The sequence below is a fragment of the Brachypodium distachyon genome, chromosome 5 (genome assembly GCF_000005505.3).
Source record: "Brachypodium distachyon strain Bd21 chromosome 5, Brachypodium_distachyon_v3.0, whole genome shotgun sequence".
In the NCBI taxonomy this organism is placed as follows: Eukaryota; Viridiplantae; Streptophyta; class Magnoliopsida; order Poales; family Poaceae; genus Brachypodium; species Brachypodium distachyon.
In genome coordinates this window covers 18,060,836-18,123,860 of record NC_016135.3, presented here as the reverse complement: position 1 = coordinate 18,123,860, position 63,025 = coordinate 18,060,836, and the positions used below count along the sequence as shown (strand labels likewise).

The following is a 63,025-nucleotide window of genomic DNA, read 5'->3' as shown; positions in this document are numbered from 1 at the left end:
AGAGGAGCGCCACTCACGTGCGGTGACGAGCTGTGGAGGACGGAAAGATCGAGGGATCCCAATCTCGGACCTCGGACGACTCCTCATCATGAAGCATCCCGCCATCACCATCTCCTCCATGAGGTCACGGAAACTTCTCTCGGCAGACACCTCCTTGATCTTGGCCACCTTCCAGAGGTCGGCCGACCGAGGGTCGCCGGGGTGGGACACCTCCCTGAGACCTCCGGCCCCAAAGTGCCGGGGGAGATCACTTGTGTGCCGAAGACGGGTCTTCGAAGCCCGAAGAAGAAACCACTGGGACTCCCACTTGACAAACAACTTCTCCGCGCTCTTCCCCGGCATGAGCAGGAAGTCGTCCCCAACGCCAGAACGAAGCCTCAGGTTCACCGAACCAAAGGCACTCAGAGCGAAGCCGTCCGGGGTGAGCAACTCCCCCACTCCACGGTGAAGTAGAATAGCAGAAGCTTCATCGAGGGCTCCTCGTGAAGCACCGTCTCGCACAGCCACCTGAAAACGTTCAACCTCACGATCGTCGACGGGTGAAGCTGGGCCAACTCGATGCCGTACGTCTCCACGAACTTCAGCAAGAAGGGGTGAATAGGCACGCACAGGCCGGCATGAAACCAGGCCGAGAATGCCACGATGCATCCCGGACGCCGCCGCTGGTCGAGCCTCACCTCCTCACCATCAGGGAGGATACCATCCCCCTTGGGAAAGTACCCCGCCTCCTCCAGCTCGGCAAGATCCTCAGGGCTCATCGACGAAGGAAGAAGGTGGTCATGCGCCCAACCTCCGCCATCCACGGGCGCTGTCGGAACCAAGGGAGGGCCACCGCGGGGGCAGAAGGAAACCTTCTTCTTCCGCGACGGTCGGTTCGCCGCAGGCTGCACCGCTGAAGACCCCCTCGCAGGCCGCAGGCTGTGAGACGGGGCGGACCGCCGCCCACGCCCGCCGGGTTCTTGGCAAAAAGACCGCGTCAAGGCCACGCCCCGCCAACATCTCGCCGCGGCCGGCGATGCTTCGCCCGCGCCGCAGCACGCAGCGCCGCGCGCACCCTGCGCCGCACCGCATCAGCACCAAAACCGCGCTCGCAGCGAAGCCGTGCCTCTCACACGCCGTGCTCGCGCCGCGTGCGCCCCGGGCCGTGCTCTCGCCTGCACCCTGCCGCGCGCGTGCTGTGCTTGCGTGGTGCATGCCCGCGTCTGCACCTAGCCCGCGCAAGCCACGCCCGCGCACCGCGCCTCCAAGCCGCGCTCATGCAAGCGCCCTGCCGCGCGCGCGCTGTGCATGCCCGCGTCCGTGCCTCGCCCGCGCGAGCCGCGCCTGTACCGCGCGCCTCTAAGCCACGCTCATGTAAGCGCCCTGCCGCGTGCGTGCCGTGCCTGCGCTGTGCATGCTCGTGTCCGCGCCTCGCCCGCGCCCCGTGCCTCCGAGCCGCACCCGCACCGCGCGCCTCCGCGCCCTGATCGTGCCCGCGCCCTGCCGCGCGCGTGCCTTGCCTGCGCTGTGCGCGCCCACATCGATGCCCGCGCCGCGTGCGCCCGCGCCAATGGGTTGCCTACGCAAGCCGCGTCCGCGCCACGCATGTGCAAGCCAAGCCCACGCCGATACCCCGCCGACCTCGCAGGGGACCCATGGTCTCGCCACGCTGGAACACGCCAAAGGTGTTCGACCAAGTGCCCGCAAGGCTCGCCGGAAGTCAAGAAGCATCAAAAGCTAGGCCGCGAAGCTCCCCTCACCTTCACAAGAGCAGGAAGGTCGCGGCCAACGACGAGGATCACCCGGGAGAACTTGGAGGCACGACCGGCACCTCGCTCCAAACGGCCTCGGGCGTACTCCGCGTCCCCACGAAGACTCGATGATGGAAAGCCTCCGCGGCTGCGCTTCGGCAACCAGCACGACCATCGTCGTAGGAGAGAAGTGGCTAAGCGCCCCTGCGGAGCTCCCTACTACACCAAGCCCCCGAAGGAATGCCGGATGCCACTGAACGCGTCTTCGACACCGGGCAAGCCAAACAGGTATGGTGTGAAGCTCCACAGTGCCCAAGGTCTCCATTTTATAGGCCACCGGAGCTCCTAGGCGTCCGGGTCGGGCCAATAAGGCGGCGACACCTCGCCGTCCTTCATCACAAGGAACAAGACAAGGAGAAGAAGAAATGGGCAAGGGAAGCTTTGCCTTTTCCTAAAAGGGAGCCGGCCTGGTCGAAGAAGGACGCCCTCCGCCCGGGCCCAGCGCCCCGGCCGCGCCGGCGTCACCTCCGGTGACGAGCGTCGCCTGCAAAGGCGAAAAGTAGCCCCGACCGGTCCCTCCCGTACGAGGGAAGAAGATGGCCTGTGGCCGTCCGATCTAGGGCGCCCGGCCACCCACAACCGTCGGATCATCTTAACTTAAGCTGAACCGGTACCGGGCTCCAACTGGGCCGCGGCCCAGTAATGGCCTAGGAAGTCGGCCGAAAAAAAAGGGGGGGGTTGCGCGCCCAGGGACGGCCCAGGCGCCGGCGTGATCCCGCGCCCCCGAAGACGGCCCAGCCGGCCCATGAGGCCGGCTGAGTTCGAAAATCTTGCAGAAGAGCCCAAGTTTTTGGAGGAATTGGAAATAAGACCCCGGAATTTTCGGGGAGGCCCGCAGGGCCCCAGATTTTTGCAAAAAAGCCCTTCGGGGCATCGGATTTCTCGCAGAGAGGCCCCTAGGGTCCCGGTTTTTGCAAAAATACCCCCCGAAAATCGATTTCTCATAGAAAATTTCGCCATGGGCATGGAATTTCTCCGCAACGCCTCCAAGGATCCCATTCTTTGCAGGAAAAACACCAAGTACCTCCGTTTCTCACAAGGGAGCCCATTGGAGTATCCGTCAAGGGACGCCATTGCAAATACAAGAACATGACTCAAGAGTCTCGCCTCAGAGGTTGACCCGAAGGCATTCTCAATGCCTCCAGCTCAAGGGGGCTATTGTTGTAGTAAAATAAAACCCTTATATGGGCTGGGCCGTAAATCCTACGTGGCGACGACTAAGTCAACATTTCGCAAACACAAGTCGAGACGCCTACGTGGCACAGTCAATCCCACGTGGCAGAGGAAGACTAGTCAACGAGTCAAGCCTCTCATGCCATGGTCAAAGGGTCAAATGAGCTAGAGTGGGGGGCAAGAAAGGTGTGAGGAGGGGGCCCTTAGTCCATGGTGGACCATGGACCAAGCCCCTCTTTTGCCCCATGGTGCACAGAAAAGTTATGGACCAAAGGAGTTACTTTTACCACTTTGCCCCCACTTTTCTCTCTCCCTCAAGGGTAGCCATGGTCTTTTGTCATGGACCCCTAGGCTATAAATACCCCCCCCATGGGGGCATGTATCATTCACTCTCAACTTGAATAAACTCAAGGGGAGAGGGCTAGAGCCTCTTGCAAAGAGCTCTAGTTTCGAGATCCGAGAAGACGCGTTCGGCCTGGACTCGAGGGAGAAGGGGTTGGGTTAGAGTTTCGAGGGTAGCTTAATCTCGATACTTGGAAAGACGCGTTCGGTCCAAGTACGAGGTGGCCCCGACGAACCTCTCGCCGAAAGGTGTCTTGGGAAGATCTGCTCGGCCCAAGCCCTAGGCTAACAACCCCCTTGAAGCCTTTCCTAACATAGGATTAAGTCGTACCCGCAGGGTCGACCGAACCTATTGAAAAAATATCGACGTGTCAACTTGTCCAAGTGTACGGCGACCTTCACTATAAGGCCGGCGTACACGCCCCAAATTTATCCACGTACTTGTGCCATCGAGCATTGGCACCCCTTACTCTAACTGTTGTCAAGAACAACAACATGGACAATTTCTCGGAGTGGGGGAAGCATGCTTGTAGCGCAGGTGGTGGGCAGCGGTGGGGAAGGCTTAGGTTGTGTTTGTTTGGGTTGCTGCAGTTTCTACAGCTGCGGATTTTAGAATCAGCTGTGGCTACCAACTGCAGTTGGTAGGTTGGAGCTGTCTGATGCCTGTTTGTTTGTGCGGCTGGTCCGTCTGCAGCTGCAACTGAAATGTGCTGAAATGACCTGAATGACATTGTAGTTATGTAGATTGAGTTTAAGCGTTGACTACATCGTTATAATTGTAAACAACACATTTAAGAGCTGTTTTTGCTGCATATGACTAACTTTTCACTGAATGACATATTGTTTACTTTCACGGTAACCAAATTAGGAGTAAAATCATAGTTGGAATGTACTGCCATAGGGTGTAGTATATACTCATGCAATGAAAAGTAATTAAATGGAAATATAGTGCTCTCACAAAATTAGATCAGAAAATTAATTACTTCAGATCAGATCAGATCAGAAAATGTCCCTTCCGGTCGTGAAGTGCTACTGATTGCAATAGTCAGCGTGGCATCAATTACTTCAGATCAGAAAATTAATTACACGTATTTCAGAAAACTCAACGTATTTGTACACTATAGCATCATCCATTTGCCTAAATTTCAGAGAAAGAGAAAACAGAGGGAACGATTAGGCAGCAGTGCAGCACGTAGGTAGCAGCGATTGAGGAGTGGAGGCTTCAATTCGTGCTGTAGCCAGCGAGCGCGTGGCCGCCGTCCGCCCTGGTGCCCGTGACCGTGCGCACGCCCGGGCACTTCCTCCCCTCCGCATCTACTCCTTCCACCTGCACCTCCCCTCCGCAACTGGCGCACTTGTTGCTCATCTGGATGTCTCGCCTAGGCCTCTCGCAGTGAGAGCAGGGGAAACAGTGCGGCACCGCCGAGCTCGAGCAACCGCAGGAGATCAAGAGGAGCGACTTCCATGGGCTGGGATCTCGGGGAGGTGGCGGTTCCCACCTCAGTTCCGTTCCGGCGGCGAGACGGAAGTCGACTTCTCTGTTCCTCCGGCCATATAAGCTCGGGGCGGTGCCGGTGGCCGGATCCGAGAGGTGGCGGCGGGGTGTGAGGACGGGATCTGAGAGGGGAGGGAGATGTGCTCGCGGTCGGTCGAGGGGAGGAAAGAGAACAGAACGAACCGGTAAGTGGCAAGTTGGGTGTATTATGTGATTTGGTGGGAGGGTAATTCGGTAAAAAAACACGTTTTTGGTAGCAGCCGTCGGAAGAAGCACCGAAATAGCAGATTCGGGCTCGTAGTGCATTGTTTTGGAGCGCTTCTCCACCGCGGCTGCTAGGATCCATCTCCAAATACGTTGTTTGTTTGGGCTCCAGCTTCCACAGCCCAGAAGTTGTTGGAGCGGCTGCCAGGAGCCCAAACAAACGGACCCTTAGGTTTCTTCCACCTTGTGATCGATCCAGTGAATGCTTGGCAATGGATCAACATTGGGAATTGTGATGTTATCATTGTGATTGAGGGAAATATGGGGAAAAGTGCTCTTGAGGAAGCTTTAGCTAGAATTTGGGACAATCAGTGGCCTTGGCAAGTAAGGCCGACGGACTCCATCAACCTGAGAGAGGGTGCTTTTACTAACAAAGTCTCTGTTAAAATATCTCTCTCTGGGATGGGGACTTACCTGTCATGAGGGAAATTCATGAGATTTGGGTACAAGTGAGAGACATCCCTCCTAAATTCTGCTCATGGTTCCTTATCGCTCAGCTGGCTAAGTGCTTTGGCTTGTTGCTGGATGTGGATTGGATAGAATTTTCACTTCTTTCTTTGCTGTGATAAGGATCAAGTTGGCTGTGAAGAATTTGAACTAAATGCCTGCAGAAAGAGCCTTTGTCATTCAAAACAAGATGTACTTGCTGAGATTCAAGGTGGAGAGTGAGGAGGATATATCTGACAAAGGGAAGGTGATACGGGAGGTTCCCGGGGTATCCGATCTTCACGGTAGAACTAAGATAACTTGCCAAGCCTGATGAACCAAATGCCAACAACACACACCAATGTGGTAGCCTTTGACAATGAACTCACCCAACAAAGCACTTGATGGATGTCTCAGTCTCCACTCGAAGAGACGCTCTTCGATTCTTACAAACACAAGGAATTGCAAGACCCAGGGTGGAGGGGATCTCCCAATCTTATGGGTGGCTTAGAAGCTCAAACCCTAGGAAAGGATCAATCCTCTACTAGTTCTCAGTTCTTGTCTAACCCTAGAAGATGGGGGCAGCCATCTATTTATACTATTGGTTGGCCCATTACAAAAGCCCATTTAGCATCACTTGAGTAGTAGAAGATGGGGCTCCACACGCATGACATGTCCTCGGGGGTGTCCTCAAGTTTCATATTCGTGGCTGCACATAGGGGACATGTCCTAAGACTTGTCCTCCATTTTCAGACTTGTAGTGGCATGTCTTGAGGCTTGTCCTTCATGTCCAGCTCCTGCCAACATGTACTCGAGCTCCTTTCCTTCATCCATCTCCTCAAACCTAAGGATACACAATGTTGATATGTCATGTAGAATCACATTCTCATGAATATTAGACGGAGTCTCATGTAGGAAAAGATTCACATGATGTTGTATTTGTTTAGCACGAGCTCTCGTGATTGGTCCTACTTGAGTTGGTGACATCGTATTAAGCTCTTCATTAGGGATGTCCGCATCATCCCCCCTTCTTGAGAAGGAGTCGACCTCGACTCTGTACCCTCGGAGCAAATGAAGGGTGACAGGTCGGTAGCATTAAAGGTGTTGCTCACCGAGTACTTGCTAGTCAGAAGATCAATCTTGTAAGCATTGCCGTTGAAGCGTTGGAGTACTTCGAAAGGTCCATCAGCGCGGGGCATTAACTTGGACTTTCGTTGATCCAGGAACCTCTCCTTACCTCTCCTTACGGAGGTGTACCCAAAGGTCCCAAACTAGGTTGCCCGGCTCGAAGGTCACCTTCTTCCTGTGCTTATTAGCCTTTTGAGCATAGCATTTCACCTTTCTTTCAATTTCTTCCTTGGTCTTGGCATGGATTTGCTTCACAAAGTCAGCTCTCATAGACGCTTCCATATTGATGCGCTCTTGCATTGAAAGGGGAAGCAAGTCAAGTGGTGTGAATGTATTGAAGCCATACACCACTTCAAATGGACTCAAGCTTGTAGTTGAGTGAACAACATGGTTGTAGGCGAACTCCACATGTGGAAGGGAATTCTCCCACTCTTTTAAGTTTTTCTTGATCATGACTCGCAGCAACATGGAGAGAATGCGGTTCACCACCTCAGTTTGGCCGTCAGTTTGTGGGTGACAGGTGGTGAAGAAGAGTAGCTTCATTCTCAACTTGGCCCACAAAGACTTCAAGACGTAGCTCTTTGCATCTTATTTATTATGTGTCCTTGATCTATTCACTGGATTTGAAGTTACGGTCTTTAAGTAGAAGGGGTGGGCGTCCCTGGTAATCTTTTGGAGCAAAATAGCACTGGTCTTGTATATGATTTTTCCTCCGATCCTAAATTGTTGTCGAAATATTATATGCATCTAAACATTTTTTAAGAATAGATACATTCATATTTGGGCAAATTTGAGTCAAGAATTTAGGATCATAGGAATACATCTGAAGTTGTGATCTCCTTAACATTATCTCACTTGATATCCTAATGATCAATCTCAGTCATGTTACTGGTTGATTCATAAATGTGACGCAACTTGATCACCTACGCAGACAATATTAATTAGAGAAGACCATGGTGAGGACACTGTTGCCAATGGTTTTTAAACCTATTTATCTATTTTGGTTTCTGTCATGTAATATAATTTTATCAGCTAGAAGACTTCATATCCATGTCTGCGTGCCTGTTGCCTTATCAACTGTTATTTTGTCAGGCCATGCATAATAAGCAGCTGAAATTTTCGAGTGTATTTGTTTGTCTGATCATGCTGTTTACTGTCCAGACTTCCACTGTCATTGTCAAAGCTGTATAATGATGTTTCATTACTGTAAAATCCCAGGTATATCGACAACTCCATCCGTCCAACAAAAGATGTTTCAAGTTTGTCAAAATTTAGATGTATTTAGACATGACTTAGTGTATAAATGCATTCAAATTTAGTTAAAATTGAGACATCTTTTGTTGGACGGAGGAAGTATATAAAACAGCGTTTTAAACCAGTGCTGACACAGGAAGCAGAAAGATTTATCTCGGGCTATTATCAGCTTCAGCGGAGATCTGGGAAACAGAATGCAGAAAATATTTTTTTCATACAGAGTTTTGCAGCATCTAAAAAAGGATTTTGTGCGGCGAGGACAACTGTCCGTATCCGTATGGTTTAGAGTTTTATAAGGCTAGCACAAGGCATGTTCTGTCATCGCAACCTTTTCCCCTTTCAGATATGTTTTCTTACTCACATCTTGCCTTATTCTTACAGTTCTATTTTTTTTTCTTTTTTTGACAGCTATTTTTCTTCTTCTTTCGTAGCACATGCAAGACTAATGTTCAGATATGAGGTTACGCAACTTAATGCTAGTGCTGCCATATTATGCATAGAGTCCTCTATGACAGCATCTGCAATCATAGACGGTGCCATCGAACCCAATATCTAACCCATTTTGATCTCAACTCTGTGTACGGCAATCAATTAACCATGGACATAACTCAAGTGCAGCATCTCCAGAATCTCCTCGTCACAACCACCCCTGAAATCAGCTACTGCATCTGCACTATAAACAAAACATTTGCCACGTCTACACAAAGAATTGCAAGACAAGATATCATTGTATCCTTATAATATGTTACCTATGTGACCATTTTTTTTTAAAGAGCCCACTTGATATATTAATTCAGACAAGGTACAAAAGCCCCAGCAGCCTGGACTAAGAAGTAAAGAAATATTACAAGGCTGCCTAGAACCCCACGCGTCGCATAACCACGCAGGGAAGCAACACGTAGGGGGCAACGTGTGAGAACAACAGAAATCCCAAAGGCGAAGTTCGAAGAGTCGCCGGCACCGGAGATGTCCGACGTAGTCACCCCGCCAAACAGCGAGATCAACTCATGCACTGCCTCCGAAGACGGCTCACCACTGAGCCGGAGGAATATACTTGCCGGCGCCCAAATTCTTGAAGGAGCACATGCGTCGGCTACTAGCTCTTGCAAAACTTGATTCAGGTGCCAAAATCTCACGAGGAGAGACCGCCATACACCCGTCGCAACACCGAGGACCAGGAACTGGGCCTCTCATAAGCGAGGTTTGAGGTCTCAACAGGAGGCGTAGCTCGCCAACAAAATTTTGAGAACCTGATAAGAAGAACCGTATCGACACCAAGGTGTCGGCACCAAATAAGGCCCTCGGATGGCCAGATCCATAGAAAATTAAAGCACAAGATGCAATGGAGCTTGATAATTTTTGGATCCATGGCTCCAGCATCAAAGAGGGGCAGATTCCAAGTGGGAACTTTTATTACAGAAAGGAAACAAAGGAGGGGAAAATAGAGTAGAGCAGGACGAGTACGGACGCTCTGCCATGGACGCTTTAGATCTAGGCGTCGCACGGACCTCCTCTTCTCCGGACAGCCACCATTACAACACACTAGGGAGATTTAGTACGTGCAGCCACAATAAAGGAAGGAGACATCTTTGTTTTCGTCTTCACGATCCACCGCAACAAATTGCGTCTCACGGCAAACCGGCTTTGATCATATCTATGGACAGTTAGTTCAGCCATGTGTCCCATTTTCATGCATTTGGATATTCTTTCGGCCGCAGTTCTGAAATTTATTTCTTACCTTCCATGTACAGGTGCACGAAGAAACTGACCTATCTAGATGAACTTGCTCTGCCCAGGCACCCCGATGTCTTATTTTGGAGGCTTTCCTTGACCTGTGCCACAACTCGTTAGGACACTGGAAACAAGAAACTTCTTCTGCTTGTAAATATGGTCGCTACTTGCTCTCATTTAAACCTCTTATCTGTATTCTATGACAAAAGGCTGTTAGTCCGTGAAGCTTGCTGCACTTCTTGTACGGAGTAATATAATATTCCCACTTCTTGTAATATAATATGCAGCTTAACAAGAGTTGGACACCACTTATGTTGTTGTTTTTTTTTCTTTTCTCGATCCTTTACGTAAACAGAGCAGTCCCCCTTAGATTTCCCTCTATCCTGTGATATCATGCTTTTCCATGTTATAGACGTCAGATAGCACCTGTTTAACACCCAAAACACATCACCACAACCTCACAACCCAGCAGAAACCCTAGGGGCGCGCGTCGAGAACCCCTGGTACTCTTTAAGAGCATCTTCAGCAGACCCCTAAACAGGTCTTCTATTCCGTCTTAGGGGCCGAAGAAAAAAAAAAAAGCTCTTCAACAGGGCTCCTACCTGGGTCCTTAGATTAGGGTGGCCCTCAAATCTACCCCAAGTTCCTATTCTCAGAGGCTCCCAAAGGAGGCCCCTATTCCCTCCCCTCACATGCCATGTCAGCAATCTCCTCTCTCCTCTTCCACCGTTGCCGCACCCCTCGCCGCTAGCCACCACGCCGCCGCCTCCTCGCCGGCCGACCTTCCGCCCACAGCCGGCCCGTCGACGCCCGAGGTCTTCGCGGCACCGATCCAAAGCCAAGTCGCTGCCGGTCCGCCTCCTTGCTTCGCCGGTCCGCCACCGCTCCTCACTCCCGTGCGCCACCGCTCTGCACCACCCCGTCACGCGACCTGCCTCCGCGTCGTGCTCGTCTGCCCGCCGTCACCCTTGGCCCCGCCGCTTCCGTCGCCTTATGCCACGCTCGCCGACGCCCTCGAGGAGGAAGGGCACGGCTCCCTACCACTCGCCTCTGACAGTCTGACCTGACTCCGCCATGCCCACCATGCTCGCCACCTCCTTTGACTGCGCAGCCACCGTCCCCCACCGCGTCCGCCGCCGCCACTGGATGCTCCATCTCCTCCTCCCACGGCCGCGCATGCCGCCTCCTTTTGGCCCGCCGGCCTCCATGGGGAAGAAGGGCTCAGGGAGGAAGACAACAGAAAGAAGAAAGGTGTGTTGTGTCACTGACAGGAGGGACCCATATGTCAGTGCAATGAAAAAATAGAATAGGGGCTGGAATATAGAGGCTCCTGCTGAAAATGAAATTGAAATAAGGGCTAAATTTTTTAAGGAAATACCCCTAAACAATATTTAGAGACCTTGATATAAAGGCTACTGCTAAAGATGCTCTCACGGTAGGGGGCGGCTAGGGAGTGCGCGCGCACTCCTGGCGTTAGCCGGAAAGTCTTGCACTTCCAAAAAATACTAGCACGCGTCCGCGCGTCCGTGTCGCACCTCGCCCGCTCGTTCAACAAAGTACTAGTACGCGTCCACGCGGCCGCGCCTCTCTACGGCCTTTACAACACTAGGTTCTACCACCAGCACAGCTACAAATATTTCACAGGCATATGTGCAACATAAATATCAGCAGAATTGGATCGATCCTTCAACATATCCACCAACAACTATGTTTTCCCATCTTTCCAGCTCAAATTTAGATTCCAACCTGAACATGTACGATATTTTGGGCATACATGAGAGTTACATCCAAGAGAACATCCGGTTGATACGACATTTGGGGCATGCATGACAGTTACATCGAAGAAAAAATTGGACATATATAGTGTGTCAGAATTTGCTGTCACCTTCAAATGAATTCTATAAATCCAACAAAGTAATGAGAATAGAAGTGCATCTACTAGTTTATATAGACAAAGGCAAATCTTACACTTGAAACTAAAGAGCTTGTTCTGCCAACAGTTAGAAGCATGAGGAAAACATTCCACTAAAGCTGGGATCCAACAAAAGCTCAGATTCCATGCATCTAAAATTACATCAACCATATAACTACACAGGACTTCAGATCCAACAAAAGCTCATATCCAGCAGATACAAAAATTACAGTTCTCATCCTACATGTTGTATCTCCAGTTAGAACCCATGCATGCCATCAGTACTTACAATTACATACCTCCCCTATTGTTTGTCTTCAGAAACCACGAACCATATAGAAACAAAGGAAATGTTTAATCTGCAATGGCAACACACACCGTTATAATGAAAGTAACTTTTGTGCTTGAAACTACATCTAATTAAATTCTAATAGTAACTTCCACTATTGAAACTACATCCAGCAGAAACAAAAAGTAAATCTGAAAGCAAACTTTACATCTGGATATTAACATGACCCCTTCATGTTTGTCTTCAGAATAATCATTGCACATCTGAAAATAGAGGTTGATTCTAAACAAAAATCCCTCTCACCATGTTATTCAAAATGGAAAAACAAAATTGAACATTAGAAAATCTCTTGTTCCAAACAAAACTGCCCGACTGATGATATCAAAGTTCATGACGGCTATATAAGAAGATGTAACTTTTAACATCTACAACTTCTAAAAAATAAGAACAGTAACTCTTAACATTAAAACTACATCTATTTAACTCATAAAGTAATTTTCATACACTGAAACTACATCCAACAAAATCAAAGAGTAACTCTTAGCCCAGAATTTACATCAAGCACTAGACATGGTTCAGATCCAACAGAGAATCCAGAATATTATTGGGACTATGAAGACATCTGAGGCACAAGAGATAGGAGACTAACCTGGTAGCGCGTGGTTTGTGCCCGTTGATTAGAACCGAAAGTGAAGGAGACGAGCAGCAATAGTAACCCCCCCTATCTCACCTGGAAGCAGATTGAGCTGCGGAGGGGGCTCCCGTAAAACCAGGTAAGTTCACCCCCACACCTGGCAGCGCTGTAGTAGAAATTAAAAAACTAGGGACTTCTAAGAGAGGAAGTGTGCACTCAATTACATCTAAACATTTAATTAGTTACTTTATGTCACGGATGCAATTACTCTCGGAATGGTTGTTACACGGTGCTCAATTGCTACAATATGTAAATGGCCATGGATTTAACAGCAACGCACTGTTTTCATAATCTAGAAAGTACTTCATTGCATACCAAAACACACAAATACACATAAGTACAGACTGATGAAACCAGGGGCAGAGCGGGGGGGGGGGGGGGGGACATATTGATCGTACAAGAAGTAACATTGCATCATATAAAGTGATGTCATAGCAACAAATATCTAGTAGTACCGAAACAAAACTAAATTTCTATTAGATTAGATTTATTTAACTCTATGGGCACCGCAGATGACTTTGCAGCTATTTCTTTCCACTATAGACGATCGGCCATCATCTGGTTGTTAAATTAACTTGTTGACTTACTCGGAAAGGGCACTAACCACGCATGCATTGAATGGACTAATAATCAGTGTGTTAGCGTGTACCTTAATACTAATCAAACAAGAACAAGTCATAGCAATAAGTCAAGCACAAAAGTTGCAAGTAGTAGGTAACACAGACCAAGTACTTTATCAAAATAATCAAGCAAGCAATCACTGACAACAAGAAAGGCAAACATGCAGTTAATCACAAAAGCACTTGCTAAGCATGGATTGAGATAATCAGGTAATAACAAATCACATGGCTGCATCCTGCATGGTGGTAATAAACTAAGATCAAAGCATGACAGCAACCAATGGGCATTAATCAAGAGTGAAATAAGCAAGGAGCTAAGCAGCAGGCAATCCAGTTGACTCAATCACTGGGGAAAGAAACTAGCAAGTAGCAGCAAGTTATCTGGCACTAACAAGACTAGCCAATCTGATGGAAGAAGCGGAGTAGAACAGACATGGCAGGGAGGGGGAGAAGGCAAAGGAGGCAAAGGCATGCATCGCATTTCTACCTACTTTGAAGGGGGAAACTAGAGAGGGGAGGAAGATGTCGCAGATGCACATATCTGAGGAAGGCGTTGTCACACCGGAGCTCGACGAGATGGAGGCGGCGGGCGGAGGCACCGCTACCGCCTAGCTTAGCACCTCTCTTCTGGCTAGGAGCACCTCGCTGGCAACGATGGCCGGACCGCCGCCGTCGGTCGCAAGTACAGCAGGGGAGGCGGTGGCGCGCCGAACCCTAGGTTCGTCGAGGGAGGCGAGAACCCTAGGTACCGCAGGGGAGCACGTGGGGGATGGAGTTCTGGGGAGGAGGAGGAGGCTAGGGACGGCACGACGTCGGAGCCGGGGGCGGCAGCAGCGGACGGGAGGCGGTGAGAGGAGGGCATCGGGCCATCGGCTCCATTGAGGACGAGGGGAGGACCGAGGAGGAGAGTGGGGAGAAGGCGGAGGGGATATTCGGGATTGGATAAGGAGTTGATTTCGGGCGGTTGGATCAGATCCGACGGAAGAGCCGTGTGAGCACCGTGAGAGACCAAGGAGTGCGCGCGCAGAAAAGAGATTCAGCGCTGACGGTAAGGGGTGTACCGGCAGGCAACAGCGATTTCCTTTCCTTTCCTGCGCTTACCAAAAACAACATATCAATCAACGCCACAAATTACTCAGCACGTGCCCACAGATCACTTAGAAAGGCCTAAGGTATGTAAGCGGAACTACCTGTGCATTTGTTCAAAGACAATAGTTTATACTTGACCGTGTTTGTGTCTCCACATTGTGTTCATGGATGATCTGATTCAGAAAAAAAAAATTATCATATGCTCACGAGTTATATGCTAAAATGATTAGTTTCCTTCCATAATTCTTGTCGAAATATTACATGTTGTAGACACTTTTTTAGCAATAGATACATTCACTTTTGGGCAAATTTGAAACAAGAATTATGAAACGGAGGGAGTATTTCGTAGTAACGCAACTTGTCTTATGCATTTGTATATACAAAACTACGTGCACATGTTTAGTTTTGAACTAGCCACATATTAATTTGAAGTCATGCAACAATCCAATTCACTGTCAGCCCTTGATGATGCCATTATTAAGCATATTTGTTTGTTATTAGACATATTTGTTTGCTATATGCATAACAAACCTTCTATTCTATTCGAAGGGATATCTACTTGACACAATACACAATAGCTATTTGGCATAAAATGTTCCATTAAAGTAATTACTCCCTTCGATCCTAAATTGTTGTCGAAATATTACATGTATCTAGACGCTTTTTAAGAATAGATACATACATATTTTGGCAAATTTGTGTCAAGAATTTAGGATCAGAGGAAGGATATAGTATTAATCATTTAGGGATAGGGTGTGGCATGTTCTTCAACTGTTTTTACACGTCTGTTTAAAGCACTACATTAGTCTACCGGTATATGATAAATTTATTAGAAATATTATTTTCATATTCAGATCTGATGTTATGTCTAATTCAGTGTATAGTGACCTGACAGAACAGCTAGAAACATATCTACTGCTTAAGAAGTTTTACTGGTTCCTGAATCCATGATTAGATTGAGAGCCTAAGGAACAACCAGCCATAAATTTCGCGGTGCTGTTGCTTTGATTCTGAATTGGTTAGAGTATAAAATAAGATGTGATGCGGGAGATGCGTTATTTTACCTCTGCAGGACCTTGGGGGATGCAATCATGAAATGGTCGTTATCAATTCGACATGGATGTCTGAAGGAAGGTCATACCAGTCATCCTTCTCAAGGAGCGGTACATGGAGGCACACATTCTGGTGTGGCCGTGTGGTCACCTGGTGGCGAGTGCATGGTGCAACGGTGATCTCGTGGGATATGCTTTGTATGTAAGGGCATCAAGTCCAAGCATGGCGACGACCTCCCGGGGGCCAAGTTGGAATGTTGGATATATGCTCCAGTTTACTAATTACAAGCGTGCTGCTCCAGTTTACAACCGTCACTGTTCGGCATTGTCGTGGTTTTAGTGCAAATTTGGATTAAAATCACAACAAGTATTTAGGAACAGAATGAGTACATGTTTTTTTTCTTTTTGCATATATGTGTCTTGATTCAGAGTGCTCCTTGTGTGATTTTGCTCGTGGACTCTGTTTCCTCCTTTTGAATGGCAAGGTTCCCATTGTCTAGCTTGCGGCAGCAACCAGCAAGGAGTCGCACTGCTTCTCATCCTACCGAAGTTCCAGTGACATTATGACAGCACTACACCAATAAATTATGAAGTAGATTTGTTGCACTGAGCACTTTGCAGTTTGTTCTACCTTCTGACATGTAGACATTCTGATTAAATGTTTCTGTGGCATCCTCTTTTTTGGTTACCCCGTTGTTACTTCCATTGATTTTGGTTCATAATTAGCGATATTAGATGGTGATATTATTTTTAGAATGTGGATTATACGTGAACAATGTATGGCAATTGGTCCATCTTATATTTCTTTTTTGGATCAAGCAAACACCTTTTTTTCTTCAAGTTGCAAAGGTGTAATAGTACCCCAAGCAATCAGGCCACTTGTGCTACAGCTTCCTCCATCCCGTTACCATGGTCGGAGGAAAGAGCAGGGCGTAGGATGACGCAAAATATGTGCAAGATATTTTTTTGGGAATTCATATCGAGATCCTCTCCTCCTCCCCTCTCAGCTCAACAACGGCGTGCAGCCGCATGCCTCTTAAGGCAATTTTTTGGGGAATTCATAGCGAGATCCTCCCCTCCTCCCCTCTAAGCTGTTGGAGATAGATAAGACTGGGAAAACATAGGAGGGAGGGCCAGATGTGAGATCGTAAAAGTGGAAAAGATGGTTTAACTAAAGGAAATCTCTGTTTCTTTTTCCGTAGCAACGCACGGGCATCGTACTAGTGTCCAAAAGTGGTCCACATTTCCATTTTTTCTCCAAAATTTCTCCAAACCTTATCCGTTTGTCTTTTTGTCCCACATGTCAAAGACTCATGAAGAGATATTTTTTTTTTGAGCGAATGAAGAGATAAATAAGAGGTCACAATTTGACAACTTGATATTGTACTCACCCTCTTTTGTTAAAAAACCCTAAGGGTTCATTTGGTTGCACGGGGAGAAGAAACCAGGGAAACCAGCCCCCGGAGAGGATTTTAGTGAGCATAGGGGATCCCCTCAGTTCCACGGGAGAGATTTCCTAGGAGGGTAACTAATCCACGAGTCCATTTGGCAGCAAGGGAATATAAGGGGAACGTTCGTTCAGTCCGTCCAGTAGGGAACGAAAAGGGAGGGGAGAGGTTCAGTCCGTCCATAACTTTAGACATGCTCTTGCTAATGCCAGAAAATTAAAAATAATTCAACAACTTTTGAGAAGAAGATAAAAACAGAAACTTTGCTATATGCAACCAGTAAGAACTGAGAATAGGGAAACTAAATTGCATCATACAATTACTCAAGAAAAAATTGCATCATATAAGGAACAATAAATGGCAAGCAAAACTAATATCCGAAACTAAATTTGTTAGGATCAAACACCAAAAGTTACAATTTTTTTTGAATCCAAAACGAGGTGCCAGATCCTCCGAACAATACTATCCGCCAAATAGGAACAATGATAACAAGCAAAATTACAGAATGGACCAAATTTAAGGTAGCAACCTTAATTTATGACCCTTAAAATGATAAAGAAAAAACAGTCTCTGCAAAGAGATTCAAGACAGCAGCTGCTAACAAAGCACCATCACCATTTTATAACGATTCCAATCAATGACAATGTTCCTTATGATCATCTCCAAGATCTCCAAGTTTGATATGGAACCATGTACCTACAGCAAACAACATGGGGGAAGAATAGATGATTATATTATGAACATATGGGCTAAAGAGTGTGACGAAAGTGTTACCCTCTTATCAGAAAAGGCTCACACACCAGAAAATCAAAAGAACACTTGGTCCATGCTACTGGCTGTTTTGTGGTTTCGGAATAGGTATATGTAACAGAAAATCAAAAGAACAATTGACTTCAGGTTTCAGGAAAAAAAAATTAACCTACACAACACTTCAGGACTACATGACAGCATGATTAAAAATACATAGCAAAAATCAGGATATATGGCTAAGTTGATAAACAGGTACTGTAACTTCTAAAAAAATCTGACTTGCACTTAGGTGTAGGTAGCAATTAAAAAACATCTGAGAGAAAGGCATGCCAGTATGACACTATCTAATACCTTTAGAAGCTTGTATTCAGCTAAGTATGGCATGGCATCAAATTGACCATAAACTGCAGCTTGATTTCACAAAACAAAAGTTGACCATAGATAGCAGAACAAGTAATCTAACTTCTAGTAAAAATGAAAAACAAAAAAATAAGCATGAGGAATGCAGAACCATCAGCTACAAGCAATGGATGGAAATGATGAAAGTGTTACCCCTTTTATCAGCTTCTAGCTCATAAAGATAATGGCTAAAGAGCTTGACGAAAGTGTTACCCCTCTGATCATAAAAGGTTCCCAGCAGAAAATCAAAAGAAAATTTAGACCATGGCACATGCTGTTTTGTGGTGCCCATTACCATGGAATAATGCAGAACCATCAGCTACAAGCAACTATATAACAGGCACAAGCATCAGCTATGTAATGCAGAATCATGTTAGAAGAGGACTGCTTCGTGTTGACAAATCTCTTCCTCAAATGCCAGAGTCAAATATATGATTTGGGCTAACTGAATCCAGGGAAAGCTAATGGAAGTATCATAACCAAAGCTAACACATGAAGCAGCATAGCAAATGGAAGTGAATATCTTGACAACAATAACAAAAATAAATATCTTGACATTTCGCAATTGGAAACTTCTCGGCTTAATCAATAGCGTACCTTATGTTCTTGCTGCATCAATTTCTTCTTTCAACCAACAAAGGCGAACACTTGCGACCTTGGTATTAATGAAACTTTCACGATTCTGCTGGCACTTGAAAAGCCGCAACACCTTTCCTTTCTCCCGATCTGTTAAGCCTTCCATTTCTTCTAGTGTAGACACACATGCTGCAATTGAAAACTTCTCATCTGGCTTTGGTTCCTTGATCTCTTCAACCACAGACTGCTTCTTCCTGAAGTCCAAGTATTCTTCAAGCACCACAGCAACTTGACTTTGTTTTCTCCTTTTTGGAGGTTCTTCTTTGAGCGCAGATGTTGTAGGTTCAGCATCTTCTCTTCTTGATGCCTCTGGGCCATGCAAGTCAGTAGAGGACATGTGACCATCCAAACTGGTAGATGAAAAAGGGTTTAAGCTTCCATGATGATTGGCAGAGGAGTCCGTGGGGGAAATTGGATCAGTTGTTAGATCCACATGTTGAGCCACCTACTGAACTGAGACAAAGTTCAGATCTCCTGTGGCAACACTACCTACTCCAAATAAGAAGAAAGAAGTCAAAACAAAAATATTAGTTCACTACAGATTGCATTTGTATGGAGAAGAAAGCTACAACAAGAATTTATGAGACGATTTTACCTTCATACAGTGAACACAATGAATTGAAGAGAGTAAATGGCTTTGAGCGGAATGTTTTCACCTTGGGAAAGTCCTATTGAGTGCAACAATAAGATATGGTTAGCATTGGCGCTGCATGATAATTTTTTCTCCAAAGAAACTGAAAGGTAATTACCTTCACCAGTTTGTTCTCCCAGATATCTGGTTCAGCAATGATCATACAAAGGGACTCGTTCCAGCCTACTCCACTTTGCTTCCTAACGTCTCGAACTGCCTTGTAGTTTCCTTTTAGCTCCTTTTCCTTCTCTTGAATCTGCTGCTTTGTGAAACGAGCTAACGGGAACTTCGGTTGTTTGACTCAACATGATGTTGGTTGCCATCATCTCCTTCCGGAACATCAACAAAGGCTGATGGTGGAATATAAGGTGGTTGGTGATCCAACCATGCCTCATCACCATTTTGACTTCTAATGATGTTATGGAATGCAGCACATGCAGCTGGTATCTTAATCTGGGATGCTATTGGATAGTGAGTGCCAACTTTCAAAATAGGGAAACGTTTCTTCAGAACACCAATTGCCCTTTCAATATGGTTACGAAGAAGTGCATGTCGATGATTGAATAGCTCCTTATAATTAGCATAATCACTGTGAGATGAGCGACGTCTCCTAAACTCACTGAGATGGTACCAGACACCTCTATATGGGGCAAGAAAAGATGGTGTGTTTGCGTATCCACCATCCACAAGATAGAATTTTCCTACTAGCACTCGAAACCCTTTGCTAATAGCAGACCGAAGAACTCCCGCATCTGAAGCGGACCCTTCCCACCCACATGAGATAAATGTGAAGTTTAGATCCAAATCACAAGCTACCATGACATTTTGGGAAAGGGTCCCTTTCCTATTCCTAAATGGGGGAGCTTTTTCATCAGCAATAGTGATGGGGACATGGGTTCCATCAATAGCACCAATGCAGTTCTGCAAATAAATAAAAAACTTGGCAGATTTAGAAATCCATGTGGAGAAGCTTTGAAAAAATTCTTTGATGTGGATATGTGCATGGTGGTTCACCTGAAAATAAGGCCAATAACGAGGGCTCGACACAATCTTTGGGTGTGGATGGATTGAAGATGGAACCCTTACAAATCTCTGGACAAGAGTTGGAATTAAGTTGAAAATCTCCTTCAACTTCCTATTCTGTTTCGGCACTATGTTGGAATTGCTTTTGCAGGTCTTGATTGGTGGCATTGTGCGAAATCAAATACATAAACATTCTGAACTGCTCATCAACACTAAGAAAAGGTGTGCCCTCTAATAAACGCTCACTTTGAAGAAAATCTGATATAGACCTAAATATCTCCGGCTCTATCCGAAATTCAACCTTAGACCAAATCTCATGTCCTTCTAAAATTTCCTTCACCTTTTTAGCACCGGGAAGAGATGATGTGTGGACGGGTTGCTTTTCCTCATAAAGGCAAGAGTATAAAGTGGGAACCAAGACAAAAAAGATCTCATCATCTTCTTCTTCTTCTTCTTCTTCTTCTTCAAGCATAAACTTTCTAATTATATCCCTTCTAGAACCCATCACTAATATATACTCAACAAGAAACAAAATTAATGCAATCATAACAATAACAGCATGAATAAAAACAATTTAATAGTTGAAATGTAAAAACAGAAAATCAGCATTGAGGAATGCAGGTACATCTCAGTAATTGGACAGGTTCCACACAAATCAGCAACATGGATTACGATTTTTGTGTGACTCTACCATGCATCAGAGAATGGACTCGTCCATAGGAACAAAAGCACTAATCAAGAGCAGTGAAAAATATGTCACCAAGATCTAGAATATAGAATATAATCACTCAGAACTTGTTTGGATCTAGTGGAGAGGAGGGGATTTGTGCTCACCGAGGAGGGTGGGGACGATAAGGGCTCTCCAGATCTTGCTGCGTCAGAGGGGAGATGAGCCTCGAGATCGCCGGACGGAGGGGTCGGGGTTGCTCGCTGTCGCTGGAGGGAGCCGTCCGGGTCGTTCGCGGTCGCTGCAGGGAGGCGTCGGGGTCGGTCACGATCACCGAAGGGATGCGTCGGGGTCGGGCTCAGGGACGCTCGCGGTCGCCAAGGTCGCCGGAGTAAGGCGGGGGCAGCGGGGGCATCGCTCCGCGTCGCCGGCAGCTGCGTCGCTCCAACGCTTCACGAGAGCGAGCCGGGGATTTCTTTCCGACGTCGTCGATCGTGGAAATTTCCTCCGTGGGAGGGCCGTGGAAAAGGCAGGGATACCTCCCCCGTCATGGGCCGCCAAACACGCCCGTGGGCTGCCCCGGGTCAAATTTGCTCGCGGATTTCTCACCCAGGGAAACGCCCGAGATCCCTTCAGGAAACTGGGCTAGCAAACGAGCCTAAGGGCATCTCCAACAAGGCACGGGTACATAGGTTCATGTCATCACTTTTCTCTCACCTCTAATCTCATCTCTCCTTTATTAGATAATTGATGTTTTATTTATACTATTTTCTTTCCTGGTAGGCCCACTGTCATTCTATTTTCTTGTCTTGGTACCCGTGTAGTAGTAGTATCTTGTATAAGAAACCATCTCTTATTTTTACCTCAACATCTCTCTTCCACATCACCTTAAAGTAAGAGAGAAGTTATAGTACCTCCTGACCGTACCTTGTTGGAGATGTCCTAAGGGCATCTTCAACAAAGCACGCGTACATAGGGTCCATGTCATCAGTTATCTCTTTATTTTAATCTGATCTCTCTTTTACTATATACAGGATATTTATTTTATACTTTTCTCTTTCCTAGCAGGCCCACTGTCATCCTCTTTTATAGTCTCGGTACCCGTGTAGTAGTGGTATCTTGCAGGAGAAACCATCTCTTTAACTTTTGGTTCCACCTTAGCCCAAAAAGTAAGAAAGAGAGTATAATTACCTGCTAAGTACCCTTGTTGGACATGCCCTAAATGGACAAATGGAGGCTCGGTCTTAGGAAAAGTAAAATAAAATGAGAAGTCAGCCTGCTAGCTCGTGCCCTGGGTGCAGTGTGTTCCTTCTCACCCGGTTTAAGACGGCCTGTTGACCCCGTTTCCCAAAGCCGAAAATCGACCTACCGCTCTCCAACTCCAACGAAACCTAGCTCGAGGCCGCTGCCAAGTGCCAACGCCCATTCCTCCGCGGCATGGACTCAAACCTCCAACCTAGTCCTCGTCCCACATTCCAGCGGCGCGCGGCGGATCACGCAGATACTACCCAGCGTCAGCGCCCGGCGGTCTCTGTTCGTTCCGTGGCTTTGTGGCCGCACCAGATCGCCCTGTTCCTGTGCTTCGTCGAGGAAGGTTCATCTATTCCTCTGATCTGCGAACACTGGATGTGATGTTTCGACATGATGCAAGTTCTATGACTTGATGCAGTGGATTGAACCGTATAGATGCAATTGGTTGATAGATTGCATTAAAATTGTTAGACACAGTACCTGCAGATTAGGGATTTGGGAATAATTGGGGTCATATATATTAGTGCGCCACTTTGATCATCCGAGTTAAGGCTTTAAGCACACTTAAGAACCTTATTTTTTCTTATCATTTTCATGTGGCATTGGCTTATTTGTTTTATTTGACAGGACATCACAAAGTTGCCTATTAGTGGGAGCTCTAGGCAGAGGATTTTTAATGATGCATCATTTCTTCTTCCGCATCTTACACAGTAACTTTTTTCATTATCCTTCGGTCCATGCCAGTTTTACATTGGTAGAATCATGACAATATATGCTAGTTGGATTGACCGTGTCCATATTTGCTAGGCATTCCCAAAAAGTTCATTGCTGGGGATTCCTACATTTTATCCAGGTCTGTTGTTGTTTCAGTTCCTCTCAGCATAACAATTCCCAATCCGGTGCTAAATTTCCTTTGCTCCATGCAGAGTGGAACATGGTCCTTGGGCCGGTTTGACAGGGACAACCAAACATCTGGCCAACATTGGTCCATTTGCACCTGGACAAGATGTCCTGACTGGAGCTCTGGCAACAAGCCCTAGGTATATTGGCATCTATAATCTTTATAAAATTCACCCCCACTAAGTCTAGTTACTGTTTACTGGCCTGCCTCGCGTGATGCTCCTATCGCTTCATATCTGTAACAGTTCGAGCTATTTGTGTGCTGTCTTGCATTCATGTAGGCTCCAACTGGTTTCCTTTATATCTTATGAAGAGTAATTTAACGCATGTATCGTCCCTACCATTGTTAGGCTGAGTCCTTTAGAGTCCATGTCAACATGTGGTCAATATAAGGCACCAGAGTGGACGTAACTATTGTCTTTGCCTCGCCTACGGATGTGGTTTTCTATGGATTATCCTCACCCGAAGTCATATTTGCATTTGTTTCTGCATGTAGGTGTGTTGGTACTATGTTTGGGATTCAAAATCCAGCATTGCTATTGCCCAGATCACTCTGGAGATCCATGAAGGTATCTGTTTACCACTATTTTTATTTTGCTTGGCTGGAAGGTTGACATATTTATGGAAGATTGCTTCTAAATGTAGGCATTAGATTGCTTCTAAATGTACCTCTTGTCTGGGTGTACCCTGTGATCGTAACAAGGAACATGCTTTATTACCTCATGTAAAACTTGAAGAATGGACTCATCAAGATCAGGGCAACTCAGATGAGTCTGAAAGCGTGGTAGTACTTAATATCTCTTTTGTTCATGGCCATCTTCAGATCTTTTCTGTGGCTTAATCTTTTTAGTTTGGCATTGCTAAGTGTTCATTTTAAGCTAGCAATTATGTATAAGCTATCCTGTTACTAGCTCAATGTGAAAATTTGGCAGGATAGCCAGCAATCCATTGGAAAATCATTGAATTTCTTGATGACTAGTGATGCTCGCACACTTCAAGCCATGTGGGCTATTGGGATTACCCCACCCCACCCCCATCCCACTGCATTACCAACTGGAGTAGCAAAACCAGGAACTTCACAGTGCCGAGAAGGAACTTTTCGGTGCAGAGCAGGAACTTTTCTGTAAAGAGCACTGATTTGCGATGGCCTCCTCGTTATCCTCGTTATTGGCGGCATGGTTCCGTGGTACTGAAACGACCCTTGATAGGCCTCCCATCTTCAGAACTTGAAGCTTTGTCAAGCCAACAATCTTGTGCGAAGTAAGCTTCAAACTTAAATGCAGTATGCAATTCGGATATGAAGTTATTTATTCCACTGTTTATTCCTAGTGTTTTCTGTATGACACCCTGAGTGTATTACTCTTGTTTTCTTTATTAGGTTTGAATATCTCACCCCCTTCTGTGTTATTTATGAAGAATTTATTACCGATACTGCATTCATGCTACACTATTCTCCAGTCCATTACTTCAAAATGAATCCAGTATTGAAATATGTTACTATCCTTGGTGATCAATCAAGCAAGAAGTTTGTGAAGCTCCGTGAAGCAACAAAGTTCTCCTTTCACAACCTTATCATACTTGTGGATTGTAGAGATTTTACGGACGACGACCCTAACATCCACTCTTGAGAACCTTTGTACACTACACTATTTGAGATATCAAACTTGTGGGAACTCAACACTTTATTCACTATTTCAATGTTGGTACAACACTCTCTTTAGTGGCTACCCTACACACAACCCTACCATGGTAGCTCACTTCTCTATTTGGTGTGGTGATACACTACTTGTGGTGATTGTGGTACACCTATGAAGTGGGGAACACCCCTATTTATACTTGTACAAGACCATGTGGTACATCCCACTACAATTCTCTAGAATACTCTACATGTATCCTAGTTCTAGAGAATGCTCACTCATTCTTGAAACTTACCCTCACTAGGTCCTGTCATGGTAAATTGCGACACTCTTCAAGTAAGCTCTCAAGCCTTTTAGAATATTCATATCCTCTCTCATGACACTAGATGGCTTCTTGTAAATATCTTCTCCTTTAATATCCAAAACTATTTTAGAATCTTCTCAAATATGCATAACCAATTTCCAACACTCTCCAATTATCCAGAGTGGTCCAGAATATTCTCAAGTATGCATTGCTATTTCACAACATGGATGAATATCATGATACTGGGGTTTGTTTCACAGAGATATCAGAAAGTACTTTAGCTGTAGACAGTGCTGGCAGATTTTCCTTCATTAAAGGAACTTTCTGCTTTATTCCTGCATCGAAAGAAGCAATTGATAAAGATTTTGAAGAAATGGTTGCTATGTTCGATCGATTGACAGTTCTATCTGTGGGTGAGGAAATGGCGCAGCAAGCTCCAAATGATTATAATCTCTTGCTAAACATGATGGAAACGCAAGGTTTTAAAATGAGATATCTGATCGTTACTCATACATCTCTCCTTCCTATTGACAACAAAGCATCTGTTTATCTTAAGTTTCATCAGACTATACATGCAGAACTCCGTAAGCTAGAGATTCGACAGATTCTTGATAAAATTCCTCTTGATAAGAGATGGTTTCTCTGTGCTCTGAAGAACTACTATCTTGCTGAATGCTTGAAACACAACGCGATTCATATTGGGCGCCAAAACAGGATCCACCATGGTACCAAGCAGGAATTGTTTGATACTGGCCGTCATGTCTTCTCCCACAGACATATTATAAATATTGGTGGTGCCAGATATAACTCAAGGGATGTTGACCTTATGTGGGACACTCTTTATGGAGATCTTTTGGCGTACTTTCAGCAGGAACTAAATGTTCCTGGCAGAAGGAGCATTGTCCTGCGCTACATTGGCGTCGAGAATTATTTCTTTGGCAGGAAAGTTACTAGACCTTGGGATTGATGCAATGGATAAAATAGGTTAGATTTTCTATATGACATACAAGTTTGTTTCCTTTCTCGTATTTTTTTTGCTGCCTAGTACTGTGTCTGATTGGAAACTTAGTACTAGTTAGAAAGGAAGATCTCTCATTAGGAGGTAGATTTGTGTGCTGCGCCATTGGTATCAGCAAGGTGCCAGATTCGACGAAACAAATGTGTGGCGGGTGTATAGTTTCCCTATTGAACATAGAAAGCTAATGTCTATTGGTATTTCTTCTTTATGTTGGACAATTTGGAAAACAAGGAATGATGCCTGTTTTCAATGCAAATTTCTAAGAGACCCTGCTAACTTATTTTTTTCTTATGTGCTACTGGTTTAAGTTTTGGGCGGGACTCCAGAGATGTGAGGTGAAGGAGAAGATGCTCCTGGGGGCACAGTTATTGCAATTGGTGGCCTCCGAGATTCTCAGTCAAGGCATGGTTGGAATCTGCACCAACAAAGAATTACTAATGTCTGAATCTGTTGGTCTCATGGTTATGGACTTATCGTGTTGAGAACTACTATGTTAAAGCACAGGCGTGCTTGTTCTTTTCTGTTTGGTAGTGCATGCTGGAGGCTGCAATCTACCTGTTGTTTTTAGTTTTGTGAGGATGACTTTGTTTAAACTTCCTGGCACCTATCCCGGCAGTAGTTTGCGCTTTCCGCTGTCTTGTATTATCAAGGCAAAGCTGTATGCCCCCCCCCCCCCCCCCCCCCAAGCTGCATTATGTTGAAGAAACGTCCTGGCATAAATGTTTTTACCAGAGCTTGGATTTTTTTTCTGTTGCTTTTCTGTGTTGACGTATTGCGATAACACACTTTACCTCTTAGCACGGTTCAGTAAATTCTGAACTGTGTAAATATGCTACCATCATAAGAAAGCATAGCAATTAGTTTGCTTATGTTTTTTATATGGTTGTCATTGTCTAACAGTTGCCCCCCTCTATTTATCTACCGCCCTTTTGTTATATGGTTATGTGGAATTAGTAAATGTTGAGGTCTGAATTAGAAAGTTTGTTGTGATTCACAATTCGTGTTTTGCCCTTCAAATCATATCGTGATCTTACTGAATAGTCAGCAGCGGCCTTTTGACTAATGTTCAGTTGAGTTATTCACGGACCTAATGTTTAGTTTTAGTTTTTTTTTTGAACCGGAAGACCAACATTATATTAACTGGGTACGAAGCAAAATCGCTTGCGACCAGAGCACACAAAGAAAGATAGGAACATCGCCCGGTCATACGGCTTGGGGCTCATTCTATGAAGCTGACGCCTAATGGCTTGGGGCTCATGCACCATCTTTGTGCTGAACGCCGCCTGTGGGCAGTACATAATATCCAAAGAAACAAAGTTAGAGAAATAAAGGACCGAATCTCTTTAAACACCATCCCGTTGATGTTCAGATCATGGTCTGAACCTTTGAAGGCGTGAACCAGCAGCTGGGCATCAGTTTCCACGTTGGCTATCGGAATACCGTAGGCTTGGGCAGTGGTGATAGCCTGTAAGCAAGCTTCTGCTTCGGCTTGGAGAGCGTCCTGTAAGGCGTCCATCCGACCTGCCCCCGACACAACCACATCTCCGTCTCTTGGTCCCGAATGACAAAGACCCAGCCCCCAGCGCCTCCGGCAAAGCTACCATAATAAATATCGATCTTTACGATCTCACCAACAGGGGGCGACCAGCACTGGGGTCTCCTCGTCGGCTCCTTCTGTGCAGCATGAAGTTGCCCATACTCCGCCGCGCATCGGCCAGCCAGAAGAGCGACAGTAGCAGTACCGCATGTGGATTCACCCGCATTTACCTTATTTCTAGCACACCACCACTTCCAGAGGAGGGATAAACAATTAAACATCTAGTTCTCTTATTCATATCTAGGTCGAGCAACATATGGATCACCTCCTTCGGATCACTAGTAAGTGCGCCCGTGCACGCGCGTTATAGAAGAAGCATCTATTTCAAATCACATTTCTCTTTAAGTAAGTTGCTTTTTATTAAAAAAATTCTCACTGAGCAACTTTAATAGGTGTCATGGTGTAGCGATCACACTACAATCCGCAAGCAATGGTGTTCAACATACTTTTTAGATAGTCATAGAGTTGGGATCTGTACCCAGAAAGCCAAAACTTGATCAGTCACAGAGCTCCCTAATGTTTAATTGGAGATCATTAACTTTTGTATCCATGCAGCTGCCTCCTTTAGCTCAGGTTCCACTTCTTCGGCTAGTATCTAAAAGAATCGAAAGATATCACTTAAATAACAAGCTTTAGGTACAAAGAAACAAAATTTTGGGCACATGAACACAACTTACCTCCGAGAAATCAAGGTTAATTGCATTGACATGATTGCTCATCAGCTTCCCAGCTTTCGCGTAATTGGTATTATCTGCAACAATTTTTGTGAGCTCTGGAAAGTGCCAACCTTACCATTCATGCACTCTCATTTCATAAAATATTGAACTCCTTGTCAAGATTATCCAGCAAGCCAATGGCCTGAATGATCATAGCATCAACCTACAGAAATGAGCTTTGGAAAGTGCCAACCATACCATTCTGAATTGTGACTCGTAGTCGTATTGGATCCTCACCTTTTCAGGGCTGAACTTCAGCTTATACCTAGACGAACTGTGGGACAATCCTAGGCTCATTGGACGTAGATCATGTTCTGCTAGTCCATAAATTAGTTCCGTCACAGCCCCATTGTCCACTGAACAATGTACAAAATACAGTATAAAGGATCAACTAAGCTTTGTTTGTCTTGACACAAACAATAAGGAGACCAGTCACTAATCAGAATAAGGAGAGCAATGAAGAACATTCATTTACGAGAGCAAGTAGTAACAAGAGAAAATTATTCCTATTTAAAAAGAAATCAAGATTGATCCTGAAAACTGCACTATGAAAAGTCAAAAACAACGTTCCCCCAAAAAAAAAACTCAAAAACAACGTTCCCCCCCAAAAAAAAGTCAAAAACAACATTTTTCTGGAATGAAGAGAGGGTTATACACAGTACAGTCGAACTGTTTTTTCGGCTACATGGCTCTTAACTGAGACACTTCAAGTACAGTTCGCTAGGAAAAAGATGAGGAAGGAGAAAGGGTCACCTCGTATCGGGAGAAGCTGATGCGTGTGCAGTGGGTCGCTACCGGTGACCAGCTGAGATCGTCGGTGGCATCGCTCCTGTCATCTGACTTCGCAGGCGGGTGAAATCGGTGTACTGGAGTGGTTGCCATTGAGTGCAGCATATCAAAGTATCAATAATGGCCTACGCAATTCATGCCCGGGAGGATTCTGAAACTAACTGCAAACGGGTAGCAGCATCTCACTAATTGCTCTTCCTTTGATGGCGCCCTTGTCTCTGCTTGTGTAGATACCATCCAAAAACCTATTGACATTCTTCTTCTTCACAGGGCATATCTCCTGCATCCGGCCAGGCTAGTGTATCCCTGCATCCGGTGCGCTCCAGCCATACGATTAGCATCTCACGAATCTGCTCTATTTCAGCAAATTTTGCATTGAAGCGCCTGCGTTTAGCCTACTTATTTTCCTAAGTACCCCCCGAACATCCAAAGCATCACAAACTGAATCACCCCCAAATCCCTATGTCAAATCCCTATGTTGGCTCTTCCCCAAGCCGGCGAGATGGTCCGTCAGTCGTCACCAAGAGATGCATCCCCGGAAAATCCACCCGCGCTTGCCATTGCCGGAAGCGAGATGCCATTTGACGGCCCCAGCGTGGTCTGCCGCGGCCAGTACAGGTTCGTGGCCAGCGTCCGTGCATGGTTCTTGTTTTGTGTGTTTAGTAGTACTTGCAGATCTTCTTCCGGAAAAGCTTATACACGTTGCAATTCTTCTATCTTGTGTGTGCATGTAGCTCAAGGGTACAGGACGTGATTGTACATCGTTGGTGAATATTGATCTTTCAGAAAGAAGTGAAGAAGTTGTTGTGAATGGTAATTTCAGAAAGAAACAATTTCTTATTGTCTAGTTTCTATTGGCAACTTGAGCTGTTCTTACATGAACTCAATATCACTTAATCACTCCATGGTAATTGAGGCCTTGTATGTATGCTTATGTGAATGTTCAGTTCAATGATAATTCAGTGATAATGGAGAGCCATAGTAATATCATTGAATCAGGCTTATGTGAAACATTGATTTCAGTGATAATAGAGCGTCATAGTAATTGACCTGATTCAGTGATTCAATGATTTTATAAGCTACCCTGATCCAGGCTATGCACCTTACGTTGAAATTACTGTGAACTTACTGAAACCTGATCCAGGCTATGCGCATTGTGTGGTCTTACTGAATACAATAAAAATTAATTAAGGACATGTCAAATGTGATACAGAATAACACAAAACAAAACGAAAATTCTTCATTACATAAATTCAGGCATTGGATATATCAAGTAAAATGGTATATTACTAGTAATAAGACAAACAGTTGGACAAAACGAAAATTCTCATCCATTACATAAATTAAGACATTGCATCTTTCATGGCTTTTCTTCCTTTATCATTGTTGCTTGGACAATTGCGACTATCATGAAACACCATTTGCTTGCATGTCTTGCACATGCGTGGTGCCTTGACCTTGGCTTCTTTCTGCTTCTTCTTTTCCTATTCTTCCCCAGCCATCTCCTTTGCTCTCCTAGTCTCCTTATTCTTTTACTTCTACCAACGGACCGAACATCATTTGGTGGATGGATGTCATTTAGTAAGAACGTTGCAACCAATAAATGACGCATATTCCTCTTGCCTAGTGTTCTTGACTGCTCTAGGAACCATTTGGTTCAGAGGCTCGTCGTGACCCGACCTATACGTGCTTGATTAAGCGACATCCTGATTAATTTAGGCGCCGGGTACGCGCCTGTAGTATTAATCCTGCCATCTGGTTAAGGCTAGTTACGTTTATAAATGAAAATATGTAAAAATACTTTACCAACAGTAATCTGTATTGGTTTTTGGAGATGAGACCGTAATCATGAATATGTAGTACAGTACTAGTACTATGGGCTGGGCTATATAGGAACGGAGACATGACTTGGGCTCTGCTTGGAAACCACCTACGGAGTAGCTGAGTTGCCAGTGCGTGCGTTCATGGATGCTACTAGTTGACAAATTCATCAATCATGGCTTCTGTTACCAACAACGCATCATCAAAGTGAACCGAGCGTCTTGTCCTTTCCTCTTTCCCTGGCTTCCTTCCATACCTGCCTGCAGCAGCCCTTATCTCAGGTGAACAAAAAGTGTGGCACACCGCACAAGTATGAACCATGTTTGCTGGTTCATGCATGCCCAGGTGAAGCCAATGCATGCATGAGGCCCCAGAATTTCCCTCTTGCCAAAAAGTTAAAAGTTAACATGGGAAGCGCAAATAAAGTGCGGTGCTACTGGAGTTGCTTTCCTCCATGCCAAATGGATTAGCTAGCTGCTAACTTTGATTCTGCCCAGAGCCCTTTTCTTCCTGTACTTAGTCAATGGACCTGTTGTCCGAATCCCCGGAATGGTGCACAAATGGAAGAAAGCAGGTACATCAATGTCACTTCATAGCATGCTAGCTAGCCTGAATAATATAGCTGGCACCTTGTTGTCTTTCCCAGCCCCAAAGGATGGGACCCCTAACTGCTGGAATGTGATGACAAAGAGTACTATGTGGTTGCTGAATGCTGATCATCACAGGCCAGAGGACATCATGTTGTACTGTAGGATGGTGAGGTTGATCGTTAGCCTATTAACATACCCCCTCTGAACTCTCATGGTATATCCATGGGTGCTCAACACACTTGATACTAAAAAGTCCATGCCTCAATCGGATTGTTTGGTTCTTGGAATTAGATCTCCCAACTTGTTGCGTACAGTTGAAATCTTCTTCTTGTCATAGCTGCATCCAATCAGATTACCTGAAAATCCTTCATGATTCATCTGCATGGATAGGTTATGCCATATGAATTGATTAGTTTACGTCGGCCAGGTTGCTCCCGTGGACCAATACCTGAAAATCTCGGTGTTGCAGTTGATGAATGAATGAAAATCTCGAGTTTGCGGCCGTTCGTCGTCGCTTCTCGCCGTCACGCAGGATCGATCCCCTTAACGAACTTGAAGACGTGCGGCAGCTCACGAGCAGCGGAGCAGGTGGTTTTTGGAGCCATCGTGATAGGAAGATGTGGCAAAGGGGGATGGATTGATGTAAAACACACAGCCTCAATAGGCTAGTCAAAGCTAGCAGGCGGGCGGTTTTTTGCAAGTTTGTCTTGCTTTGGATTTCACGTGTCGCATGATGCTAATGGTCTGGCTGGGAAAGCACCGGATGCAGGAGATACGACGCCATTTTTTGTGCAGTGAAACAAATCACAAGGGCAAATTATACAAGTACTCCCTCCGTTCAATAATTGTTGTCGTGGTTTTAGTTCAACAGTGAGAAAATAAATTACCAATATGATACATGCTGGTGTTGTTAGGTTAGACTACACACTTGTCTTATCTAAATTAAATTAGAACAGACAAAAACTCAAACATGCATGCTGCTGTTAAGTATATAGTACATTCCACTACTAAAATTCATGGCAGGAACATGCATTCACAAATCCATGCACAAGGTGGCGTTGCTAAGTTTAAACAATTTCATAAAAAATAGGGTTCACAGTTAAAAGGACGCTAACTTAAGATGTGAGTTTTCAGGATGAGAAGCAAAGATGCAAGGACTTTAATCTGGTTATTATCGAAATCAGTAATATTGGCCGCTCATAGTAGACTAGATAGTTAAGCGTGCTTGGCTGCGCCGTTAATTGTTGGGGATTGGCTAGGGCTCAGTCGGCTGAGAAATAATATTTCTCAGTCGACCGGCTAGCTCTCCATCGCTACATGCATAACGTCCGATCGGTACTTTGTATGTGTGCGTGCTTGCTGTGTGTGTTGATCAGTACTCTGTGTGTGTGCGTGTGTCTGTGTGTGTACGTGTGTGTGTTTTGAGAAAAGAAAAAGGCAACAAAAATAATAGCAATCAAATTTTAAAAATTGCAGTTAAAACTTTATGCGCGATCTAAAAAAATTGCGGGCAAAATTTTATGTGCATTCTAAAAATTGCAGCTAAAATTTTGTGCGCGATTCTAAAAATTGCAGCTAAAATTTTGTGCGCGATTCTAAAAATTGCAGCTAAAAGTTTATGCGTGATTCTAAAAAATTACATGTGAAAGTTTATGCGTGATTCTTAAAATTGCAAGTGAAATGGGAGGGACAGTTTAACAAAAAAAGAAGATGGTTTTTAGATGAATTTTTTTCACATTGTTGACATACGAATTGCAATGTTTAGAATTGTACCTAAAATTTCACGTACAATTTAAAATTTCACTCTTATACTGCTATTTTACGTTTGTGCAGATACATAAAATATATAAAGTTGAAAAAAGTAAGAGAAATAAAAATTACAAACAAAAACGAAACGAGTTATAAATTAGCAACCAAAAGTAGAAAAAGAAAAGGGAAACAAAAAGCAAAAGGAAAAACAGGGCCAGGTTGAGAATCGAACCCCAACCACACACAAACCGCCAGACCAATGACCTGTTGCTGATTCAACTCGGTTGTTCACGTACTTATCTATGTTTCTTCCGGCCGTCGACTGAGAAAACAAATTTCTTAGGCGAATGTTCCCTAGCAACGTAATTGTTGTCAGTTGCATGATGGGATCGTATGTCTCTTAGAAGGTTCCTGCAATCACATAGAGACATTGTCAAAAACGAAGTTGTGCAATGCAAGGATTTTCTTTCCCTCGGAGGCACTAGAGTTTCAATAAGTTGATGCACCTTTCCACAAGCACGAAAAACATAAGACGCCAAACAGAGAACTATAAGAACGAATTAACCACACGAACTCTCTGGATCGAGGACCGCCTACTAAAACAACAAGCTCACGCAAAGGGGGAGGCCACTCCTTACACACGGCAAATGCATATGGTCGCCTCTACAACAGAGGCTGAACTCTCTCCGAATACCAGAACAAGGCACCACAGGAGGAGCACACTTCAGTATTTCTTCCCGCGTCGCCGTCGTCCGAGATCTCCTCCACACGTCGCCATCGCCTGGGAGCGCTGCTCGTCCGGGAGAGCTGCCCCCCGGGGTCGCCGTCGTCTGAGGGGGTTGCCCCCGTTGTTTCCTAGTCCGGTCCTTCTCCTCCCGTCCTCCGGCGCCGGCCGCCGGCCGCTTCTTCTCCTCCCATCCGGCTACATCTTGGGTATTCCCAAATACTAGGCTGCACGCACGGTTTGCACCGTGGATGCCTGCAGGCGTGCTGCTGTATCTCCCCTGAGGGACAGGTTGAGGGCATTGCTGGAAGATATACATCGAGGCACATGTTCACACCATTGGCCTCCATGGCGCTGGCCAGCAAGGCATTCCGGCACGGTTTTTTCTGGCCTACAGCATTAGCAGATGTCGAGCAGCTAGTCAAGACATGCGAGGCATGTCAGTTCCACACGAAGAAGAGCAACTAGCCTGCTCAAAGCCCTGCAAGTCATCACGTCCTCGTGGCCGTTCGCGGTTTGGGGGCTGGATATTGTCGGCAAGTTGCCGTGAGTTGTGTGCCGGTTTGGTGTTCCAAGCATACTGCGAAGACATGGGCACCAATATCCACTTTGTCTCCGTTGCTCACCGGAGGAGCAATGGTCAGGCGGAGAGGGCCAACGCAGAAGTGCTGCGGGGACTCAAGACAAAAACCTTTGACAAGCTCAAAAGCCACGGAAAGCACTGGTCGAAGAACTCTAGCCTATGCTGTGGTCAATCGAGACCACCTCTAGTCGGGCAACGGGTGAAACTCCTTTCGCCCTTGTCTACGGGGCAGAAGTGGTGCTGCCCATCGAGCCCTCTCCCTGCCGGCGGACTCCGCTGTTGCCGCGCCTGGTGCTGGGGCAGGGGCCGACGAGCTGATTGTTCGATGGCTTGCCCCCTACGCCCCTGCAAGTTCCGACAGCGGCCTATCGTCGTCGCCGTTGTCGTACTCCCCACTGTTGCTATTGTCACGGTTGCTCGCACCCTCATCCTCTTCCTCGCGGGACAGGTCGTTGGCTTACCCGTCAGACTCGTCCCCCCCACCCCCCCCCCCTCCTCGCTCCCCTCTGCCACCTGTTTCTCGGCGGTGGTTGCGGGCTGTGGGTGAGGGCCGTCATCAGCCCCCACAAGTTGCAGGGTGGGTAGGTGCCGATGATATCGTGCAGCCCCTCGATACCTTGGTGAAGGGTTCCAACTCCGGGCGGCGGCCCTGCTGCGTGGTAGTCCTCGCCGGAGATAGCCTTCACCCAGAGACGGACCTCATCTGGCAAGAGGCCCTCGTGGTGCAGCCGGGTGCGGTCGTCCTTCCCCGAGTACATCCACAAGGGGTGGGACCGCTGTTGCAGGGGCGCAATCTGCCTCGTGATGTAGCTGCGAGCAACATCCACATTTGGGAGTCCCAGCGACCGCAACGCCTTGATCTTCTCGCAGATCGAATACAACTCGGAGTCCCTCACGTCACGCTCATTCCAGTCGAAGCATTTCTCGGGTGAGTTGACAGGCCTTTCGAGGCACGCTTTAGACTCCGCGAAGCGGAGCCAGCACCAAATCCGCCCGCCATTCCTTTTCCACCTTCTTCTTGCTGGTGATGATGAACTCGGACTTCAGTCCATCCCGGAAGCGGAACGAGACCCCGCAAGATATCGCCTTCACCTTTTCGATGTGAGGGTAGAAGTAGTGCCAGAAGAGCGCGACTAACGGCATCACTCCGACAAAGGCCTCGCAGAGGTACTGGAAGACTACAAGGAGGAAGAACGAGGTGGGGGGGGGGGGGGGGGAGAGCTGCGCAATTTGGAGTCGTTATGCCGCCATAATCACTTGGAGGAAGAGCAAGTATGGTGGCACGAATCCGGACAAGATGAAGCGGCTGAACACTTGGAAGTCCTGATTAGTGTGGTCGCCGCTGACAGGAAGACGAGTGTAGCGCCGTACTCGTTGTGCCCGAGGCCACAGTGTACTGCAGTTTGTCGATAGCCTCCCCATTGAAGCCAGGGTCGAAGAAGGCCCTCTGGGTCCGAAGCAGCCTGTTCTTCTTCTCCTTCTCCGACAACTTCTTGGGGTTTTTCTTCTCCTTGCCGCCTGCGGCGCTCGCAGGTCCCTTGGAACGCTTGGGGTCTTTGGGCGCCATGGGTGTCGTGGAAACAAGTGGATGAGGAAGGAATTGCAAAACGTTGGAAGAACCCTTGCGCCGCGGGCCCTAAGTTTTTAGCATGGGCGGGCAGGTTGCAACGGCCACACCCACGACCTACAGTAAAGTGCCCTAAAATTGTGGATGAATCAAGACGGGGGGTGCGACGTGGTCTTAACTCCCTGCTGATCATGGGGAGCGAAGGCGGAAATCTCGCACCCGACCGTTCTGCCTACAGGGGTGGAACCAGACTGGCGGCCCATGTGGCTGGGTACCGGGGTTATCTTGGGACCCACACGTCGGTAACTGCATAGCCCGGTAACCGATCGAGGATGGCGCAACCCATGAACAAGCGTTGCCGGCCCACGTCCGGGGGCTATTGTCGCACCAGTGGCCCACGGGGTCCCACTGCTGCTAGACACGTTGGTCGCAACGACTGTTATCCCGCAAGGCGAGCTACCCGGGCAGGATTAGCCCGGGAAGTTCCTCCCGGCAGGATCAAGGCAAGCTGCCCCGCAAGCTACTCAGCCCCCGCAAGCTCCCGCCTGGCTGCACATGTGGGGAAAGTGGAGCACAGTAAAGGTACGGCATTAAATGCCCCGACAAGGCTACAACTGCGGGTCTAGTCTTACTCAGCAAGGCTACTGCGGTGAGGCTAGTGCACGTTTTACTTCCTGAGAACGGTAGATAAACACTTCCATGAAGGACAACGTGGCTCAGTTCGAGTCACCTCCCTCGTTCACTCGACACGCAAGTAGCTGGTGTGTCAAGCTGTAAAGAATGGCACATGTGGTATCCCCTTGGCTATAAAAGGAGGATCAATGCCACATGTAAAGGGGTTCGAAATCTTCACACAATTAGTAGGACAAGTAGCACACCCCGAGAATTTACCCCGTAACCTGTAATCCATCTGAAGCCAAACTAATACAAACCAAAAGCAGGACGTAGGGTTTTACACCTCCGGGTGGCCCAAACCTGGGTAAAATCGTCTGAGTCACACTTCGTGTCTTCTGCCACGCCGGCATTCACCGGAATGATCCCCACAGCCCACCACCGAACCAAAAAGGGGGTTCCCATCCCTGGTGTCTGACTTTCGTGCTCCGACACCGTGTTCGACGCATCACAGCGGCAATCGTTGTTATTGGTTTGGTGTGGTATTTTTTTCTATCGAGACTCACCTAGACAGCTGTACAGTAGCAGAGCTACATGCATGACCGTGGGCCGCCCATCCAACGCTACAGCCCATGAATAGCGTTTTGCCCCTCGTAATGGGCTGCGTTATTATTCGCCAATTTGGTCTCACATGCAAGGCCCCGGGCTTCCCTTCGCACGCAAAAGCCCATGAAGCAAGTAGAGCGTAAGAGCACTGGTATTTCTGCTCTGACCCACTGGACTCTGGCGGAACTAGTTGCAAGGCCTTCACCGCCTCCAGCCCATTAAGTTTACCTATAACAGGCTTGTATTTGCCGCCCCATAGCTGGGTCTTACATGCCTATTTTGCACGTCGGCCATTAGCTAGACCAACTAATTGGGCCCATCTCCGCACCCGCAGACGTTTCGCTCAAAACAAAATAGGTCTGACAGGCATGTAGCTTGAGCTTTGATACCTGACCGGTAGGACCCCTAGCAAGTCCACTTGTGGTTCGGTTGTGACAAGCAGAGCGAGTTTGTAAGCACCTAACAAGTGGTCCCGCGCGCTTACCTTGAAAGGTGGGACCGACTGGCGGACCCAAGAGGAACCGCATGAAATGGACACGTGCGTCCCCGGCCCTTACTCTTACAGGTGGGTCCACCGGGTTGGACGGACTGACAATACGGGCCCACGCATGAACGAGATGGACTGGTGGGAGCAGTTCGCAAGGACACATGTGGTCGGGTCTGACAGGCGAGCTCCGTCGTTGCACGCAGCACTGACCGGCCCAGCCCCGAGATGACGCCAACCGGGCATCCCACCATGAACCCAATGATCTAGTTGAGCACCCGGTGCTTGTGCCTGCGCTGGTGCCTGCCCTACTGCTCGGTGGCCGTTGTTGGGAGAGTCGTGGTTTCTCTGGTAAGTGCCGGTCGAGTTGCTCTTCTCCGCGAGGATGTACCGGACGGCAGTGCATGTTTTCCAGCCGCTTCAAAGGCGGTGCGACCGTCATAGAACTGGACGGCAGTGACAAGGAGGAGGGGATTGTTTTGCTGCGGTGCCGTTGGCGCCGCCGCGCTCGGGAGGGAGAGGGTCGCTTGAGAAAGGGTTTCCTCACGAGCGGGGAGGCAGGGCCAGACTCAGATGGGCATTATTGCGAGTATGGGCCACGTTTCTAGCCCAGTTAACCAGGTGCTGATTTTTCTACGGGAGCAGCGGCCATAGGACAACGGGCCAGATTGGTGAAGCCCAATCGAAAAGTGAAAATCAAATGGATGGGCAAGATTGAAATGGCTAAAGATCCGACGGTCAACGGGCCGATGCAATGAGAGGGCTGGGAAAAGGTTCAGTTTTACTGTCCTAAATTGAGCACATGTTGCGGATGATCCAAGTCCTCCCTAACTTTGAGGAGCAGTAAAGCATTTTTCGGTTTAGACGAGCAAGCAACTGGTTAGAATAAAAAAAAAAGGTACTCGCAAGCAAGAGGCCAGGGCCTGGCCCAATTCAGCCTAGAGAGTAACGGGGGCGATGCAAGCCTAATCTTTCGTCCTGCTCCCCTATAAATAACCCAATGGCTAGAAAGTGCAGCTGCACTTTTTGTGGCGTCCGAGCGCACGCACACGCGCGTCGTCGGATCGAGCCAGTGTGATCGAACCGCAGACCATGCCTCGACCAGGTGGATTTCTACACGCAATTGGGCGTACACACACCGACGCACGCGATCTGTCCTGATCATCCCGTGACCATTCCCCTTCCTCCAGTTTCCCTCCTGCTGCTCCTCTTCCCAACACCCCGTCTCCCTCTGTTGCTCTTCCTCCCGCCCCGCCCTGTTGACCCCCACCTCCTTCCTGCTCCCTTCCTCCCCTTCTCCTCCCTCCGCTCCCCCTCCTCCCTGCATCCGGCGTTGCGGGGACTGGCCTGGCCGCGCGCCGCCGCCACGGCACATTGAGGGATTCCAGCGGGGCAGGGCTGCCACGCCCAAGCAGCGGCAGAGCCTCGGTGGCGCCACCACGATGTGGGTGGTGAGGGTCCAGCACGTCGGCCTCTCTGCGAGGGATTTCGGCGTGGTGGGGACGGAGCCCATTCGGCGGTGGAGTTCAACGGGTCCAACAAGGAGAGGGCCACTGCTGCTACTGCACACCACGACCTCCTCCGTCCGCAAGGCGCTGCCGTCCGGGTGGAGCTGGCGAGCTGCTTGGCTCGATGAGGCCGGCATCGGCCTCCTGTATTCGAGGTTCATTGATTTTAGAATTAATTTAGCTGAATAAAATTGGCATAGAAGAAGTAAGCAAAGCGAATCTGCAACTAGCTGTGTGATTTTCAGATTTTGCATTGCCGACGTTGTGCATCTGCTGCTCCTGTGGATTGGGGTGTGTTACAGAGAGGAAATAGACTCCTTGGCTTTGATTTGGTTGGTTGTGCTTGCATTTTAGGTTTGAGGCGACTGCATCATTGCGTAATAGGTACTGCATATTTCCGGGAAGGTTGTTGTTCTGTTAATACTGAATCCTCGTCTTGTTTGTAGTACTATTTGTTGAGCATTGTCAACTGACAATTCATACTTTGCCCACTTGCATTGTTTTAGAAAGAATTTTGTGCGTGCCTATGAGGTACTTGCATTGCTGCTTGCTAAACCTGCTACTGTCCACCAGGGCTGCCGCCCCCCCTCCTGTGGACTAGGCTAAGATTAACACTGAACAAATTTTTTGATGAGGCGGCAGGTGAGACATTTGCTGGATGTGCTATCAAGAATTGCAATGGTGAAATCCTCCTTTCGGCTTAGACAAAATTGCCTTCTTGTTGTAGTCAGATGGAGGCTAAATCTGAAGCCTATGCGTTCGCATGTTCACTTGGTCTGCAGTATTGTGCTATGCCAACGATTGTGGAGACGGAATCATGCCACAATTGTTGGCATAGCACAATTTTTGGCAACGACCCAAAGTTTGCCGCACACTGCACATATGTACGAGCGTGCTTGAATTTAGGTTGCTAAAATGCGTAATTAGTTGCTAATATATGAAAAATAATTGCTTACTGTTGATCTGAAGTTGGGCATGCTGCACGGAGATAGAATCGTACTAGGATACAAAGTTGCTAAAATGCATAATTAGTTGCTAAGATACGCCAAATAGTTGCTTACTGTTGATTCAAAGTTGTCAAACCCTGCATAAAGATAGGATCATGCTTGAATACAAAGTTGCTAAAATATGTAATTAGTTACTAAGAAACACCAAATACTTGCTTAATGTACATCCAAAGTTGTCGCACCCTGCACAGAGATAGTTGGATCGTGATTGAATGCAAAGTTGCTAAAAACCTTAATTAGTTGCTTAAATATGCCAATAGTTGCTTCATGTTGATCCAAAGTTGCCGGTATATCAACAAAAATTGCTAGTATGAGACTGAAAGTTGTCGATGTAGAAAACAAAGCAGCTAATATGTGAGTCAAAGTTACTGGTATAGCAGCTAAAGTTGTTATTATGTCAAAAGAGTATCGGTATAGCAGCCAAAATTGCTAGTATCTAGGTAAAAGTTGTCGGTATAGCAGTCAAAGTTATTCGTATGATAGGCAAAGTTATCGATGAAGAAACCAATTATGTGAATCAAAATTGCTAATATTATAACTAAAGTTGCTAGTATGTGAGTGAAAGTTGTGAAGATAATAGCCAGCATTGCTAGTATGTGAGTCAAAGTTGTCCATACAGAAGACAAAGTTGCTGCTAGCATGATTGTCAAAGTCGTCGGTATATCGGCAATAGTTGCTAATATGTGAGTGAAAATTGCCAGTATAACAACCAAAGTTGCTACTATGTGAGTCAAAATTGTCAGCATGGAAGACAAAGTTGCTAGTATGATAGTAAAAAAAAAGTTGCTCGTGTAGAAGCCAAAATTGGTAGTATGTGAGCAAAACTTGTTGGCATAGCACAAATGACAAAGTTGCCAACACATTAGCGAATGTTGCCACTCGGGTACACCCACCAAAGTTGTTTGTGATGCAGGAAAAGTTGCTACATTGGAGAAAAATTGATATCGAGTGGGATCAAAGTTGCTAGTTAAAGGTCAAAATTGCTACTATGCGAGTCAATTTTGCAAGTATATGAATCAAAGTTGCTAGCGTTGGAGTCATAGTTTTTTTCATAGGAGCCAAAGATGCTAGCATGGGAGTGGAAGTTTCCAGCTTAGAAAAAAAGTTGCGCGAACATAAGACAAAGCTGCCAGCTTAGAAGAAAAGTTGCGAGGACAAAAGACAAAGTCAAAGTTGCAAGTATGAGAGTCAATGTTGCCACTACAGGATCCAAAATTGCGAGAACATAAGAGAAAGTAGCCGGAATATAAGAAAAAGTTGGCGGCACAGAAGACAAAATTGTTGACACACCAACAGAAGTTGCTACCGAACATATCAGACTTGTACGCGCTGGACTGAAAGTTGCTAGAGCGAGCAAAAAACGCCACTTATATGGGAGCCAAAGTTGCCAGCTTTTGTTCAACTGTAGCAACGCAAACAAAGTTGTTAGAACAAAAAACAATGTTGCCAGCGTTTGTTCAAGTTTAGAAGTAGAACCAGAGTTGAACAGCAATACAAAGTTGCCAACTTATAAGAAATTTGATAGCTTTTGTTCTAGTGAGCACTGCAGACAAAGTTATCGATTACTACAGCTAAGTTGCAAAAAATACGAGAAAATTTGCATTGTTTAACAGAGAAGTTGCTTTACAGAAAATATTAATCAAAACATACTTAACCTGGATCTAATTTTGAAAGTCTCGTCACGAGAGAATCAATGGTGAAAACGGATCATAATTCCGACGCACAGATTGAAAGTTATGGCTTTTTGAATGTTTGAGTTTAATTACACATTACACATGTGTTGTCTCGGTGGAAGGGAATCATGCGGTGGTTTACTTGTGGAGAGAGAGAAAGAGAAAGGAAGTGGGACCTGCATGCATGCATGCATGATATGATTTCTGTGACAAGCTGGTCACCGTGATCAAATAGAGAGAGCGATACCACGAGTCGGGAGTTTCCAGTTTTATGGCCAATCATTGAAAACTTGCCATATACGGGCCGTTGGCTGGATGGACTTAACCAGCCAACGTCCACTCACTAGTCTCGTCCTATAAATAAACAAAGACAGCCGCCGCGCTACCAGAAGAAAAACAGCCGCCGCCCTCCTCCCCATCCCTTCCATCACCGCAGCAGTATCTCAGCTGAGCACGCACTCATGAACATAATCTTTGGGTCCGTTGGAATTTCCGCCGCAAGGACGTCAAAAAGATCGAAGACACGAGGTACTCTTCCTACCGCAAATTGCTATCTGTGTGTATTTGATTTCGGAAGAGAACGTCAATGAACTCATCAAATGCTCTTCTTGTAGATCTAAACAATGATAAGTTGAAGGAACACTGTAAAAGCAGTTTACAATATACAGAGGAACCGGTTTTCAATCGGCCAGAAAATAATCAGAGCTGAGTCGCGTGGATTGGATCTGCCGGAGATGAGGAAGTTCGTGCATCTGGTGCTCAAGTACAGGCACACCCTCAACGAATTCTCGGTGCGCAACATCGACACGTCGCGATTTTTCCGCCCGGCGTCGATGCCGCCGGGGCCCTTTTCGTTTCCAACTGAGCCGTCCGACCTGCCTCCCCAAGCTATAAGCTTCTCCCCTCCCTACCTTGGCTGTGGTAGTGCCGTGGCCGAGATGGACTTCATGTTACTCGGCGGGGAGCACAACAAGTTACTCGCCGTGGACCAGGAGGGCAACTCCATCCTCTACGACCCCATCGGGAACAACACCCGCGCCATGCCGCCCCTCGCCTCCCCCAAGTCCATGTCCTTGTCCCTCACCGTCGGCGGCACCGACCTCTACGCCATGAACCAGATCCCCAGCTGGCCGCCGACCGCAAACCCCGTCTTCCACGACCACGACTTTGAAGGAATCCTCTTCGACCAGCAGCAGCAGGGCTATGACTGCTGTGCTCTCCCTCCGACTCCCTGCCGCTTCAAAGACTTCAGTCCTAGCCACGGCTCCATCCTCTCCTACGTGGTAGCTGGAGGCGGATCCAGCATCTGGATAACGAAGCATGAAATGGGCACCTATTCGTTCGACACCCGGACCAGGCTGTGGAGCAAGGTCGGCGACTGGTCCCTGCCCATTCTTGGCCGCGGTGAGTACGTCCCAGAGCACAAGCTCTGGTTTGGTCTCTCCTCGTCCTGCCACCACCACCCGAGCATCCACGATATTGACACTGACCTACTATGTGCCGTGGACCTCGAGATGGCGCAGAATCAGAAGCCGCCGGTCAGTTGTGCCAGCTGGGAGCATGCCGTTCCGCCCAAGGAGTGGGACTGGTCACATGTGGCCTCTTACCTCATGCACCTGGGCTCGGCCAAGTTCTGCCTCGCCAGGTTCTTCGACAGTGACAGGCCGCCCCGCCAGTTTGCGGTGTTCACTGGCTTGGAGGTGGAACGATGTGTCGACGAGGAGAAGGATCAGGAGGGAGGGCTCCGCATGTTGAAGCACAGGTCTGAGGTGTACCTGCTTCCGTCCGACATGGTCTTTTGGGTGCTCTGATTGCACTTTATTACAGAGGGAAGGCCTGGTTTTGAATAAGGACATAATGATTATGCTAGTTCGATCCTGATTATGGATCAGGGCATTGTGGCCCTTTAGATAGATTATGCTAGTTTGATCCTGATTTTGAATCAGGGTATCTGTTTGCTTGCAGCTCCAGATCTGGCCGGGTTGTTGTTTAGCTGGATCAATTGGATAATAAAATTGGCTCCAGCCTCTCGGAGGATCCAGTTCTTGGTGTTTTCTGCTCTTTTTGAGTTTTGTGTCCAAGGGACTGCCATGTCATGCAGATGTATTACTCAAAGATTTGGTCTCAGTCTCTCTATTGATGTTGTGTTATCAGTTTAAAGTATATGTTACTCTTATTTAAATTGAAGGATTCAAAAAAATCTCGGTGCGGTTACGCCTAAAAGTGTGTCGCTGACACCTCAATTGAGTCCAGTCAACAACTAATACCTGCTATGAAGAGGCAGAAAAAATGAAAAATGTTTTAAGAGTGGCTCTTCATTCATCCCCACCAGTAATGGCCTCCTTATCCTTATACTGCCTTTGGTATGCTGTAGATTCTGCTGCTGGTGATAAACTGAAAGATGCAGTTGGTGAACTTGAGAAAACCTTCAGCAGTTCAACTGCGGCAATTCCTTTCAGGTTGTTGATTTCATTTTCGAGATCGATTTCCAAAAAGAATGCATCTGGTAAGCTAAGAGGCTGAAGTTCATTTTTTTAACGCAGATTGATAGGTTGACTGTTAAGTATTTTGACCAAAAACCAAGTATCAACTATTTCTTGTTGCTTTGAGGAGGCTTTGCGGAGAGATCCTACATGTAGGTGCTCAGTTGAGAGCCTAATTGAAATGCGCAGAGAATGTTGTCTGGAGACATTTCTTCCAAAGTGTTCTACTGGTTAATCATTGTTCTAGCTCAGTACTTTCTTCTTTTCTAAATATTTGTCACGATTTTAATGTAAATTGATAAGTATTTAGGAACGGAGGGATAGTTGTTTTCCCTTCTTTTATATTTGTATCGGTACTGTTGCTTAGAAGGACTGGGTAAATCTAGTTCGTAGGTCTAGAGCGAAGGGTTTAGGAAGGGTGACTATTTGGCAGTCAAGAGCGTTCAGGGCGATAAGATGGACTGGTTAGTAGCATGTCTTCGGCCCATGCGCCTCGACGCACGACATCTTGGACGGTCCAAGTGCGGGCCGGTAGTATAAAGGCCGTATTCTCATTTTCTGAACTGAAGTTTCGTCCCTCTGATCACTGTACAATTTGGCCCAAGTTGGGCAACCCCAAAGGGTTTGGCACTGGAACATGTTGGACCGAAACTACCATGTCTCCCGCTCCTCTTAGACTGCAGGTCCAAGTGTACCAAGATTGCTTATTGGACTTGCGTTAAAAAAAAGATTGCTTGTTGGATAGTTGGAGATAGACCTCGATCTTGTTTCGGAGATTGGCACAGGAAATATCTGTTCATGTCGATTTCTTTCTTTTATCACTGTGCACGTTATCACGCAACTATCTAATACTTCCTGGTCCCACATTAATTGACTCAAATTTGTCCAAATACGGACGTATCTATTGCCTAAAAAGCGTCTAGATTAATATAATAGAAAGTCACTTAATATGGGACGGAAGAAGTATCTATACCAATATATTAAATTGGAGTTGGTGGTGATGGTACGGTCGCAGCCGTACGTCACTTCACCAAACTTACGAATTTGCCACCGCTGTCACCACTTTTAATTCCGAAACGTTTTTTATCCGATTGATTCTAACCACACGTAGGTCCTCGATACTTTCCGCACGACCCTCTCACGCGGGCACGCGGCCCGACCCCTGTCCCCTCTCCCTCTCACACCTATCCCCTCGATTCATCCTCCCCGAACTCTTCTTCCTCGCACCGCTCGATCCGCCTCCTCCACGAAGTCCCACTCCTCCCTTCATCGCCATCCTCGCTCGTTCTCCATGCCGCCGCCGCCACTGCTCTCCCCCACCGCGCCGCCCTCTCTCCAGTCCTTTTCCGGTCTCTCTACTATCGATCTGGCTCGCGCGACCACTCCCGTCTCCTCATCACCTGCCCCGTCTCCTCCTCCCGAGTCCCGAGGAGACTCAATCTGGGCATCTGGCGGCCCAGCGCACCCTTCCCTCTTCGCTCCTCCGGTGCTCCCGATCTGGACCAAGGACGCCGAGCCCCTGCCCCCTTCCCTCTTCATCTATCTGGACGGCTGGCTATAGTCTGTGGAGGAGATCGACGGTGTGTTCTGGCAGAGGCGGGGCGAGCCGCGAGCGAGGTAGGTGAAGCTCGGCGGCGGCGCTGCAGTCTGAAGACGGAGGCGCGACGGCAGTGCTGCAGAAGATCAGGAGAGGCCGGGTGGCGTTCGACGACTAGGTGGAGGCGTAGGACGACACGCTGCCAGTTGCGGAACGCCCGGGTCCCGTTGACGGCCAGATCCCAATGACGAGGATCCGCGTGGGGAAGGCAATAGTGCCGCTCCTTCGTCCAGCCTCCGTCCGGCTTGCGTCGTCAAGATCCTCCGCGCCCGCTCCTCGGCGGGCCGGTCAAGCGCCTCCTTAGTTGATCGTCGAGGCGCTGCGACTGTGGATCCGATTGAAGGATTCAAAAAAATCTCGGTGCGGTTACGCCTAAAAGTGTGTTGTTGACACCTCAATTGAGTCCAGTCAACAACTAATACCTAGTATGAAGAGGCAGAAAAAATGAAAAATGTTTTAAGAGTGGCTCTTCGTTCATCCGAACCAGTAATGGCTGTCTTATCCTTATACTGCCTTTGGTATGCTGTAGATTCTGCTTCTGGTGATAAACTAAAAGATGCAATTGGTGAACTTGAGAAAACCGTTCAACTGCGGCAATTCCTTTCAGGTTGTTGATTTCATTTTCGAGATCAATTTCCAAAAAGAATGCATTTGGTAAGCTAAGAGGCTGAAGTATTTTTTTTTTAATGCAGATTGACAGGTTAGACTGTTAAGAGCATCTCCAACAACATACTCATATTTATTCAAAATAACTAAAAACCGTTAATATGAGTATTTTGCCCCAAAAAGCTGCTCCAGCAGCATACAAAAAAATATGAGTATTTGGATTCCCATATTTTTTTGGGTAGCTACCTATATTTTGCCATTTGGGTATCCAGGGGCAAAATACAGGCAGCTGCCCATATCTACGTGGGAACCAGCTGCCCAGAAATCGGAAGTTTCAGCCCCGCCCGGCCTCCCGACCCATCAGCGCCGACGCAATTCCGGCGGCCGGACCTCGCCGCCGCCGGCCGCTCCGCGCGTTGATTTGGGCCGCGCCCGCTGCCATGGGGCTCGCTCGCTCGCACCCCGAAACCTTCCCGCGCGTCCCCGTACCGAAGCCGAGCGGCCGCCCTTGCCTGCCCCCTCCCCCGACTCCGGCGGCTGATGAAGGCTCCACCGGCCTCCTTCAATTCTGCCGCCGCGGCAGTTCCCGCCTCTCTCCGACCGCGGCACCGCCGGAGGGAGGGAGAGGGCGCCACGCTGCTATGTCAGCACCGCACGCCGGCGTAGAGGGAGAGGGGGCCGTGGCTGGCCTGCTCCGTCTCCATGGAGGCCGCGCGAGGAGGCGGTGGCAGCTGAGAGGAGGGAGAGGACACCGGCCATCACGAGGAGGTGGCGGCGGCTGAGGCGCAGAGTGAGAGGTTGCGAGAAGAAGAGAAGTGGGGGGCGTGTGGGCGGCGCGAGGTGTTGGGGAGGAAGGAGGATCGGGGCATCGGGCGCTCCTGGTCCAGGCCGGATTTGGAAATTTGGGCCAGGCCGAATTTTGGGTTGTACACAGTGCTCTGCTCACCAGTGACACGCCGGGTCACCGGTATATGGGGGCCCATGCATCCCTAGGTCGAAGATCTAACTAATTTAACATGAGTCAATTAGAAACTTCAGATACTCTATTTTCTAATGGTATAATTTTTGTGATATAAAAATCATGTGACATTAGTTAAATCTTCAACCTAGGGATGCGTTGGGGCCTCTTATACCAGAACGGAGGTAGTACTTATTCTACTCTATCGCGCGTGTGTGAGAAAGCGTGAGCTACATATGCATGCCATATGCAAGCACTACCACTAATCTAATATATTTATTAAACCAATAAAAATTTCAAGGTCCAGATTTATAAAAGTTAATGTAGGGTCTAAATTTGTCATAACCACGGCGATGAGAGGTCCAGAGGCGGCGACAGCGTCGACAGATGGTTGTGTTAGACGAAGTCCAGCCAGCCACCTGTGATCATAACCGAATACCTATCTAATTCTATCTCTGTCTTGTTGTAATTCTATCTATGTTCAAACTTGAGATAGGGATAGATTAGTTGTTGACTTGTACGTCAAGTTGATACCGACTAAGATCGGATCTTGTAAGCTCTGAGTAAGCTTTACGACCTCATATAAATATAACCCCGCGGCCCTCTAAGGAGGGTAGAAACGCTTAACCAAATTTACATGGTATTAGAGCCAACTCTTCCTACCTATCAACCTACAATTTCCAATCTCAAGCACCAAGGCCATGTCAACATCATCCTCCTCCTCGACTCCGGCTGTCAAAGTGCTCAACACTCCCGTCTCGGAGAAGCTCACGAGAGATAACAATCTCTTGTGGAAGGCGCAGGTTCTACCTGCAGTTCGTGGCGCTCATCTCTTCGGATACCTAGATGGATCCACTGAAACCCCGAGTCAAACACTCATGGTCGAGAAGCCCGACAAGTCGAAGGTGATCTTCGACAACCCTGCATACGCTGCATGGGTAGCCCAAGATCAGCAAGTTCCATCTTACCTGCTGAACTCGCTCACGAAGGAGGTGCTGGCCCAAGTCATCAATCTTGAGACCACCCATGAGGTGTGGGCTGCACAGGAGATGTTCTCCTCCCAATCTCGCTCTCGGGTTAATAACTTGCGGATCCAGCTGGCCAATGCTCAGAAGGGCAACATGGCGGCCGCCGTCTAATTCTCCCAGATGAAGAGCCTCGGTGACGAGCTAGCTGCTGCAGGGAAGCCCCTACATGAAGACGAGATTGTCTCCTACATGCTGGCGGTGCTTGATGAAACTTACAACCTGCTAGCTAGATCTAGAGGAGCAGTAGACCTACTAAGCGACTTGGGATATGGTAGTTGATGAATCTTGGCTATTTGACATGGATCACACACTGACACACTAGACTCGTTAGAGCAAGAAAGCTCATTATTTTTGATGACATGTTGAAGTATGGAACAAGACGGATGACCCAAACGACTATGCCATCTTGAAGTAGACGGCTTCACCACACTAAAGACTTGTTTCCGCAACCTTGAACCTTGAGGAGTAAGAGGATAAAGACCCGTCTACATCTGCCTCGAAGAAGAGTTCTCTTCGTTGCCCGGTCCTTAATAAGAAAAAAATAAGGATGATATTGGATGTAAGCATCATTGTCAAGAGCACGGCGATGAACAGATAGAAGATCTTTAGTGGCGCTAGGAACATGAAGAATATTTTTGAGGTGGAGTTTGCGATTAGGGGTGTGAACAGTTGCACTACCAACATGCTTAATCTCTGTACCTTTACCATTGGCGCCATGAACTTGGTCATGGCCATGATATTTTTCACACACCGTGAGGTTGTCTAGCTCTCTAGTGATGTGATCTATGGCACCCGAATCGGTGTACCAGTTCGTGTCGATGCCGTAGTTGGAGTTGCTGGTGGAGCCGTAGGCGGTGTTCGCTATCTTCTGCTCCTGCTGATAATCTTCATCATAGTTGTACTAGCACTGCAGTGCAACATGGCCGACCTTGGAACAGATCTGGTAGGTAGGACGTGGCTCATTGCTCCTAGCGTTCTGGCCACCTCTACGTCCTCCTTGGTTCTGGTTGGTGCGGCCGCCACGGTTACTACCGCGACTGCGCCCACGTCCACCATGCTGGTTGAAGTTGCCTCGTCCCTGTGCTGCGGTGTTGGCTGAAGATTGGAAGCCGCCACCTTGTCCACCATGGAGTAGCTCCTGGCGGGTGTCGAAGTTGGAGAGCTGGGCGTAGAGATCACTCAGGGAGATTGAATCTACCCAAGCGTCAACGGCTGAAACTAGCATCCAATATCATCCTTGTTTTTTTCTTATTAAGGACCGGGCAACGAAGAGAACTCTTCTTTGAGGCAGATGTAGACGGGGTCTTTATCCTCTTACTCCTCAAGGTTCAAGGTTGCGGAAACAAGTCTTTAGTGTGGTGAAGCCGTCTAATTCAAGATGGCATAGTCGTTTGGGTCATCCGTCTTGTTCCATAGTTCAACATGTCATAAAAATAATGAGCTTTCTTGCTCTAACGAGTCTAGTGTGTCAGTGTGTGATCCATGTCAAATAGCAAAGATTCATCAACTACCATATCCCAAGTCGCTTAGTAGGTCTACTGCTCCTCTAGATCTAGTGTTCTCCGATGTGTGGGGACCAGCTCCTAGTTCTGTTGGTAGATTCACATACTATGTAAGCTTCATTGATGACTATAGTAAATTTACATGGATATATCTTATCAAAAAGAAGTCAGATGTCTTCCAAGTTTTTATGAATTTCCAGAACCTAGTTGAAAGGAAAATTGGGCATAAAATTATTACTGTCCAATCTGATTGGGGAGGAGAATATGAAGGATTGAATTCTTTCTTTCAGAAAATCGGCATCGCACATCATGTCCCATGTCTGCATGCCCATCAACAGAATCAGTTAGCCGAACGAAAACATCGACACATAGTCGATGTTGGCCTCTCCCTTCTTGCTGCAGCCTCCATGCCCCTCAAATTTTGGGATGAGGCATTCTTGACGGCAACCAAACTCATTAACATTCTTCCTAGTAAGGTCATTGACCTCCAAACTCCAATGGAGAAACTCTTCCGTGATAAGCCAGACTACGAGTCTCTACGTATCTTTGGCTGCGTTTGTTGGCCCAATCTTAGGCCATATAATAACAGAAAGTTATCCTTTAGATCCAAACAGTGTACCTTTCTTGGCTATAGTGCCCGTCACAAAGGTTTTAAGTGCCTAGATGTTTCCACAGGGCGTGTCTATATCTCTCACGATGTGGTGTTTGATGAAACCTTGTTTCCGTTTGCACATCTTCACACAAACGCACGCAAACGTCTTAGCCGAAAAATTATTTTGCTTCCTGATTCCAAACCAATTGACCACGGGGGTGAACATTGTACTAATCAATTGCCTAATACTTGTCCAACTACTTGTGATGATACTCAGGTACAGGAACTAAAGGATGCAGAAGAAAATCGGGTGCCAATTCTGCAAAGAAATCGGAATCCACCGATACCAAATTTGGCGCCAAATCAGGCGCAAAACGACAATCACAGCGCTGGATCCCATGCTGATTCTGCATCCGATCCCGAGGAGGATTTCTCGGCAGCTTTCCCTGCTGGAAACAAAGACACGTCCGGATCTTGATCGAGTCACGCGCCGGCCTCCCCAAATCAAACAGCTTCAGGCAAACCTTGCGTGGCAAGCACCGCAGGCGAATCGGGGGAGGTGACAGCTTCGTCGGAATCTTCTGAGGCTCATGCTCCAGCGGCTCCAGTAGTTCAACCAGCTGTTCAAGCCGCACCTGCACCAGGTCGAGCTCATACAAGGTCGCAGTCAGGTATATTCCAACCGAAAAAGTGGAATGATGGTACTATTCCCTATGGCCATGGCCTCCTCTGTACTACAGGTGAACCTAAGAATCTACAGGAAGCACTTGAGGACAAGAAGTGGAAGGCTGCCATGAATGAGAAATATGAAGATCTCATGAAAAATCAAACCTGGCACTTAGTTCCATATGCTCAAGGCAAGAATCTAATTGATTGCAAATGGGTCTATAAGATCAAGAGAAAAGCAGATGGCATGTTAGACAGATACAAGGCAAGACTAGTTGCAAAAGGCTTCAAGCAAAGGTATGGAATTGATTATGAAGATCCCTTTAGTCCTGTAGTGAAGATTGCTATGATTAGACTTGTACTGTCCATAGCTATGACAAAAGGATGGTGCTTAAGGCAGTTGGATGTCAAGAATGTGTTTTTGCCTGGCATTCTAGAAGAGGAGGTTTACATGCCGCAACCACCAGGCTATGAAAACCCTAATGCACCTAGTCACATATGTAAGCTTGACAAAGCTCTTTATAGTCTGAAACAAGCTCCAAGGGCGTGGTATTCCAGGCTAAGTACAAAGTTACAAAAGCTGGGATTTATTCCCTCCAAATCTGATACGTCTTTATTCATCTTCAGAAGGGAGGGTATACATATATTTGTTCTTATATATGTTGATGATATCATAGTAACAAGCTCTTGAACAAGGCAGTTACAGCACTCCTACGTGATTTAGGAGCAGACTTTGCGCTAAAGGATCTTGGAGACATGAACTTCTTCTTGGGGATTGAAGTGAAGAAGAATAAAGAAGGGATACTTCTATCTCAAGAGAAATGTGCTACAGATTTGCTGACTCGTGTTAACATGCAGAATTGCAAGCCATTGTCAACTCCGTTGTCTTCATCAGAAAAGCTATCAGCTCATGAAGGAGAGTTACTAAGTCCAGAAGATAGCACACGATACAGAAGCATCGTCGGAGCCTTGCAGTATCTTACGTTGACACGGCCAGATCTAGATTTCTCGGTGAACAAGATTTGCCAGTACTTTCACGCCCAAACAACAGCTCACTGGACAGCAGCCAAACGTGTCTTGCGATATGTACAAGGAAGTATAAACGTTGGACTGCAAATTTAGAAGTCACAATCTTTGTCGATCAATGCCTTCACCGATGCAGATTGGGCAGGGTGTTTGGATGATCCGAGGTCCACAGGAGGTTTTGCAATCTTTGTTGGACCAAATTTGGTTTCATGGAGTGCAAGGAAGCAAGCTACGGTTTCGAGGTCAAGCACAGAAGCTGAGTATAAAGCATTAGCTAATGCAACAGCAGAAATTATCTGGCTTGAATCTCTTATGAATGAACTTGATATACCAAGAGAAAAGATGTCATCACTATGGTGTGACAATCTAGGAACCACATATCTCTCGGCAAATCCAGTCTTTCATGCTAGAGCTAAGCATATAGAGATAGACTTCCATTTTGTGCGAGAACGAGTTGCACGTAAACAATTAGAAATTCGGTTTGTATCTTCCAAAGATCAGCTGGCAGATGGTTTAACAAAAAGGCTCTCCCGGTTCGACCCCTTGAAGATTTTAAGCGCAATCTCAACTTGATCAAGTTATGATTGAGGGAGGGTGTTAGACGAAGTCCAGCCAGCCACCTGTGATCATAACCGAATACCTATCTAATTCTATCTCTATCTCGTTGTAATTCTATTTCTGTTCAAACTAGAGATGGTTATAGATTAGTTGTTGACTTGTACGTCAAGCTGTAATACCGACTAAGATCGGATCTTGTAAGCTCTGACCAAGTTTTACGGCCTCATAACCCCGCGGCCCTCTAAGGAGGGTAGAAACGCTTAACCAAATGTACAGGTTGGCGAGCGGCAACACCCCTGTTGCAGAGACGGAGGGGATAGGTGAGTGATGAGGAGGATAATAGATCAATCGTGTCCAACGCTAGGTTGGGGATGAGGAGAATCGATAAGTCTCATAGGTGAATTGTCTTAAGAACATGAAATTTGATGGAAACAGGTCAGGGCCGTAGCGGGGCATACCATCGTACGGAGCGACGATATGCTGCCTTTGTGCCGTATTTGTGCAATCCTTTATAAAACAAAGTAAACAAACCGTCAGATGCATAATTGAAATACTTTAAATCTGAACCAATTAAGAGACAAGCCGAATTAAGGCAGATTTTGTGAGGACTATGATGCGAAAAAAGTTGTACATATCAATGGATGATGAGTCTAATAGATACAAATTATGCTAGATGAAAAGGAATGTTGTCGCACCAGTGGCACCTAGGGTACCACCGTTGCTTAACGCGTGGGTCGCCTCACTTGCCTCCCGCAAGGGCAGCACCCTGGGCAGCGCCGCGCGAGCCGCCCGGAAAGTCACCAGCCTGGCAATACTAGCCGGGCTGCCCGGGTTACCCCGGATGGCAACGAGAGAATCTCCGTCAGGACGCCCCCCGGGAAGGTCACTTGCCGGGAGGGCGCTCCCTGGCGCAGGCACTTACAACAGGGCCGGTACCCGTCAGGCAGGGCATCGACGCCACGTGGCCGCCCGGCGGGCTCCCTATGCGCAGGGCTGGTCAGGGCGAGGAGTGTGGCACAAGCAAGCATTTAGTGTTCCGACAGAGGGGTGGTTCCCTGTCTAGTCAGCCCACAGTGACTGGCTCGCAATGAATCTAGGGCACGTACCGCCCCAGCTGCAGCGCTACGTACCATGCATGCAAGCCAGCACAGCAAGGGCAAGATGCCTAGGGTCTTCGTTCGACACTTGTCCCCCATGCACCGAGGCGCCTGTGGTATCCCCTTGAGTATAAAAAGAGGACCAGCGCCAATGGTCAGGGGGTTCGGTTCCTACTAGTTTTAGCCCAGAAATAGCAAGTAGCACTTAGCAGAAAGGAGAGAGCGCCCGAAAACTCCCCCGGCAACCTGTAAACACTTGTTCATTGGCTAATACAAACTCAAAGGCAGGGCGTAGGGTTTTACACCTCAGGATGGCCCAAACCTGGGTAAAAAGCTGGTGTATCTTTGCGCTCGACATTGGTCTCATCGGCGATCGCCGGAGCGATCCCCAACACCCACTGCCGAACCTAAAAGGGGGTGCCTACCATCCCCGTTGTCTAAGCCTCGGGCTACAACGTCTGGCGTGCCAGGTAGGGGGCGCGTGTGGAGAGCTCGCCGGTGACCGCTGGCGCCGTCATCTGCAGCTACATCGGCCTCGTCTTCTTCGACGACAGGACCAGTCATCATGCCTCCCAAGCGAGCTGGTGACTCTCGAATCGATCCGCGTGGCGCCCCAGCAGCGCACACGCGGTCGCACGACGTGCAGCGCACACGCGGTCGCACGAAGACCCTGAGCCTGCCCGGGTGCAGCAACCGCAATCGCAGCTGCCACCACCACCACCTCCTTGGCCGTCAACGGATAACCGGCTGAGGGGGCCAGCGGCTCCCAGCGCCGGAGCTAGTTGCGCGAGCAGCCACAATGCCGCACGCGCCGGTCAGCGAGTTCTCTCGCGGGCCGAAGACGCGCAGCGGCAGCTGCGCCAGGAGCATAGCGCGTCACGTGCGATGCCGAGAGATTCACGCCCCACTCACCCGAGGGCGCCGGGGGACAGGGCGGAAGGGCAGCTGCCCCGAGAATCAGCAACCTCCCGCCCAAACCCCGGCGGAGGCTATCATCACCGCGCGTGTCATGGTGCGCTACGAGCCACCGCAAGGCACGCCGGCACACGAAGCATGGAGTGCGGAGCTGGAGGTCGCTCCTTGCACTCACCGCCCAGCAGCCGCAAGGCGAGGACACCCCGGCTGGCTCAGGCCGAGGGCAGAACCTGGGACGCGGAGACGCGCCCCGCGTCTCGGGGCAAGGAGAAAACCCTCCCCCGCAGGGAGGGCAAGGAGGCGAGGATCTCGTGGGGTCCTCGGATTCGTCACCGACCGTTACGCTGGGTGAAACGCTGGGCGTCCTGAACGCCCGCCAGCAAGAAGACCTCCGCCAGCGCCTGGAGCGCCAGCGCCAGCGTGAGGTGGAGCGTCAACACCCAGAGGAGCAGGAGGATGCTCCCATGGGCGCCGAGGACGGCTGCACCGCGTTCACCCGCGAGCTGCGCCGGATGACATGGCCCCGCAAGTTCCGAGCACTGGCGCTTGGAACGTAGGACGGGTCTGTGAACCCCAAGGATTTCCTCCTGACCTACATGTTGGGGATGCACGCCATCGGCGCCGACGACAAGGTTAGGGCCAACTGGTTTTCGATGGTCCTCAAAGGATCAGCAAGAACCTGGTTGCTCAACCTGCCTGCCGGGTCCATAGCCTCCTGGGCTGACCTGCGCGAGCAGTTTGTGAGCGCGTTCCAGGGCGGTTACAAGCGCCCAGGAACCATGGTGGAGCTGCACACCGTGGTGCAGAAGCCAGGAGAGACGTTGCGGAGCTTCGTCAACCACTTCTCCAGTCACTCCTATTCTATTCCTGAGGCGGAGGCTGCCGCCATCATCAACACCTTCGCCATCAACGTCCGCGACCCCAAGATGCGGAAGAAGCTGAGCACGCACCGGATCCAGACGACACAAGAGCTCTACGCATTGGCGCACAAGTGTGCCATGGCCGAGGAAGAGCGCCTGGCGCTCGAACTTGCAGCTAAGGCTGCCACGAGTCCCGCTGAGGGCTCGCAGAAGAAGGGCTCCCGGAAGCGCAGCGGGAAGCAAGTGCTTGCCGTGGAACCGGGGGCTACCTCGAGGCCAGCGAAAAAGGCCTCGTCCGCTGGCGGGTCTGGCGGCAAGGCGAGCGACGCGCCCCGCTACCCCATCCACACCAACGCCACCCATGATGCGCAGGATTGTCGCATCCTGCAGGGTATCAAGCAGAGGCGCGAGCAGCGCCACGAGGAGCGCCGAGCAGCCGACGCCTGCTTCAACTGTGGGGATATCGGGCATCTCTCTCGCGATAGCCCGAACGACCCCAGAGCCGGGGCGAAGCCTACCGGCGGAGATGCCGGCAGAGAAGAAGAACAGGGGGGACGCGGCCAAGCCCGTGCCGGCAGGGAGTGGCCTCCCCGGGGATGAGACAAGGCTCGTGCTGAGGAGCAGCGCGAGTCCGATTACAACAGGGGCGACGAGCCCGACTTCCAGGAGCCCCGCAGCGTCGCCTGCATCCATGCGGGAGCTTATGCTCTCCCATCCTATAGCGCGGTGAAGCGCCTCACCCGGTATGTGTGTGCGCTGTTGCCGGACATGGAGACGCAGCAGCCGCTGAAGTGGTCGCACGTGACGAGCACTTTCAGCCCTGACGACCACCCAGCCCGACAGCTGGGTTCAGGGGTTTTGCCATTCGTGGTCTCACCGATCATCAACAACATGACGCTGACCAAGGTGTTGGTGGACAACAGAGCAGGGTTAAACCTCCTGTCCGCCAAGTTGGTGGAGAAGCTTCAGCTGCCGCTGGAGCAGATGAAGCCCACCGACCCGTTCCGGGGAATGAACCCCGGGATCGTGCGCCCCCGGGGCACATCACGCTGCCGGTCACCTTTGGGTCCCGGGAGGCATTCAGGACCGAGCACCTCGTGTTCGACGTGGCTCACACCCCATTGCCGTACAACGGGATCCTTGGTCGGCCAGCGCTGATCAAGTTCATGGCGGCAACCCATTGCGCCTACAGTGTGATGAAGATGCCGTCCACGTACGGGGTCCTCTCCATCAAGTGCGGTCTTAAGGACGCAACTTGGTGTGTTGGCGAGGTCATCAAGGCCGTCGCCGCAGCCGACTCCGGTGAGGAAGACGTCGCCGGAAGCGAAGGCACGTTGCCAGGCGATCGCCCCGCAGCAAAGAAGGCTCGTGTTACCCCGCAGGAACTTGCCGGGAGAAGCACAAGCTCGAGCTCACGCCCTGGCAAGGGCCAGAAGCTCAAGGAGGAGGCCGCCAAGGTGAAGAAGCTGCCCCTCAAGCCGGCAACGAGGAGCGCACCGTCACTGTCGGTGCGAACCTCAGTGCCAAATAGGAAAGCACCCTCATCACTTTCCTCCGGGAGAACGCCGACGTGTTCGCTTGGGAACCGTCGGATCTTCCCGGAGTCCCTAGGGAGGTGATCGAGCATCGAATTGCGGTGCGTCCAGACGCCCGCCCCGTCAAGCAGAAGATCCGCCGGCAAACACAGAAGCGCAAAGACTTCATCAAGCAAGAAGTGGACAAGCTGAAAGCTGCGGGGGCTATCAGGGAAGTACTGTACCCCACTTGGTTAGCGAACCCAGTAGTAGTACCCAAGGGGGAAAATAAACTTCGCACGTGTGTAGATTTTACTGATCTTAATCGCGCATGTCCTAAAGATCCTTTCCCTGTACCCCGCATTGATCAAATAGTAGATTCCACTACTGGTTGCGATTTGTTGTGTTTTGTGGATGCTTTTTCCGGCTACCATCAGATCAAGAGGGCGGTCGAGGACGAGGAAAAAACAGCGTTCATCACCCCGGTTGGCTGCTACTGTTACACGTGCATGCCTTTCGGGTTGAAGAATGCAGACTCAACATTCCAGCGTGCGTTGCGCGAGTGTTTGGAACCCCAGCTAGGCTGAAACGTTGAGGCCTACATGGATGATATCTTCATCAAGTCAAAGCGCGGGGACTCGCATATTGATGACTTGCGGGAGACGTTTGATAATCTCCGCAGGATCAAGCTCAAGCTGAACCCTGAGAAATGCATCTTTGGTGTAGACTCGGGGTAGCTTCTGGGCTTCTTGGTTTCACACAGGGGGATTCAGGCCAACCCAAAGAAGATAGAAGTTATCGAGAAGATGGAGGCTCCCCGCAGGGTGAAGGACGTCCAGCACCTTAACGGCTGTGTAGCCGCGCTGGGGCATTTCATTTCAAGGCCGGGCGAACGCGCCCTGCCTTTCTTCAAGGTAATGACGAAGAAGGGCCCAATTGACTGGACCCCCGAGGCTGAGGCGGTGTTACAGGATCTCAAGCAGTATCTGAAGTCGCCGCCAATCCTCGTCGCCCCCAAGCTGGGCGAGCCGCTGCTACTCTACCTAGCGGCGACTGACCAAGTGGTCAGCTCGGTGCTTGTTGTCGAGAGAGAGGAAGATCTCCCAGGGGCTGAGCTTGCGGGGCAAGGGGCTGGGCCAGCCCCGGCAACCGTCTCGGACCCGGGAACCGCCATCGAGCCGGCGGCGTCAACGCCACGCAGGCGGCTCGTGCAGCACCCCGTGTACTTCGTCAGCATGCTGTCGCGTGACGCCTGCACGCAGTACCCGCAAGTGCAGAAGCTATTGCTGGGGATTCTACTTGCATCACGCAAGCTACGCCACTACTTCCAAGCGCACCGCGTCACGGTGGTGTCAGGATTCTGCCTCGAGCAGGCTCTCACCAACCGTGAAGCCACCGAAAGGGTGGCCGAATGGAGGAGGGAATTATCGGAGTTCGATCTACACTTCACGAACACAAAGAGTATCAAGAGTGCTGCTCTGGCTGATTTCGTTGCAGAGTGGACCTCGACGGGCATAGAAGAAGAGGAGCCGGAGACCAGCCTGCCCGACAAGCTGGACGAAGGCCACTGGATCATGTACTACGGCGTGTTCAGCCTGCAGGGAGCTGGCGCCGGAGTCGTCACCGAGTCACCCACAGGAGACCGGCTGAAGTTCGCCATCCAGCTCGACTTCCCCAACTCCACCAACAACATGGCTGAGTACGAAGCGTTGCTCGTCGGGTTGCGGGCGGCAATCGCCCTTGATATCAAGCGCCTGGTTGTTCGCGGGGATTCTCAACTCGTGATCAACCAGGTTAACAAGGACTACGACTGCCCGCAGATGGTAGCGTACGTGGATGAAGTCTGCAAGCTAGAACGCAAGGATAACTTCGCGGCTGATGAATTGTCCAAGTGGGCAGCAGAGCGCCGGAAGGTCCTGGCAGGAGTGTTCGGGCACAGGCAAATTGCGCCTTCATTCACTCCCAAGCCGGCCGGGGAAGCCCCCCCGGCAACCGAAGGAAACCCCGCAATAGTGGGGGTCCATGCCGCCGATGTGGCGGCATGCATGAGTAGGGAAACCCCGCCTTGGGCAGTGGACATCGCCCGCTACCTCAAGGAGGGAGCCCTCCCTGAAGACGACGTTGCCGCGGAACGCGTAGCTCGACAAGCCAAGATGTACGCTCTGGTAGACGGGATCTCTACCGGAGGCGTGCAAATGGAGTAAAGCTCCTCTGCGTGCCCCAAGACGAAGGGCGCGCACTTCTGGAAGACATACACCGAGGCACATGCTCGCACCATGTGGCCTCCCGGGCTCCAGCCGTCAAGGCTTTCCGGCACGGCTTCTACTGGCCAACAGCGCTATCCGATGCCGGGCAACTAGTCAAGACGTGCGAGGCGTGCCAGTTCCATGCAAAGAAGAGTAACCAACCGGCACAAGCCCTGCAATTCATTCCATCCTCCTGGCCGTTCGCGGTCTGGGGGTTGGACATCGTCGGCAAGTTGCCGAGAGCGGTTGACGGCTACGAGTTTTTACTCGTGGCCATCGACAAGTTCTCCAATTGGGTGGAAGTGGAGCCAGTGCCGAAGGTGACCGCTCAGGCGGCCATCAAATTCTTCAAGGGCATTGTGTGCCGGTTTGGTGTCCGTAACGGCATCATCACCGACAATGGCACACAATTCACGAGCGCCGTGTTCCAAGCCTACTGCGAGCGCATGGGCACCAAGATCCATTTCGCCTCTATTGCTCACCCGAGTAGCAACGGACAGGCGGAGAGAGCCAACGCAGAGGTGCTGCGGGGGCTCAAGACGAAAACCTTTGACAAGCTCAAAGGTCACGGGAAGCACTGGATTGAAGAACTCCAGCCCGTGTTGTGGTCCATCAGGACCACACCTAGCCGGGCCACGGGCGAAACTCCATTCGCCCTTGTCTACAGGGCAGAAGCGGTGTTGCCCCTCGAGCTCAAGCATGGATCCCCTCGGGTACGCGCGTACGGCAACCAGAGCCAACACGAGCAGAGGGTTGACAATCTTAACTTCATCGAAGAACTTCGATGCCGGGCTGCTGTACGAGCTGCACGCTATCAGCAGGGACTCCGCCGTTATCATGACAGGCGGGTCCGTCCCCGGGAGCTCGAGATCGGAGACCTTGTCCTACGCCGGATACAACGAATGAAGGCCAGGAACAAGCTGGCTCCAAAATGGGAGGGGCCCTTCCGGGTAGTGCAGGTGACCAGGCCGGGGCTGTCCGGCTGGAAACCGAAGAAGGCTTGCCGGTGCAAAACAGTTGGAATCTTGAGCACTTGCGCAAGTTCTACCCGTGAAGCGGCGGAGCCTGACCCACGAGTGATGCTGCTGCAGCATGCCACTCGAACTAGTGTAGCCGGGCAACCCCCGATTGTAATCCGCTAGTTTCTATGGATCAAGTTGTCTCGATTATTGCATGTTCTTTCTTCTGTCCCCTGCTCTAGGTGCACAGAAGGCTCTTTCCATCCTTGGGTGTGAGCAAGGGACTCCCGGAGCCTCAAAAACAAAAATCCCGTTGCCGGATCACTCCGGCACGGGGTCGTGCCGTTGCTGGGTTCCCCGCAACGTGCACCACGCAGTGGCTGCGTCTTGGGAATGAAAGAGTGCTCACACCCAAGTTTGGTATCGACCCTTCTGTGCCCGGGGGCTAGGAGGCAGGAGGGTTGTCTGTGCTGTTCTGTTTTTTCGTGCACTTCGAAAAATTTTGCAGCATCTCGGGCTTGGTAAGAATCTGACATTCAGGATAAGGATAGGGATCGGGCACACGGTGATGCTCGTGGAGTACTCACGGGCCGTGTCATCTGGCGGGGAGCCACTGGTGCATGGCGACCGCTCCAAGGTTCTTACCGCAGGAGGGTGCCGCCACGTGTGCCGCGGTGGCTAGGCGCGCGCGGTGGCAGGATCCTCCACCGTGCCTATAAAAGGGCATGGTGGCCATGAAGCGACTCAGAGCAAGGCTAAGAAGGTAGCGAGTGACGTAGTAGAGGAGCGTGGTGGTGCATTCCCCCGCGCACAAGCGCCGGGGGTGTTCCCTCCATCGTGTCCCTGTCGCGTCACTCCACCAGGCGTTTCCAAGGCGAGGGCTGCTGCAGAGGTGCGATGGTGGTGCATGACATCAGTGCTTTGCGCTGATGTGTGCACTGCCATCGCGGCCCTCCCGCATCCCCCCAGCGGATGGTTCCAAGGCGAGGGTTGTCGCAGAGACGCTGTGGTGGTGCATGCCATCCGTGCTTAGCACCGATGGGTACACTGCCATAGCGCCCTTGCCGCATCCCTCCAGCAGGCCCTCCGAGTCCGGAGCTGACACGTTCGACATGAGAGCAGACAGCTAAGTGCACTATCCTAGGCGCCGAGCTTTCTGATCCCAACACTGGCTCGTTGGCATGGGTCGAGTCTTGCGTGTGGCTGGAGTGTTAGAAGGACGCTTGCGGGGGGAGTGCGCTCCTCATGCGGCCTGTGGGTCCGTCCTGTAGGCGCATGCTTGGGAGTAGCTAACCCGCAAGCGGAGTGGCCCGCCGCTGTTACGCCCCAGGTTGGCACTGCGGGTCCGTTCCGAGTCCCTGGTCTGGTTAAGTGGGTAGCGGACGGGTCCCCGGCAGCACAAAGCGTAACACACGGGGACAAGAAGATCCACCCCGCGAGTCAATCTCAGGAACAAGAACCAAGTAGAACCAGAAAATGAAACTTCTAAAAGTAGCGAATGATTACATGGACTAATAAAACCATCATTGTTCAACGGCGCCAAGCACGACGCTTGCAGGAAGCAAAAGGAGAAACAAAAAACAAGGACTAGCAGGGGACTGCGACGACTAGTTGCCAGGGTCTTCCGCTGGGGGCTCCGGCTCTGGCTCTAGCTTCCTCTGCATCCGATCCACCACTTTGTCGATGAACCGGCCTACTGCCCTGGTGTGGGAGGGGCCGTCCTCGCTATCCGACCACGCGTCCAACAGCGTCGCGAAGGGGAAGTCGGGGTGGTGGTAATGCACCCAAGGGAGGATCGTCTCGGCGATCTCCCTGGCACACGACACTATCTCCCCATTGCAGAACTTGGAGATCCACACGAACAGTGCCCTGAGCTTCCGCACCATGTCGGAGAAGAACGGGATCAGGGTGCTGACGTCCGTGCCGTCCACCTTGGCAGCCTGCAGCTCGTGTACGGCCCGGGCGATGTCATACAGCTTCTCGGTCCCTCCCTGCCGCTGCTCCGCCAGCTTGTCGTGGTTGCTGCACGCCAACACCACCGCATGCCTAGCCTTGCGGAGGAGTTCTACGAGCCACACGATCTCCTTGGCCTTGGCCACATTGTCCTCACCCATCTTTACGAGCTCGCCTCGGGCGGTGGACAATTTGGACTCGAGATGGGCGCTCTTTTCCTTCGCGGAATTGCGCTCCTTCTCTCGCCACGCCGACGCCGCTGCCGAGTCCTCCACGGCCTTGGCCTACTCCTCCAGCTTCGTGCACAGCGCCTGTAGTTGGCAAGATTAGCTGCTGACCAGCTCACTCTTCTCGTTGAGGCGAGCTTGGGCTGCTGCAAGCACCTCCTCATGCTCCTTGTTGGCCTCCTCCCGCGCCGTGGCCAGCGAGTCCAGCACTTGCTGGTGCTCGGCACGTTGGGCCTCCAGTTGCCGGTGGAGCTCTGCCTCGGGGACGACCAGCGTTGCGTCCTCATCC

The 63,025-nt window shown here is 49.0% G+C and overlaps 2 protein-coding genes and 2 long non-coding RNA genes across 5 annotated transcripts; 2 read left to right on the top strand and 2 right to left on the bottom strand.

The window, feature by feature from the left end:
• Nucleotides 1-11,518: 11,518 nt before the first annotated feature.
• On the bottom strand, nucleotides 11,519-14,007 carry LOC104585369. Its single transcript, XR_733123.3, has 2 exons — nucleotides 12,454-14,007; nucleotides 11,519-11,874 (listed from the first exon to the last, which is right to left on the bottom strand). It is a non-coding gene; the product is annotated as an uncharacterized LOC104585369 (long non-coding RNA).
• A 4,447-nt stretch (nucleotides 14,008-18,454) lies between these two features.
• Nucleotides 18,455-20,314, bottom strand: LOC112269387. Its single transcript, XM_024456062.1, has 6 exons — nucleotides 20,138-20,314; nucleotides 19,940-20,044; nucleotides 19,242-19,409; nucleotides 19,088-19,160; nucleotides 18,942-18,981; nucleotides 18,455-18,842 (listed from the first exon to the last, which is right to left on the bottom strand). The coding sequence occupies exons 1-6, from the start codon at nucleotides 20,312-20,314 to the stop codon at nucleotides 18,455-18,457; spliced, it is 951 nt and encodes a 316-aa protein (XP_024311830.1).
• An 8,651-nt stretch (nucleotides 20,315-28,965) lies between these two features.
• LOC112269425 lies at nucleotides 28,966-30,010 on the top strand. 2 transcript variants are annotated; one of them, XR_002961273.1, is made up of 3 exons: nucleotides 28,966-29,196; nucleotides 29,296-29,643; nucleotides 29,760-30,010. It is a non-coding gene; the product is annotated as an uncharacterized LOC112269425 (long non-coding RNA). The 2 variants fall into 2 exon arrangements; XR_002961272.1 differs by having other exon boundaries at nucleotides 28,969-29,643.
• A 12,316-nt stretch (nucleotides 30,011-42,326) lies between these two features.
• LOC100826417 lies at nucleotides 42,327-44,109 on the top strand. Its single transcript, XM_003581339.3, has 2 exons — nucleotides 42,327-42,477; nucleotides 42,564-44,109. Exon 2 carries the CDS (start codon nucleotides 42,684-42,686, stop codon nucleotides 43,758-43,760), a length of 1,077 nt encoding a protein of 358 aa, XP_003581387.1. The 5' UTR covers nucleotides 42,327-42,477; nucleotides 42,564-42,683; the 3' UTR covers nucleotides 43,761-44,109.
• Nucleotides 44,110-63,025: the final 18,916 nt, after the last annotated feature.

What these genes read in the sequence shown, in the direction of transcription:
- LOC112269387 (XM_024456062.1), bottom strand. Translation starts at nt 20,314, where the DNA reads ATGCCACCAATCAAGACCTGCAAAAGCAATTCCAACATAGTGCCGAAA. An exon ending in GTTATTGGCCTTATTTTCAG is followed by an intron (nt 20,045 to 20,137) that starts GTGAACCACCAT and finishes ATTTATTTGCAG; the next exon opens with AACTGCATTGGTGCTATTGA. An exon ending in GGGAGAACAAACTGGTGAAG is followed by an intron (nt 19,161 to 19,241) that starts GTAATTACCTTT and finishes TGCACTCAATAG; the next exon opens with GACTTTCCCAAGGTGAAAAC.
- LOC100826417 (XM_003581339.3), top strand. Translation starts at nt 42,684, where the DNA reads ATGAGGAAGTTCGTGCATCTGGTGCTCAAGTACAGGCACACCCTCAAC.